We start from the raw sequence: 72089 nt of genomic DNA, 5'->3' as shown, positions 1-72089 counted from the left end.
GTGGTTGAAATGAGTTTGGCTTTGCTGAGAAATAATCAAACAACAAATAAACAAGAACAAAACAACAAACTCTTCCCTCCCAAATAAAGCCCATTTATCAAAAGAATAGGTGATAAAGCAGCCTTTTATGCATCTTAAAAAAGCTTTTAGTAAATCTGTAGCTATGAGTTCCTTAAAGTATATTATAAAATATCCTCTGAAGTTTTCTATTTAGAAAATATCTGAAAACCAAAACTTTAGTTATTATTAGTCATTATAATGTTTAAGCTCAGTAGCCTTTACTCTGAGGAAAAAAATGCAGTTTGGCAATAACAATGTATAAAACTACACAATAGATTTTCCAGGCTTTAGTCTATAAAAATGTTACTAAAAATTGTAATTGCTTTATTTCATTTCAACTATTTTTTAGCAAAACAAACAAAAATAAAAATCTAACAATATGAGAATGTAACATATGAATAGATTTTTTTTGAGGATTAAAATTTTATTTGAATATAAAAATGATAGTGTTTTACCAATAGCTGTTTAAAACAAAGTTGAAAAAACTGAGTTTTTAAAAAAAATTTAACTCTATTCTATACTGTTATTTATATCAGATTATAAAAAATTTATTTTGTAAAAGTTCATTTTAAATCCTGTGAATTTTTTTTTTTTTTTTTGCCAAACAACATATATAGTCAAATTATCTCTTTGCACACAACAGAATCAATCATAAGTCTTAAACTGAAGTGGATGCAAGAATAGGCCAGGGAGTTATTTAAAAATAAAAATTTCCAATTCCATCCTCAGTGTTCTGATTCAGTCCCATTGGAATGGAGCTCAGAACTAAATGTTTAATAATACTTCATGCAGGAATTCTGAAAATATAGCTGACCATATACTGATCAAAAGATCTTGGCAAGAATTTTAGACTTAATCTTTTTACTAATGGAGGAAAGACCAACCAGGATATTTATTATTTCAATTTAAAGATCATGTTTAGTATTATACCTGTTTTGCTGTCAAAATCCTAGCCCTTATTTCTGACCCTAGTAATTGTGAACTAGCTTGAGAACAATTAGAAACCTGAATAAAACATAAAATATCAGTTTGAACACATTATAGTGCTACACAGGCAGTAAGGATTAGAGGTATTAAGATCTCAAGAGAAGAACAAAAAGATGAGACGTATTTGGCACTGATTTTCCTCTCTCATTAGTCACAGGGAGGCTGAGCATCTGAGCAGAGCATTAGTAATATTATAGGTCAAGGTGGAAGTGTGAAAACTGAAGTTCCAGGTCCAATAAGGAGAAAGGGCTACATATTTATATGTTTCTCCTGAAACTCACTTGATTAATAATAGAGCCTCTGGAGCCAGAACAAACTGAATTTGTCATGAGTGTTTTGGGGTCAGTAACTAAATTCTTTACCAGAACCACTTTTTAATTTGTATATTCATTTGGTAAGTATGTAATGCATTTCTATGATATTCTCATTTTTCAAGAATACTGAAATATGGAGCATAGGTACAAATTTGCAGAGGAACTTCATTTTTTTTCTTGGCTAATTGACAATACTTGACCTCTTAAACATCAAGAACAAGGTTTTACTCATATATTACCAGAGTTTAACCCATTTCTTACATGTGGTAAGTATACAATGAAACTGTTGAATTTTTTTATTGGTTTGGGATTCATCATAATCAACACCCCCCAAAACAGAGGTTTTTGATGTAAACTACATGAACATCAATTGATAGTTAAATTTCAGAAAGTTACATGTTAAATGTCTGAGACTTAGGAAAATGCATTTGAGTTTTAAAAATAAACTTCTATTCTGGAGGTATGTTTTATTATATATGTATTCTCAAATCCTATAATTCTAGTAGCCCTGGAGAATGAGTCTGAGGTAATTACGTAGTTACTATTAAATTAAACATAACTCGAAGCATGGACAAAGCTGTATAAATATTAATGTGATTATAAACCTCTAATGAGTAAGATTCATCCATAAAATGCTATACATCAGAATAAAACTGAGTAAGAACTTTAAAAATTATACTTTTGTATGTGTATAGATGCATGATATTTTGAAAATAAAACACCTGCTAACTCTAATTGAAAATTTTTGTCACATTTAGCATCATGCTACATGGACAAATAAATAAAAGGAGGGCACACTGCATTTGCTCAATTTTTGTGTAGTGATGAGCAATAGAACATACTGGCTAGTTATTACCTGAAAAATCAGGCCCATTTCAAATGCTTGAGAAATAATGTTTTGGCTAAAAAATTCTCATACTGAAATGCATCTTATGAATCAGTCCACTCAGTTCTTCAGGGGGTTTGGTAAGTAATTCCTCTTCGTTGAACTACCACACAGCATTAATAAAAGTGGCTGAGATTCTTTCCTGATTTTTAATAACTAATAAATCCTCTCTTCTATATCATATTATTTAGCCTCTGATCGAGCTCCTGCCAGACATTTCCTAAAGTATCTGGAATGTAAGATGTTTAATGAACCTATTCACTGTTTATTTATTTATTTTTGCCAGGAGTTGTACAATCATCTTTGGTTTTTTTTAGCATAATTCTGGTTTCATGTAATTATTTTGTAAATAAGCATAGAGACACAAAAAATCACATGAAATGTAATTATTCAAGATATAAATTCAGTTTAACTATTAAGCCTTTCTACTCACTAACTTAGAGGATTTCAATTTTTTTAAACAAAACTTCAAGACATTTTTATTTTTGTATCCTTTGACTCCCTGGGAATCACATCCATTAGGCTGCCTCTATTACGTTGCAATCAGATGTGTTTAGAGTGAGTATCCCCAAAACTATAAAAAATGCCATATAGTATAGCCACGTTGAAGCTTCCTGAATTCTCAGTCCTTGGAAACAGCCTACCATTGAAGCTAAGGTAGAACTGACCTTAAAAAGCATTCCTGAAATATCTTTTATAAAGTCATGCTTTTTACATATTAGGCCCTTAATCAGTTTTAGTGTCTCTAATTTAATTATTATATAATAATTGTGTTTTTAACACCATGCCAGTTACTGTACTGGGTACTTTACGCATTTTTATAGAAAAGCTTTAAAAATCCCTATAAAAATATTTTTTCCCAATTAGAATGTGAGAAAACCGAGGCTTAGACAGATTAAATACCTTGTTCAAGGTCAAATCATTTATCAACAAGCTGGCATTGGACCTAAGGCCACAGTCTGGTCTTACTATCACTTAGAGCACTTTACCTGGTTTCCCAGCAGGTCTGAAGCAGAGAATTAGATCACTGAAAGGTTGTCTGATGCTAGCACAGAAGTAAAAAGAGATGCTTGCATCTCTAAAATGTATGGCTCTACCCTAGAGGGCCTGTTAAGTCACAGCAGGAAGTTTGAATCATTTCTTAGACCCAAATGGGATCCTTTTATAACTCAGGGGCAATGCCCAGAAGACAGCAGGATTGTATCCCCAACTCCCACCTGTATTGGAGGATTATTCTGTGACAAGTGTCATAGCTCAAGGCTCTATATCTCAAAGCTATGGTTGTATAAATGCTCTTTAAAGAAAATTTTTTTTCATTGACCCAGAATGCTGAAGCGAATCCTTTTAATTATAGTATACCTTAAAAGTGCACAAACTTAACAGCAGGTATAAATTCTTTGCGTTTATAGTTCTTATACATTTATGAAACAAAAATTTTACAAAAATACAGAAACAATATACCAAAATAAATAAAGCACTTCAAACTAACATTGTCATATTTTTAAAAGTTTTATTAAAGTGCAACAGAAAAGTACATGACTCAATTGTAAAGTTATCTGAATTTGTACGCATTACTTATATTTACCTAAGTAACGACTTCATGAATCAAGATATAAAATATTTATAACGCCCCAAGTGACTGTCACATAGTTAACACTGTCCATCATCCATTCTCTTACCACAGTTGTAAGCATTATTTTGAAGCTAATTTTGCTCCTTGAAATTCATGTAAATGGAATAATACAGAATACAGGCTTTTGGGTCTGCATTCTTTCCCTTAGTATGTAATCTTTGAGACTCTCCAAAATGGCATTATCTTGCTGTAATAAATGATTTTTTTGTTAAGATGCAATTGCTCCCGGAGAGATGAGCACAAAACTGATTGATGACCAAAACAAATGCTCTGCTGCACTTGGCACTCCCAGGCTACCATGTGCCATGTGTTTGTGCAATTCTTCCAACGTTTTCGTTCAGATTTTAAAAGAGGATGACCTTCAGAAAAGTACAAAATTAAAAATTTTAATAAATCATTTGTGGAACTCTGAAACCTGCAGACCCCAATTTGGTATATTTTGAATTAGAAAGAGGGATTATCTAACACCTAATCATATAAACCTTGACAGATGTCTGAGTCAAAGCTGGTCCAGATGGGCTTTCATTGGCAAACTCATTCAGAAGAGAAGAAAAACACTTTTTTCCCATTCGTGTGGGGGCTGGTACTGATTCTGGAAGACATGTTTTTTTAAGCTAATAGGTTGGTTTTTTTCCTCCCTTTGGACAAAGCTTGAGCTTATCTCATTAATGACTACAACAGTCTTAGGTTCCTCAGAAACTGCTTCTGTGTTCAGCCTTATATTTCAGAAAAAGTTACAATGGGGGGCGCTGCAAATAACTAGAACAATACCCATAATGTCAGGATAATGTTCTTCTTTTGTAACTGAGTGAATTGATAAAAAGGATTGACACAAGCCTAGCTTTGCTCTCAGGAGGGCTATTTGGAAGGCTATATAATGAAATTGGGGACAATAAAAGGACCCTGTCATGCCATTTGTAAAATTCTTTATAGCAGCCCTTGAAATTAAATGCATTCTTTATAGCTCTGCTTATATTGTAGTTTTATTCAAGTACTTATTTGAGATCTTTGGGGAAGAGTGTTCTTACAGGCAAAGAAAAAGTTCTAAAAGTGAGGTGAAAGTAGAAGTAAATAAATGGTAGCACTTAAACAATATTCCCTCAGTTTAGAATGCTCCAGAGAGACCATATAAACCAATAATTAATAATCTGTCAATTAAATAATAACTGTTTCCTTTATGTGTAGAGACAAACTCTCTTTTCATTTCAGAAACAAAACAAATATGGGCATGCTCTATGAGACTCTTGGCAGGAACTACCTGAATATAAAATGTATTCCAGTGGTTTTCATTGCTTGTCACAACAATTTCACTACTTCTGGGAAAATTCTAATACAGCATAAATCATAACAAATAAATGATACTTTTTATTACTTTAATCACAAAGTGTTATGTAGTTGAATAAAAACTGTAACTTTTCCTTTAGATTTGACTTAACTCTCTTCTGAGGTAAATACCTGCGACTTCTCAGGGAAAGATCTCTTACCACACCTTTCATTGTTTTATGTGTTCTAACTTTGGGATAATACTTAAACTGTAATCAACCTACCAACCACCATATGAACCAGCTAACATACAAACAATGATTTGGTACTAAATAAACTCTTCTGCCATGAAAAGCAGAAAGTATGCTGTCTTGGATGTCTGAAGGAGCTATCAATTTCTTATCTCACTAAATTGTTTTTCTTGAATAATAAAGAGTACAAAAGAAAGAAAAATTATAGAAGAATTGATTTTAATTTTGGAATGGATATTAGCCTAAAATGGAGATTAGCTTAAAATGTTTGGTAAATTCAAGAAGGAGTTGCACATTTTTTTCCAATACATGCAGCCATAATGAATTGTACTATCTCTAACTTTAGGTTGTACTTTGAAGTAGTCGTTAATGCTAGCTCAAAGGTAATTGTGATTTCCCCTTTTGAGATCTGTAGAACGGCAATGTCCTGCCTTATGAAGTTAGCTGCAGCTATGTGACTTGTCTTACTAGTGATATGTAAAAAGTGATACGGATTGTTTCTTGAAAGGAGTTTAAATAGCTTCTGTGCACATTGCCTCTCCAACTTTCTCCCTGAAAATGGCTGTTGAATTAACCTAGTTCTCAGATTGAGGAGGACTTGGAGCAGAGCTACAAGTAGAATAAGATAGACCAGGAGCATGCGTGAAAAATATGCTTGGCTTTTAAAGACAGATATTAAGGTGTTTCTATTACTGAGTCTTCACCAATGGAGTCCATTTCATCCACTGTCTATGGCAGGTATCAACAGAAAGATAACTCAGAGTCATCCATGTCTCAGCTTCTAAAAGAGAAACAGATGTGGGGTAAAGGGGGAGAGAGATACAGAAAGTTAGAGGTAAATTATGGATGACTGAGGGGAGGAGAAAGAAGGAACACTTAGAGAAGTGAAAAAGAAGACCAGAATATATTTTGATTATTTTTAATTCAAATAACTGTTTTCTGGGGTATTTATCTTTTTCACTTAAACAGTTTATTCTAAGGGAAAGAGCTTGGAAAGGAAGCATAAAAGCTTGTTTTAAGTAAATTTCCATATTATTTTATTTCTGTATACAGTAGGGTAATTGGAGAGTGAAAGAGCTTATAAAACCTGATGTTTTAGTGTGAAATCATTGATTGTGGTCTTGAATGCCTCTGTGGGGAATTCAGAGACCACTGATTGTGATTGTTTGGTAAATGCAGTTCATGTAAATGAAGGCAAAGCATACCGAGTCTGTTTGCATGATGATAACTACAACATATGTTAAAAAGTAGAAAATTCAGATACTTGAACATTTTGTCTGAATATCATCAGTCAGCTGCACGGACTCAATATTTATTTCTCCTTTAAGACATTGCTAAGAAGAAACAACATTCTAATTCTAAATAACTCAATTTATTTGCTACTAAAAACCCATTCAATACCTACAGAAAAGATATTACGCACTATGCTGCAAGCAAACAAAAAGAATAAAAATAAGACAGATGTACTCAGACTCTTTCATTAAATTGTGAAGCTAATTCAATTTAAGAATCATTCAGTATTTGCCACATGCTTTGTTCAAGAAAGATGATATATGCTTCACACCATCCAACAACAACAAAAAACACAACATCAACAAGAAAACAAGAACACTTTCTCAGAATGCTTACTAATTGCTGAGACTTTTTCTAAGTGCTTTAATATAAAAAGCTGTCCAATGCTCTTCACTCTTAGGTAGGTACCACTATGACCCAGTTTTACAGATGAAGAAACTGGAACACTCAGAGGCTGAGGAACTTACCTGAGACCTCATGACCAGTGAGTGGAGAAGACAAGCATCAAAGCCAGGTAATGGCGCTCCAGGATTCCTAACTTTTCTATTTTGCTGTTCTTGGAAAGATGGCAGCAAATCAGAAGCATAATGTTAGAGTTTGATATCCCATAGAGATAACTGGCTCTTGTTTTGTATTTAAAATTGAGAACTAATATTATAATAGCAAAAATACTTTTTTCAAAAAGTATAAATCATCTTTTATCATCTCATTTTCCATGGTTAAACTATTTTTATTTTTCCCTTGTTATCCTAGGATTATTCAAATGCATACAGAATTTTTTATAGTTGTAAGCTTAATATAATATGTAACTTTATGTTCTATTTTGTTTTCCTACTAAGTAATTCCATATACCAATGCAGTTTTTAATGATTATACATTTCAATAGTTGTCTAATATTCCACAGAGTTGATATACCAGATATATTAAATTATTTTCCATTATTACTGTTCATTTAAGTTGCTCTTAATTATTTCCTTTTATAAAAAATTCTATAATGGATTTTCATGTAATATTTCCTTAAGAAAGACATTATAATGAATCTGCTAATAATTCATGATATCTACTTATAATTGACAAATTTTGTTGCCAAATTATGTTCTAATTTATTGTCACTAGTGTATGAGTGCAATAATGTTACCATAAATTTGCCAGCATATGTAATGATTATTTTAGATTTTTGTTAGCTTAGAAGATATGAAATTGTTATTCTATTTAATTGATTTCTTTGATGTAACAGGGTCATAGATTTATGCCTTATGCTCTGATTTGCTAAAAAAATATATGGCATCTTTATTTCCTATGGTGATCTGGTCTTTTTCATGTGGCAGTTCCTACAGTTTCTATTTAAATGTTCAGGCTATTTAGAGTTAGAGTCCTTAGGGGAACTGATTTAACTCTTTAAGACTGCTCAGTTCCACTGGGAAAATGCTTAGTCTTTTACAGTTGCACCCACATCTTCCCCCTTTGCATTTTGGAGTATGGACATCTAACAGGAGCTATTTTGTAATTATAGTGCAAGGACAGGAGTCCTGTATAGTTTCTGTCCAGTCTCCTGTATACTCACTGATTTCTGTTTGAAAGCAGCTGACTTGATTCTGCTTTTTGTAGCGGTGAACACTGAGGTATGACTCATGCCACTGAGGCCTTCTGGTTTTGGAAGACACTGCTGGTACCGCTTACAGAAGCTCTCGCCCTGAGTCGTAAATCCCCATACACCACAGCCACATTACCTTGATCTAAGGTTTGTGTTTGCTCTCCTGCTCCACAACCATACAACCCTCACTCCCACAACCTCGCACTGGTGCGTGTAGCATCTTGTGGGTCTCCTGCACTCTACAGGAAGCCTGGAGAGCTGCTTGCCTTGGCATTTATCTGGACTTCTTTCACAAACAGTGAGGCACCGCTGGCCTCTACCGGGTTAAAATAATATCAATCACGTGAGTCGATCCTCTCCTAGAGCAAGGGACAAAATCCCGGCAGCATCTACGATCTTTCCATGTTTTAGTCTCTCTAAACATCGTTTAATATAATTTATTGGACATTCCTCCTTAAAGCTCCACCAGCAGAGGATGAAAAGAAGTACATGTACTGTATTCACTCCCTCCTACTCTTGTCTTTTTTCTGAAATTTGCTAAGCAAGAAGGGACAGATTTTACTTTTCAGTTCCTATATGATGTTACATCTGTTTCTTCTGAGATGTTATTCATTCTGTCTCCTGTGAGGTTCAGGGATGTTCAGGATACAGTAGGGGGGAGGAGATAATTTTCAGAAAAAGAAACAAAAATGTAGAGGTATTTTTTAAACTTTTAAAATAAAGTGCAATATACAGACTCTAAAATGTACAAATCTTGAAGCCTTACTTTTTACACTGTGAAAATATCACCGTCTGGGTCAAGGTGTAGAATATTAACAGCATCCCAGATATTTTCCCTCATGTTCTCTCTCAGATATCAGTCACCCATTTCATCCCTCAAGACATGTGGCTTGTTTTTTTTTTTTCTTCCTTTTTGTTGTTGTTGCTTGCTTTCTCCCCCCTTAAAGTATGAAGACTTTTTTTAAACTTTGGCTTGATGTCTTTCATCAATTTTGAAAAATTCTTGGTTAGTATTCTTTATAGCTTCTGCCTCATTTCTACTTCTGAGACTCAAAAAACTTGTTCCATTTGTTATATATCTTTTACCTATTTTCCATCGTATAAACTGTGGTAATCCTAGCTGTTGTCACATCTCCTCTGGTTTTTAACCCATCTATTAAATTTCTAATTTCAATAATAGTAATTTTATTTGATTTTCTTTACAGCGTCCAACTCTATGGTAAAATTTTTCACTTTTCATCTATACTCAAATAATCATAGTTATTTAAAGTCAATATTTAATAATTGCAATATTTCATTCATTTTTGGGTCTGTTATTGCTTATTTTCTTTTGTTTTTAAGCTAATTTGTTTCTGATTCTTGGCATGTCTGGCAATTTTTTATTTAATTCTAGATATTTCATATGTAAAACTGTAGAAGCATTGATTAATATTTTCTCCCTTTGGCCAGAGTTGCATATATCAGTCAGACCTGCCTTATTGATGCCATTTTATAGCCTTTTCAATAGTCAATTGATTGTCAGTTGCATTCCATGGGGTTTGAAAAAGGTGTATTCTCTACTTTCAGTGACCCAAATTCATATACAGGAATTAGATTGACTATTAATTATATTATTCAAATCTTCTATAGACATATATTTTACTCTAATTTAATATGTAATGGAACAAAAGAAGTGAATTAAATCTTGTTACTGTTACTTTTTGTATCTCCTATTATTTTTGACCCTTTAGTTTTTGACAGTATGAAGTGTCCTTTTTGCCACATTTAACACTTTCGGGTTGAAATTCATATAGTTTGATAATTAGATTGTGACCTTGATTTTTTTTTTTTAAGATATTTTATTGCAAGACTCATGTTCCATGCAGCAGAGGGAAGAAAATCTAAATCCCAAGTGCAGTATCCAAATGTTGAGCTGACTGGAAACTTCTAGATTATTCAGGTGGGCTCCAGCCTCAGTTGTTCAGGGGTCCTCAGCGTCCAGCTGGCTGGAGATGCCCTGAATTTTGAGAGACTGCCCTACTCAGTGAGGCACTCAGCTTTTCTGTCCCCATCATCACCTTAGTGGGGGTGGGCGAATGAGTGCAGATGATTTCACTGATGTTTGGGGTTTAGGAAGCTTACTTGCTTTAAACTAGAAGGGGCTCTAGTTGATCGGGAGTTTTCAACACTTTTAAAGATCCCGATGCCCACCTATACCTGAGACTAATTAAACCACAGAAGCACCAGAAGTGATTACAATGTGTACCCAGGGCCGAGAACCACTGTCCTAGTCCAGCCTTCTCTTTGCAGATGAGGAGGGTTGTCCCAAGTTCCCTGCTGGCACTGACCTGTCTGATCGAGGGGTAGTAGGGCTGGTCAGTCTTATTCCAGCTCCCCGGCGATCATCTGTGACCTTGATTTTTGTTTGTTTGTTTATAGTTGTTTATTCTTTTATTCTTAACCTTAAAGAATCACTTTTATGTGTTTCTCCTGCAAATATCCTAGAGTTGGTATTTAGATTATGATCTAATTTAAATATTTTTTCTTTAATAGGTGTATTAAACTAATTTACATTTAATGTTATAACAGATATGCGGGGTTTTAATTCTGTCCTATGTGATACTTCCTTTTTTATGTTTCTTTTAAGATGTCTCTTTATGATCTGTTTTAATTTATTGTTTGTTTTTATGATTCTTAGTATACTTGGGAATTTTTTTATTTTTCTATACTTCTTTCCTCATTTTATTCCATCATTCAGTTTTAGTCAATATTACACTTATTAGCATTCATCCTTTTTCCTCTTAGAAAGTTACTACTCTATAAATTAATTTGTTTTAAATGATATCTTATTGTCTCCTAGCTTTTGAAATGTATTGAACAACAATTTTTTCTATATTGCGACTTTTTTCCTTCTGATTTCAAGCTTTTCAGAACCATATCATTTTTACATTAAAAAGTCACATTATATTTTTTCACCCCCTTTTTCTGTCAGTTGTTGACTTATGTAGCCAAATATATTAAACCTTCATTTCTAGTCTTTTTCCAGAATTTCTCCAGTTATATTTTAGTTGGCTAAAGTTAGGCATCTAGGAATTTTTTCCAGAAAAGCTCATGACAACGTTACCAGAGCTTGCATATTCAGATCTATTTATCTGTAGTGTTTATAACAGAGGTAAAGCTTGGCTGGATAAAATTTCTAGGCTTAAATTTTTTTACTGGAGTACCTTGTAAATATTGCTCAACTGCTGTCTGTTACTGAATGCTGTTACAAAGAAATCTGAAGTCATCTTGTGTTTTTCGTTTATACATAGAGTGATTTAATAATATATCTTTAAGACAGGGCACTTTTGACAGAGAACAGAGCAATAACTGCACAAGACACTGGGTAAAGAGTTGTAACCCAGGACTCTTCTTGGAGTTGGTATGCATAGCAATCTAACCTCTCAGATTGCTTTCATTTATATGTAAGTGATTTTGTTTTCCTTAGAGGACTCAAATTATGTGAATGTTGGCTCTTTCTTGATTGTACACATTTCAATTATTTTATCTCCAGTACTTTAAACATTTAAAAATTTTCATTTTACTTTATTTCTTTCTCAATTTCCCTTATTGTATTTTTTTAGTGTATTTAGTCTCTTTTTATTCCTTCCAGTTTTGTCTATATCTCTTTTAAGTGTTTGTGTACGTGTTGGTTTACTCTTTTTTTTTCTCTGTGTGAGTTTTGCCAACACCTTTCAATGTCACTTGTTATCTTGCCATATCTTTGCTAAATTCTTTTTAATTAACAAGTAGAAGAAGGTTTTTTTTACTGATCAAAAGTAGGATATGGATTAAAGCAAACAAACATGATGATAATACTTAAAAAATACTATACCAACTATTGGGGACATGAAATAAATGGCTATATATACATACATGGAAATTTATTTCCTATTAAGAGAAATGTGCTTTATGCTCAGATTTCCAGGTGTCACACAACTAAAGTTTACTACATATTAGATGAAGAAAAGTTCATGAGAACAAAATATAAAATGATCTAGACTTATTTTGCTGACTATAGTATAATAAACCAGAAATTAATAACAAAGTACAAACACGAAGTTTGGGAATTAAAAAGACTCTCTAAATGACTCTTGGGAATAATAAAAAATTAAAATTGCAATTACAAAATAGAGAATAACAATTATTAGTACATTCTTTTTCAAAATTCATTAGATATAACCAAAATTACTCAGCTAGAAAGTTTTAAAAGTTTGTATTATTAAATGAGAAAGAATGAAAATAAAAAACCAAAACTTTTAGCACAAGAGGTTAGAGAAAGAAGAACAAAATTTATTTAAGGAGAGAAAGTAAAAGAAAAAAGTATACTGAGAATCAGTACACTGAAATAGTAAAATAAGAATCTTGGTAAAAAATTCTGGGTTGAGGCTTTGAAGAGCGAAATAACTTATGAAATCAATACTGCAGTTTATTATAAAGGGAAGTTAATTTCTAGGCTTTTAAAGTTTTTCTAGAGAATCTTAAAAGGTAAACATGTTCCACTTTTAAAAAATATGTTAACTAACTTTTGCCTAATTATGTCTAATAGTGAAAACTACACCCAGTTTCCTTTTAAAAACAGATCATTCCTTCAGCATTATTTATAGCCCCTTCCTCTACTCCATTTGCTTACATAATACTTCGCATTTTGTAAATGCTATATAATTTATTTGTTTATAATGTATCTTTTTTACTTTCTCTTCTCTAACCCTAACTAAAATGTAAGGCCCTTGATAATAAGGATTTTGTCTGGTTATTTACTAGAACATTTCATAGCATCTATAGGTGTTAAATAAATATTTGCTTTATAAACAATTAAAAGTTCAGCCTTCACAGCAACAATAACAACAAAATAAATATACCCAGAGGTTTTTGTACTCCCAGGTAGGCCCTTCACTCTGTTGCTGACATCTCTCTTCACCTACCCCTCAAAGTCTCTGCCCTGCTTAACCTCACTTCTTTGATTTCTGACTTGCTCACAGCAGGTCTTACTGAAGTTGTAGACAAGAACTACAGCATTGTGCTTCATCTTCAGGATAATACTGCCACTTTGAGAAATCTACTACTCAGTGCTCTGGACACTCTTCATGGATTTTTGGGCATGACTTTTGTCAGTTCTCAGGTCTTTCTTGGAGTCCACGCGTTTTGGATTTGGTGGATATTTCTTTCTCTTAATTTCATTGAAAATGGAGTTTGTAGATGTGTGCTTTCTTCATTTTCCAGGTTGCTATGTATGCTTTTCAGGAAGACAAGGGGAAAATTCTGATGCAAGTGGTCAACATGTTTATGTCAAATTGTTTATCTTAAATAATCTTATGTTCAGCTTGTTCAAAGTGCTTCTTCGAATTTACACATCTTCCCTGCTATTTTCTTGGTGGTAAAGAAATGATTATGCCTTTGAAACTGTTACTCTAAGTGCTCTGCTAATTTCCACTTTTATTCTTATATAAAATAAGTTTTCTTTCAACACAAAATATTTGTTCTTGGTTATCTTTATATGATGTGTAATAAAGATCACTTTAATACCTACACTTTTCTTTGGAAGCCATGAAAAGCACCCCTACACATTATATTTCTACTGCTTTGAATTAAAATTATGCCTGTGAAATATTGTATTTCTAGCCACAACTAATGGAAATAAAGATACTTGAGAAAATATGTATTGATGTGCTATTTCTTATGGATTTATTTACATTGTAAAAGAAATAACTTTAGAAAGAGATGTAAATCTCATATTGTAAATTTTTAGTTGAAAAGATAAATATCAAGAAATTAACCTAAATCCCATGTCAAGCATGCTCGTCAGAAACTTCATCAGAGACTGGTATTACAATGCAAGACAAGACATTAAAGAAAGAGATACTTCTTGGAATTCACTGTATTTTAGCAATCATACTTTTATCATCAGCAAGAGAGCATTGACCTTCCATAAACCTGTGGCAGGAAAAAAGTTTACAGTGTTTGATTGTGGACAAGTTATTTAACATTTCTGAATCCCACTTTCCTCATCTGAGAATAGACCACTTGGGTTGTTTTGATGATTAAATAAAACAATAATTTATGTACATTGTAAAGTCTATGGTAGATTTTTAAAGGTGGCAGTTGTTCTTTTGTGGAAAGTGGTGAAAAGAAAACTTCCCTTCTACCTGTAAGAAAAGTGGCTCTATGTGGTAGATGCTGTAATGTGTGGTACGGATTCCCCGCTTTGTGACCGAGGTACTCATTTTGCCAGCTGCTGGGACTTTTGGCTTCTGAGTGATCACAGCTAAGCTCAATGGCTGATTGATGAGGAGTCCAAAGGCCAGTTCTCATTACCTCAGTGGGGATGCTTGAAGGCTGTCCTGGCTTCATAGCCCCCTATGGGGTTGGGTGAGGCTCTGACTCAAGTACATTGTAGTTCAACTTCTCTCGGTCCCATCCTGCTCTCTAATTCCCTCACAGGTGTTGCTATGGAGAGTAGTCCTCAATAACCTGCCTTTAAGAATGTCTGTCTGAGTGTGTGTCCAGGCCACCCAACTCTGGGCAGTGTACTTGAGGAATGCTGAAATTTCTCTTCACTGGTCTACTTAAAATGTTAAATCTAGTGTTAATCATTCATGCATTCAACACCTGCTATCTAGTCATTGAGGGCCTGCTACATGTCAAGCACGATGTGCCGTTTTCAGGGTTTTCTTAAACGTGTCTTTTCTAACTGGAATGAGGTATTGCTCTTAAACAAGAGCAAAACATTCTAACATGCTGGCAGCAGTGAGATTTTCTGATTGTTACCAATCAGTGTCAGCTAGCAGGGAACTTTCTGTCAGGTTTACTAGAAAACATTTGCTAAGTAAAAGAAGTACACATTGGATTTATGTTGAGAAAAATAATGTAGCAGCATGAATAAATTATGAAAATATGCTATTATAACACAGGCGGTACATTGGAATAACAGATGCAAATTTGTTTTGTGAATTATGAAGTTATTCTCAAGTTATGTATGCTTTTATTCTCAAGCTGTTCATTGCATCTTTTCTCCTATTTCATTTGGTTTGAAAGCAAGTTTTTCTAAATGGGGACTGGTTTATGCTCTAAAATTAGAGGCAGCAGGGTAGAATAAAGAACATAGGTTTTAGTGTAAAAAGATTTGGGACTGAATTTCTTTGCCTCTTTATAACTGTGACCTTGGGGAAATCACCACGTTCTTTCAGTCTTGGCTCTCCTATAACTTAAAGGAGTATTCTAAGGCCTACACGACGGGATTTTTAAGAGAGTTAGATGAGATAATACATGACATAATACATGTTGCTTAAAAATAACTCAATAATTAATAATAACTATGAGAGTATCAGTGTTTATATATGATGCTTACCAGATGATAAACCTCATTATTGAATTAAGTTCATTACCAATACATAGGAATTCTTTTCCTAAAGTGAGGATTTGATCTGAGGTGTCATATAACAGAAAACTCTCATCAAGACCAACTATAAAAAGCTGACACAAAGCAGCTTTTTATAGATGTTAATGAGCACAACCTTTAAATAAAATTTTATTAGTCAGATAGTCACTAGGATTTTTGTTGAATTAAATAAGAAATTTATTCCACTATTAAAATGATCAATCTACTTCAAGTTACAGTAGTATGGGTCTTAAAATTTTTAGCCACTTATAAGGAAAACAAATTCTTCTAAAAAATGTTTTAACAAATGTCTTCTAAAAAATGGTCACAGAGAGGTGGAGCTATGGCAATCTCTATATTGACTAGTTAAACTTAGTCAAATTAAAACAGAAAAATTCTTGGGCCTATCTTCTACTTAAAACTTTAAGAGAAATGTTGGTTCCATATTTCATGTTTTTTTCCTGAACTGGTTAGCTATTAATACTTCAAGCTTCGCAGCTTACTGAAAGGTTTATACCTAAACTGAATCCAGACCAAATGCCATAGCCTAGACCAACAGTGGGGCTCAGTTCATTTGCAAGTTTCCAGATTTTTTTTTTAAAGGTTTCATTTTAGCCATCTACTTAAGGAGTTTTGAGGTATTTCTTAGAATTTTTTTTTTAGAAAATGCAACTAAGGGCATGGCCTTGATACTCTTTTATATGGCCACATAGTCACAGCTTTGAAGTAAAGACTTAGATACAGCTTCATGCCAAAAGGACCATGTTGAAATGCATAACAAGCTCATTGGTTTGGAGTAACAAAGATTTATGTATCTTCATCTTTTAAAATTTTAAACTCTGCTGTGATTGTGTGTAACATAGAAAGTAAATCACTTGATAGTAATTATAGAGAATTTTTCCTTTAACCTTGACCACATTTGTGATGGTTCGCCCAGAAGAAAAAAAATTCTCTTAATTTATGTGCATATATGATGATGGCTATATTTTCCAACCTTAAGGTAACTATTAAAATGCCAGTTAGGTATATGGACAGGATGCCCTACTCTATACTATGGTCTCAGGAAGAAGAAGTCTGTGGCAGATGAGGGGCCTGAAATGTCAGGGCTCTGGTTATGGGGTAGCCTCGATGGCAAAATGGCAGTGAGGCCCACAACTGGAGTTATACACAGTCATGACCAATATAGGACTTCTCTACTTGCGGCATTGTTTTTCTCTTGTAAGTTTAGATTTACAGAGACGGGAGGTAAATGTGAATCTTGGAGCTTTATTATAAGGGATCGACACTAATTAGTTGTGTTCCTTTAGGCAAGTAACTTTAAGTGTTGATGACTGCTGTACCAAATGGCAGATAATGTAGTTAAAAGAATTATGAAAAACATAGAGTGCTGCATAAACATGTTATTAACCAGTATAATTTAATTCATTTTTAGTAGCTTTTCAATGTCAAAGATACTTAAATCTTTTATTTTTTTCTTCACTAACATAGTTTTGAAGACACTCTTTCTAAAGTAAAGAACAGAAGATTCTGTTTGGTTACTCTAATCCTAGAATGCTTTTTCATGAACAGATAATGAGATACAATTAGAGGAGCTATGTGACTGGTCCAAAGTTGTTTTAACAGAACTTTTCTAAGGTGACAATATTGCTTATTTTGTAGAATGATCACAAATCCATTTTTTAAAATATTACTACTAACCCTAACAAGAGTTCAGAGCAGAGATCTCCCTATGAGTATACTATGGAGGAATTATTTTTCATCTTTTCTTCCTGCAAAGGCCCATCAGTGAAGCTGCATTAGTTTCGCAGATTAGTGGTGCCCCCTTTTACATGTCCACCTTTTCTTCTTCTCAGGGAAATGAGAATACAGTATTAAATTTCATAGATGCAAATATATTATTGGAGTAAAACCTGACTGATTAAATAGAAATTAAATTAAAGTATTACCAAAAATCATTATGAACTTAGTGCAATGATCTGTGTCTAAGGGAGAATACCACTCATCTCAGATATGTTGTGCTATTTGATTAGTTCTTTCCAACTTTTCTTAGTAGTTCATACTCACGTTCGAGGAACCTAATTAAGTATGTTTATTTAACAGGTCTTTTTTCTGACAAGGCTGTAGTTACCTGAAAAAAAGGAAACAGATGGTGGAGAGAACTCCAAGATGGCGGTCTAGATAAATATGGCTTGCCTCCTCACACAATCACATCAAAATTACAACTAAACTAAAGAACAATGATCACTCAGAACCATCATATATCAAGCTGAATGGAAATCCTACAACTATAGAATTAAAGAATAAACCACATCCGTCTAGACTGGTAGAAGGGGTGGAGATGTAGAATGGGCTGGTTCCTCAATCACATGTGGTAGATAAGAATTGGAAGGAATACCTTGGGAGCAAGGACTCCAAGCCCCATACCAGGCCCCTCAGTCCTGGGTTCCCGTGCCAGGAAGTTAAGTCCCCATAACTTCTCGCTGTAAAAACCAGTGGGGACTGAGTTGGGGGAAGAAACTGCTGTATTCCCAAGCAGTTCCTCTTAAAGGGATGACACACGGATTTCTTTGGACTCACTCCTGAGCTCCAGTGCTCGGGCAGTAGCTTGAAAGGCACCAGTGGCATACAGGGAGGAAATGAAGTGTCTGGCATCAGGACAAGAACTGGGGAACAGCCTTCTCCCATAAAGAACTCTTGCAGAGGCCATCATTCTTTCCTGAAACTTCCCTCACAAAGCCACAGAAGAGTGGTCACCATATCTGAGACTCCACCAACCTGGCTTGTACTGTTTCCCACTTGCTGGTGATTCTCGGAGGCTCTGCCCCACCCCTCATTTGGGCCCACCCAAGCTGTTAACAGTGGCTTTTCCATACAAATGGCTTATCTTGGCTCATACTTCAGATCTTCCTAAATCCTCTCAAACAAGTGACTGTTGGCCTCAGTAAGCCCCCATACCTCTTGCTAATTGGCTCCAGGCCTGGCACTAGCAGCAGCTGGCTTTGGTTCACAACCTGGCCATACTCAGGCACCTCCAAGCCCAGCACAACCAGAAGCCATCTTCGCATCGCTTAATAGCTTATGCCATGTGGTCCCAGATAAAACACAGGAAGTAACTGACCTTGGCATACACGTCCTGGGAAACACCAGAGTCTGTGCACTCAGTGGACAGCTACAGACCTCACTGAAGCAACACCACTCAACCATCTCTAGTGACATACTTAAAGGATGGGCATCAGATCCCTGCTGATGTAAGTCCTGCAGTGTGGAGTAAACCCCAGTACAGGAGATCCTCCAAGGAGATCAGAGGTTGGTGGTCAGTGGTCACAGCCAGTCCTTGCAGCTGACTGGCCTGGGTAAATCCCTCCACTTGACCTGCTAAAATAAATCAAGACTCAACTACAAGAGGAGGGTATACTCAACCCATACAGATGGTAGGTGCATTTCTAGTACCCAGCTTGGGTGATAGGGGAAGCTGTGCCACTGAGTCCTATAGGACACCTACTACATTAGGTCACACTACCAAGACACCGATTATAGCAGCTCTACCTAATACATAGAAACAAACTCAGAGAGGCTGCCAAAATGAAGAGAAACAGAAATATGGCTCCAATGAAAGAACAGATCAAAACTAGGGAAAAAGAACTAAACAAAATGGAGATAAGCAGTCTGTCAGATGCAGACTTCAAAGCACTGGTTATAAGGATGCTCAAGGAATTTAGTGAGGGCCTCAGCAGCATAAAAAAGATCCAGTCAGAAATGAAGCATACACTAATTGAAATACAGAACAATTTACAGGGAAATAACAGTAGAGTGAAGAAAGCTGAGAATCAAATCAATGATTTGGAACATTTGGAAGCAATGAACAACTAATTGGAGCAGCAAGAAAAAAAATGAGGATAGTGTAAGGAGCCTCTTAAAGACAGCTTCAAGTATACCAATATTTGCATAACACAGGTGCCAGAAGGAGAAAGGAAAGAGCAAGAAATTGAAAACCTATTTAAAAAATAATGAAAGAAAACTTCCCTAACTTGGTGAAGGAAATAGACATACAAATCCAGGAAGCAAAGAGAGTTCCAAACAAAATGGATGCGAGGCCTACACCAAGACACATCAGAATTAAAATACCAAAGGTTAAAGATAAAGAGAATCTTAACAGTAGCAAGAGAAAAGCAGTTAGTTACTTACAGGGGAGTTCCTATAACATTGTCAGCTTATTGCTCAAAAGAAACCGCAGGCTAGAAGGGATTGACAAGAAATAGTCAAAGTCATAAAAGCAAGGACCTACAGCCAAGATTTCTCTACCCAGCAAAGCTATCATTTATAACTGAAGGGCAGATAAAGAGCTTTCCAGACAAGAAAAAGCTAAAGGAATTCATCATCACCAAACTATTATTATTATTGAAATGATAAAGGGACTTATTGAAGTAAAGGAGAAGATCAAAGCTATGAACAATAAAATGATAATAAGTACCTATCTATCAACAATTGAATCTAAAAAAACAAACTAAGCAAACAGAAACAGAAGCATAGATATGAAAAACATTTTGATGGTTGCCAGAGGGGACGGAGTCTGGAGGAATGGGTGTAAAGATGAAGGGATTAAGAAGTACAAATTGGTAGTTACAGAATAGTCACGGGGATATAAAGTACAGTATAGGAAAGGGAGCAGCCAAAGAACTTGTATGCGTGGCCCATGGACGATAACAATGATGTAGGGATTTCTTGAGGGAGTGGGGAAATCTGGGTGGAGGTGGGCAAAGGGGGAAATATTGGGAAAACTGTAATAGCTAATCAATTCAGTGTAATTTTAAAAAGGGAAACAAATGGCAATACCACCAAGAAGCTGCATGAGTAAAGATTTTACAAGTACTCGTGCAAATTGAAAGAGAGCTTTTTCATTAATATAATTCAACAGGGGTGGTTACATGTGCTAACTCCAGCCAGAGAAGAACAAGTTGAAACAGGAAAAGTCACTGCATGGGGTTCCCAGGTAAGCCTTTCAAACTGGCCAAACTCAGCTGGCATGAGCCTTTGGGCTTTGTCCTTTTACCTTCTGTCTGCCTATAAATAATCTGTTATAGAATACCTAGGGGAGAAATGTTTGGAACAAAGACAAAATCCATACTGACAAGAGTATGTGTTGGGTACCTGAATGGCACTAGTTCTGCATACCTTCTGAATTTCTTAAGTGAGAAAAACAGAATAAAACAAATAAAAACCTTCTAGTGGATTTAAAGCCTTTGTTCTTAGGTTTTTTTGTTGTTTGTAACAGAATTGGGTTTTTTTTCCCAACTAGATGCAATTTATAATAGTGTCTGAATTACTATTTTCACAATACCTTCTTCAGTCAGCTGACAAAACTTGTTTTATGAGACACACACTATGGAAAACCAATAGGGAGTGAATTTGAAAATAGATATGTTTCAGGAAAGGTCAATTGGACTTGTTCCTATTTTAGTGGGCTTGGCCTGGACCTATAGGTTTGGTAGCTAAAGGTCTGAGTCCCTGTACAACAATAGACACACCATTTATTCATTGATTACTAAAAATATAATTGTATATGTGTTAAAATATCTACATTTTAGGTTTTAGTACAGCAAAATACTAGCCTTGTAAAACAAATTGGATAGCATTTTGTCTCTTTCCGTACATTGTGAACCATTCATATAGAATGGAGATAATCCATTTGTTAAAAATTTTAGGAAATAATTATACAAATATATCTGAGACCTCTATTTTCCTTGGAATAAATTCTTTGAGAACTTTCCTATTTTTAAATGTTTCAGTTCTATTTAGTTTTCAAATTCTCTTTGAGACAATTTTGATGTTTTAAATTTTATTAAAAATTATTTTTATTCTTTTTAGCCCTGGCTGGTGTGGCTCGATGGAATGAGCGCCGGCCTGTGAACTAAAATTATTTTTATTCTTTTTAAACATAATTTAATAAATATAATTTAGTTTTACCATTTTTAAAAATGAAAAATGTACACAATTTGTATAATCCTCATGTTGCCTTTCATCATTGTTGTATTTAATTTTTGTAACTTGGTTGAAAGTGTTCTAAAAATATTAAATATTTAACTTGGCTTTTTGAGGTAGAGACCAGAGATAACAATATCTTAAACAAGTTTTATAAGACTCTAACATAGAACAAATTGAAATGTAGGTAGCTCAAGATTAATGAGGCAGGTTTACTTTCATCAAGGACTCAACCTCCTTCAAGGTTTCTACTCTCTTGTAGTTAGCACATACTTTTCAAACCAAGGTTGCCATAACCCAAATGGTTTCTGGAAATCAGCTATCATAATTGAGTTCAAGGCAGGGAACAGAAACAAAAGGGAGAGCAAAAAGGGAAGCACAATTCAATAACTTTTTTTACATTTTACTGGCCATTTCTACTTCCCAGGGTAGCTGGGAAATGTAGTTCTCCATTTGGTCACATTGCTCAAGTTCTTTTAGCAGAGAAGGAGAAGATGATATCTGAGCCAGGGACTCTCTGTGTCTGTCACTCTAAATATGCAGAAATTTAGTGTTAGTTTTGTTACAAAATCCAAGTTATGAGAAAATTCACTGGGAAAATACTCAAAATAATTTGTTTCTAGTTTTTCAGTTTTAAAAAAACAAAAAGTTGTTTGAGAGTAATTAATAAAATTCTCCTCTGCCCAATGCTATTAGAACATTTCAGTGCATGTAGAATGGCAACTGTCTTTTGGAAACCAAAATGTTGTTATTTTTATTCCTTTTTTGTTCTAAAACAAGTATTAAGAAATTGACTTTTTAGGAAGGGAAGGGGCAAGTCAAGGAACATATAGCAAGGACTCATGGACAAAGCCAAAGTGGGGAAGGATTGGGGGGGAGGGGGAAGTGGTTGGGGGGAAGGCAGAGACAAATGTATTTGAAAAAATAAATTAATTAATTAAAAAAATAAAAATTAAATTAAAAAAAGAAATTGACTTTTTAAATTACATAGATAGCTATATCTTAGTCTTTGTTTTTTATTTCTCGTTAGTGTGCTCTCCGCATGCTGATTTAGTTTTCATTACAATTTTTGTTTTTTAAAGTTTAAATTCCGCTAACACTCCCAATACAATATTTCTGGATAAGGAAATAAAATATCGGTGTCATGTGTTGCCTGAAGTAAATTATTGTAAAATAGAAACTAAATAGACATATCTATGAATATATCATTGATACACTGTATACACAGAGCCCAATTTCTTAGTACACTTTTCCAAAAACAATGTAGATTAGATGAAATCTTGTTGGAATTGAGCCCTACCTTAAACATGTCTTTTTTAAAAGAATTTTTTGTTTGAAGTATGGCACTAAAACATTTCATTCTCAACTGAGATAAGAGCAAGCTGAAGAGTAGCTTGTCACGGTCATTTATATTAAGTAAAAGAAGTTACCATAATGTTTCTAAGTAGTTTATTTAAACGATTGCCTGGTACATTCATATTAAAAGTTCTTTATATCTGGTACCACCTCAAATGTATTATAAAAACAATTTTTTAACCTTATGATTAAAGTCTATTGATATAATGAATATATTATGTTAGCTTTATATAATAACTTATGAGATCACATACACTGACAAATATATATGAAAAAATATAAATGCCTATCTGTACATATTTACATATATGCTCATTCCATTTCTGTCACTTATTAGTGATGCATCCTTTGGTAACCTCTGTGGCACTGCTACCATGGTTCAAAAGTAAGTATAATATTAATATGAAGCTTTCTAGTTTCTTGTAAAAATTATATAAATCAACATAAGTAAACATCGTCAGAAAAATGCTTGACTTTTGGTAAATGATCAGTAGCTTTTTGCTATCATGACAATTATTAATATGATGATGATCACTGTTACAACTATTATCCACTCATTAACTCATGAGAGTATGCAGAACACAACTTCAATTTAATTCTTCTTTGGCTCTCCACTAACAAGATATATTACATGGGCTAGTCACTTAAATCTATGTTTTATTTTACTCATATGTAAAGTTGGTCTAACTTTAAGGGTCTACGGCTCTGTCCAATACAGCTTTCTGCAAGTGATGTGTAGGTACTATCACATCTACTAGCCACATGAGAAACTAAGTTTTCTTTTTAGTTTTAATTAATTTAAATTTACATAGTCTCATGTGTCTGGTAGTTATTAATGTCAGGCAGTGCTGATGTATAACAATTTTAGGATTCTGAATTTACCTACATTTATCAACAAAATAATGTAGATAGAAAAAATAGTTTGTAGGTTCATGATTTTTATCCCTTCCCAGAAGTGGTGTGTTTTCAGAAAACATAGGAGATGCTGAGTATTATTGGTCTGAAATAGCTTACTTATTTTTACTTATGCACATATCAATTTATTTTTCCTTACATTTGCATATTTTACTGATGAGCAGCCACTTTCCTAATAAAGTCTGTGTGCATGGTTTCAATTTACATATTTAAAATTTCTTAGTATCAGTGATCATACTGAAGTTGTCTCACAAAAGCCCAGAGAAAGAATAAACATATGTTAGTCATAAAAATTATAAAATATAGACTAGAACAGTGGCACGTAAGAATCATCAGGGCGGTGTTAAAAAATCCTACTCTGAATTTTATTGCCAAGGATTTTGATTTAGTTGGTCTAGGGTGAGGCCATGCATTGGTGTGTTTCCAGATTATCCAAACAGGCAAGTCAGATTGGGAAAGAGTAATACGTCATTAATTCTCACAGCATCCCATGAATTTATGTCATGTGTTGTTATTTTCTTTTCATAGTCATGTTAATCAAATCTCAGTCTGCACAAATTCCCTTAGGAGCTTGGAAGACTCTTCCTTGTGACAGACGTGCCAGTGATTCCCATGCAGCAGGAGGAGCTCCGATGACGTGTTCAGGAGCGCTGCTTTAGAGAGCACTCAGAGTTTATGCCAGCTCGTTAAGCTTGGGATGAGATATGAAATAAGTAAAAGAAAGAACTTCGACTGCCGTAAAATGTTATATAAGTGTGAAGTGGTTTTTATATTTGTTAGATTCGGAATTCTTTATATTTGCGGGAGTGCCGTAAATGAATTGGAATTGAATGCAGGGTTGGATGGGATGACGGCGGCTGGCGGTAGCAGTGACAGCAAACTTAAGTGAAGGTAGTCTGGGGGGAAATAACGGACCTCATCTATTCGCCTGTTTAATAATGATGAATGGTGACATCCTCCTTTTTTCAGCTGTGACTGCAGAAATTTAGAAAGAAAAGGCTGTAGGCCACAACAATGAAGTTTTTGGCTGCTGGTTGTTTCATAAAAGGTCTACTAGGGTGCCATTTATTACCATAATAAATTTAAAATGGCTTACATCTGGTCCCTAGTCTTTGCACACCTAGAAAACTTATTTTGTCTGAAAGTACATATAATCAGTGGATATTATATTTTTATTAACCAAAATAACTCAACTGATGTACATGAATAACAGTGTCAGTTTATACATTCACAGTGAAAAATTATTGCTACCCAAAGCAAAGTACTTGTGTACCATTGATTAGTGCATTTTATTTCTATGTATAGAAACATGTACGTAAGAAAAAATATAATTGAAGATTGTTTACTAGCCATGAGATAAAAATAAAGAAAATATTTCAATTAATTGTCATGCCATCAGACTAAAAAGAAATGAAAGCATCCATATCACAAGAGAGGTGGTCTTTTTTTATAAAGAGCCAGAACACTTGTAGTCCCACAACTAGGTTTCCTCTCCCTGAGGAGTGTTAAGATGGCTACTGTCAACATTTTCTTCTACGACTTTATCAGGGTTCAATGGCTAAATAACCCATGCCTTTATATTCTTTCTCTAGATATGATGATGTATGAATTGGGTATTTGTCTTCTGTTCGCGTAGCCAGATATCCACAGGTGATAATGAATTCAGGTTGATTATAAGACTTGAGGGGAGGAATAATTATGTAGCTCATATGAATCAACTGTGGAGGACTCGAATATGTTTCATGACACAACAGCAACCCTAGTGACCTTATATTAACCCAGTTTTTTCTCTATCTTTCTCTTCTATTGCCTCCAGTACTCTCTGAGTATCTCACAATCAGCATCCTGAGATAAATACGATCTGGTTTCTTTCTTACTAAAAGAAAACACCCATACTTGTTGAGGTTCCTGGGCCATCTCCCTTCATAAGCCATTTGTTTTCTCTGTGTTCAGGTTGTTGATGGCTGTCTTTGTCAAAATGCTGATCTCTGGTCTCAATACAAAAGGCAAGGATACCTGTGAACAAATTTCTGCTTTGGACATTTCCCTAACAAGAGGGCTGTGAACTTATCAGGTACTTAATTCTTTTTGTAAAAAGTTAAAATTTTTTAATGAATTTATAGGAGTAACATTGGTAAATAAAATTATGTAAGTTTCAAGTATACAATTCCATAGTACATCATTTGTATATCATATTCTGTGTTCACCTCAAGTCAAGTCTCCTTCCATCACCATTTATCCCCCTTTACCTTTTTCTACCTCCCCCTCTCCCTCTGATAACCACCATATTTGCGTGTCTATAAGGTTTTTCTTCTTAATCCCTTCACCTTTTTCACTCAGTAAAATTATATGGTACTTGTCTTTCTCTGACTGTCTTATTTCACTTAGTATAATACCCTCTAGGTCCATCCATGTTGTCACAAAAGGTAAGATTTCTTTCTTTTCCTTTCTTTCTTCTTTTTTTCCTTTCTTTCTTTCTTTCTTTCTTTCTTTCTTTCTTTCTTTCTTTCTTTCTTTCTTTCTTTCTTTCTTTCTTTCTTTCTCTCTCTCTCTCTCTCTCTCTCTTTCTTTCTCTCTCTCTCTCTCTCTCTCTCTCTTTCTTTCTTTCTTTCTTTCTTTCTTTCTTTCTTTCTTTCTTTCTTTCTTTCTTTCTTTCTTTCTTTCTTTCTTCCTTTCTTTCCTTTCTTTTTTTTCCCCACAACTGAGTAGTATTCCATTGTGTAAATGTTCCAATGCTTTTTTATCCACTCATCCACTGATGGGCACTTGGGCTGCTTCCAGACCTTGGCTATTGTAAATAATGATGCAATGAGCATACAAGTGCATATATTATTTTAAATTAGTGTTTTGAGGTTCTTCAGATCCCAGAAGTGGAACCATTGGATCAAAAGGCAGTTCCATTTTTAACTTTTTGAGGAAACTCCATACTGTTTTTCAAAGTGGCTGTACCAATCTGCATTCCCACCAACAGTGCATGAGGGTTCATTTTTCTCCACATCCTTGCCAACACTTGTTGGTTGATTTATTGATGATAGCCATTCTGCAGATGTGAGATTATATCTCATTGTGATTTTAATTTGCATTTCTCCAATGATTAGTGACATTGAGCATCTTTTCATATGTCCATTGATCATCTGTGTGTCCTCTTTGGAAAAGTGTTCATTCAGGATTGTTGATTTTCTTGGTGATGAATTGTGTAAGTTCTTTATAAATTTTGTATATTAACCCTTTATCAGGTGTATCTTTGGTGAATATGTTCTCCCATTCAGTAGATTGTCTTTTCATTTTGTTGATGGTTTCTTATGCTATGCCAAAGCTTTTTAGTTTGATTTAGTCCCACTTGTTTATTTTCTCTTTGTTTCCCTTGTTTGAGGAGGTGTATCAGAAACAATATTTCTATGAGAAATTTCTGAGATTTTACTTCTAGGATTTTTATGGTTTCAAGTCTAACATTTAAGTCTTTAATTCATTTTGAGTTTATTCTTTTGTATGATGTAAGAAAGTGATCTAAATTTACTTTTTTCATGTATCTGTCCAATTTTCCAACATCATTTATTGAATAGAAGGTCTTTATCCCATTGTACATTCTTGCCTCCTTTGTCAAATATTAATTGACTATAAAGGCGTGGGTTCATTTCTGGTCTTTCTATTTGGTTCCGTTGATCTGTCTGTTTTTATGCCTGTATCATGCTGTTTTGATTACTATATGTTTATAGTATAGTCTGATATCAGTTAGCACGATTCCTTCAACTTTGTTCTTCTTTCTCAAGATTGCTGTGACTATTGCGGTTCCATATAAATTTTTGGAATATTTGTTCTAGTTCTGTGAAATATACTGTTGGTACCTCGATAGGAATTGCATTGGATATATAGATTGCTTTGGGTAGTATGGACATTTTAATGAGGTTAATTCTTTCTATCCATGAGCATAGTATATGTGTGCTTCTACTTATTTGTATCTTCTTCAATTTCTTTCTTCAGTGTCTTATAATTTTCTGAATACAGGTGTTTTACAATCTTGGTTAAATTTATTCCCTGGTATTGTTTTTTGATGCAATTGTGAATGGGATTTTTTCCCTAGTTTTCCTTTCTGAGAGTTCATTATTGGTGTATAAAAAGTGCAACTGATTCCTGGATATTTATTTTGTATCCTGATTCTTTACTGAATTCATATATCAGTTCTAGTAGTTTTTTTGGAGGAATCTTTAGGGTTCTCTATATACAGTATGAAATCATCTGCAAATAAAGACAGTTTTATTTCTTCCTTCCCAATTTGATTGCTGTGTCTAGGACTTCCAGTACTATGTTGAATAAGAGTGGTGAAAGCAAACATCCCTGTCTCGTTCTTGATCTTAAGGGGAACACTTTTTAGTTTTTGCCTGTTGAGTTTGATGTTGGCACTGACTTTCTCACATATCACCTTTATTATGTTGAGGTTATGATCCTTCTATTGCTGCATTTTTGAGAGGATTTATCATAAATGGGTGTTGGATTTTATCAAATGCTTTTTCGGTATCTATTAATATGATAATGTAGTTATCTTTCATTTTGTTTATGTGGTATATCATATTTATTGATTTGCAGATATTGTATGTACCAGCTTTGTAACCCAAGAATAAATTCAACTTGACCCATGGTGTATGATCTTTTTAATCTAGTTTGCTAATATTTTGTTGAATTTTTAGCATATGTTTTTATAGTACATGCGAAACCTTATTGGACTTGAAGCAAGTGTGTCTTTCTGAGATACTTTGTAACTCTTTTGTTATGTATTTACTTTAAAGTCTCAGAAAGCAATTATATTTCCTTCAGTTTTAAGTTATTGGAGGAATGTCTCCTTGTTACTACAAGAAATTAAATTGGACCAACTTATTTTAAACAGAATTAATTGACTGAACAAGTAAAATCAGATATAGGATCTGGTCAAAATAATTAGGAGGATGAAACACAGACTACAGAGGAGAGAAAAGATGGCGGAGGAGTGAATGGGAGTCACGCGCACCCCCTCCCAAGACCAAACCGGAATTGTGACTAAATAGTGGATAAATCACCTGGAAAACAATGGAACGATAGAGGGAGAGGAGCCTTGGAGCTGCAGATAGACAATGGAATCAACTTTCACACATCCTAACAGGTGAGAAGTTCAGTAGAGGCTTGATAGGGTGGCTGGGCGCTAACGGGCACCAGCGACAGAGGGACATTGAAACTGCCAGTCAGATCCCCCTGAGAAGAACAGGGTCTGAACCACAAACAGGGACCCCTAAATTACAGCAGGTGACACCAGGAAAACACACAGACAAAACACAACCCCAAAAAGCTTAGGGGCACTCTTGGAAAACCTGGAAAAGGACATAGAAACTATCAAGAAGACACAAGAGGACATGAAGAATATCATTTCTGAATTGAAGAACGCAGTAGAAGGAATCTACGCAGTAGAAGGAAAAGCAGGCTGGATGAAGCAGAGGATCGAATCAGCGAGCTGGAAGATAAGGTAGAAAAAAGCTCCCAGAAAGAAAAAGAAATGGAAAAAAGACTGAAAAAGAATGAAGAGGCATTTAGGGAAATGCAGGGCAACCTGAAACATAATAATATGTGCATAATACAGATACCAGAAGGAGAAGAAGAGGAGCAAGGGATAGAGAACCTCTTTGAAAAAGTAATGATGGAAAACTTCCCCATTTTGAGGAGAGAAAAGGTCTCATGGGTCAAGGAGGCACATAGGGCCCCACTCAAGAGGAATCCAATGAGGCCCACTCTAAGACACATCATCATTAAAATGGCAAATATCAAAGACAAAGAAAGAATCCTAAAGGAAGCAAGGGAGAAACAGGTAGTAACATACAAGGGAGCCCTGATACGGCTAGGAGCTGACTTCTCAACAGAAACACCACAAGCCAGAAGGGAATGGCAACAAATATTCCAAGTCATGAAAAGCAAAGGCCTACAACCAAGGCTGCTCTACCCAGCAAGGCTCTCAATTAAAATAGCAGGGGAAATAAGGAGTTTCCCAGACAAGAGAAGGCTAAAAGAATATGTTTCCATCAAACTAGCACTTCAAGATATGCTAAAGGGACTGGTTTAAGAAGATGAAGAAAAAGAGTGAGAAGAAGAAAAACACAGGTACAAAGAGAAGAAACGAATAGGTTTCTATCAGTAATAACTCTCAATGTAAATGGACTAAGTGCCCTAATCAAAAGACACAGGATAGCTGAATGGATAAGGAAACATGACCCACACATATACTGCATACAAGAGACCCACCTCAGAGCAAAAGACATACTCAGATTGAAAGTAAAGGGATGACAAAATAGATTTCAAAACAAAGGCCATAAAAAGAGACCCAGAGGGACACTTTATAATACTCAAAGGAAGAATCTATCAAGAAGACATAAACATTGTGAACTTATATGCACCCAACATAGGGGCACCCAAATATATAAGGAAAATCTTGGATGACTTCAAAAAAGATATAGACAGCAACACACTGCTAGTAGGGGATTTTAACACCCCACTGTCAAAAATGAACAGATCTTCTGAACAAAACATCAACAAGGATATTGTGGAGCTGCATGACGCACTGAATCAAATAGACTTAACTGACATATATAGCATCTTACACCCCAAAAAAGCAAAATACACATTCTTTTGAAATGCACATGGAACTTTTTCAAAGATAGACCACATGATAGGACCCAAAGCAAGCCTCAACAAATTCAGGAAAATTGAAATAATACCAAGCACTTTCTCGGACCACAAGGGCTTGAAACTGGAAATCAACCTCAGAGAGAAACGTCAAAAACTTGCAAACTCATGGAGACTGAACAATAGAGTATTAAACAATGAATGGGTCAATAATGAGATAAGAGAAGAAATCAAAAAGTTTCTGGAAACAAATGAAAATGAACATACAACAGTCCAAAACCTATGGGATACAGTGAAGGCAGTCCTGAGAGGGAAGTTCATAGCAATAAAGGCCTACCTAAAAAAGATAGAAACATTTCAAATAAATGACCTAACACTACAACTTGAACTACTGGAGAAACAACAACAACTAAATCCCAGAGCAAGTAGAAAGAAGGAAATAATGAAGATTAGAGCAGAACTGAATGACATAGCAATGAAAAGAACAATTCAAAGGATCAACCAATCTAGGAGCTGGTTCTCTGAAAAGATAAATAAAATTGACAAGCTTTTAAGCAGACTCATCAAGCAAAAAAGGGAGAGGACTCAAATAAATAATATCAGAAATGAAAGAGGAGAAATAACAACTGATACCACAGAAACACAAAAGGATTATAAGAAACTACTATGAACAATTATATGTCAAGAAATTTGAAAATCTTGATGAAATGGGCAGATTTCTAGAAAAATATAATCTTCTAATACTATAGGAGGAAGAAACAGAAAGCTTGAGCAGACCAATAACAGCTGGGGAAATTGAAGCAGTAATCAAGAAACTCCCGGCACACAAAAGCCCTGGGCTGGATGGTTTCACAGGAAAATTTTACAAGACATTTAAGGAAAAGCTAACCCCTGTCCTTAGACTATTCCAAAAAATCCAAGAGGAGGGAAGACTCCCAGACTCTTTTTATGAGGTCAGCATCACCCTAATCCCAAAACCAGATAAAGACCCTACAAAGAAAGAAAACTACAGGCCAATATCACTGATGAACATAGATGCTAAAATCCTTAACAAAATATTGGCAATGGCATCCAGCAATATATTAAAAAGATTATTCACCACGATCAAGTGGGATTCATCCCAGGGGTGCAGGGATGGTTCAATATACGCAAGTCAATAAACGGAATACATCACATAAATAAAAGACAAAAACCACATGATCATCTCGATAGATGCAGATAAAGCATTTGATAAGGTACAGCACCCATTTATGATCAAAACACTCAGCAAAATGGGAATAAATGGGGAATTCCTCAACATAATAAAGGCCAAATATGAAAAACCTACAGCTAACATCATACTCAATGGGCAAAAACTAAAAGCTTTCCCACTAAGATCGGGAACACGACAAGGATGTCCGCTTTCACCGCTTCTTCTCAACATGGTATTGGAAGTCCTAGCCACAACGGTCAGACAAGAAAAAGAAATAAAAGGCATCCAATTAGGGAAGGAGGAGGTAAAACTATCATTGTTTGCAGATGACATGATAGTGTATATAAAAAACCCTGCAGACTCCACCAAAAACTGCTCAACCTAAAAGTGACTTGGGCAAAACAGCAGGATACAAAGTCAATATTCAGAAATCAAAGGCATTTTTGTACACCAGCAATGAAATAGAAGAAGAAATCAGAAAAAAATATCATTCAATATAGCAACAAGAAAAATAAAGTACTTAGGAATAAATTTAACCAAGGAGGTAAAAGATGTGTATGCAGAAAACTATACAACATTGAAGAAAGAAATTAAGGAAGACACAAATAAATGGAAGTGTATACTGTGCTCATGGATTGGAAGAATTAACATCATCAAAATGTCCATACTATCCAAAGCAATTTATAGATTCAACGCAATCCCTATTAAGATACCAATGACACATTTCACAGAAATAGAACAGACATTTCAAAAATTTATATGGAACCATAAACGACCCCGTGTAGCCTCAGCAATTTTGAGAAAGAAAAACAAAGTAGGAGGGATCACAATACTGGACATCAAACTCTACTACAATGCCACTATACTCAAAACAATATGTTACTGGCACTAGAACAGATCCATAGATCAGTGGAACAGAATAGAAAGCCCAGAAATAAGCCCAGGTCTCTGGGCATCTAATATTTGACAAAAGGGGCAGAAGCATAAAATGGAGCAATAATAGCCTTTTCAACAAATGGTGTTGGGAGAGCTGGATGGCTACATGCAAAAAATTGAAACTGGATCATCAGCTGACACCATACACAAAAATAAGCGCAAGATGGGTAAGACTTAAATATAAGTCGCAACACCATAAAAGTCCTAGAGGAGAACATTGGCAGGAAACTCTCAGATATCCCACGCAGCTATTTTTTCACTGATCTGTCTCCTAAAGCAAGGGACATAAAGGAAAGAATAAACAAGTGGGACCTCATCAAAATAAGAAGCTTCTGCAGGGCGAAAGAAAACATTAGCAAAATGAAAAGGGAGCCAACCCTATGGGAAAATATATTTGCTAATGATACATCAGATAGAGGTTTGATCTCCAAGATATATGAAGAACTCACTCGACTCCACTCCAAGAAGACAAACCATCCAATCAAAAAATGGGCAAAGCACCTGGCAGACGCTTTTCCAAGGAGGAGATACAGAGGGTCCAGAGGCATTTGAAAGGATGCTCAGCATCACTAGCCATCAGAGAAATGCAGATCAAAACCACCATGAGGTACCACCTCACACCGGTCAGAATGGCCATCATAAACAGATCCACAAACAACAGGTGCTGGCGAGGCTGTGGAGAAAAGGGAACCCTGGTCCACTGTTGGTGGGAATGCAGACTGGTGCAGCCACTATGGAAAGCAGTGTGGAACTTCCTCAAAAAGCTGAAAATGGAACTGTCTTTTGATCCAGTGATTCCCCTGCTGGGACTATACCCTGAGAACACCAAAACGCCAATTCAAAAGAACCTATGCACCCCAATGTTCCTAGCAGCACAATTTACAATAGCCAAGTGTTGGAAGCAACCTAAATGCCCATCAGTAGATGATTGGATCAAAAAATTATGGTGCATTTACACAATGGAATACTACAGAGCAGAAAGAAAAAAAGAACTACTACACATCGCGACAGCATGGATGGAACTGGAGAGCATTATGCTAAGCGAAATAAGCCAGGGGGCAAAAGACAAATACCATATGATCTCACCTATAAGTGGGACCTAATGAACAAAACAAAGATGCAAGGAAAATAAGACCAAAAACACTGAAAAGAAAAGAAACCAACAGAGACAAGAGGGAAGGAAGGAGGGCTGGGCAGAAGAAAAGGATGGGAAGGGGCAAGTCAAAGAACATATAGCAAGGACTCATGGACAAAACTAAAGTCGGGAAGGATTGATGGAGGGAGATGGGGGAGGGGGCAGGGGAAAGTGGTGGGAGGAAGGCAGAGACAAATGTATTTGGAAAAATAAATTAATTAATTAAAAAAAACAGACTACAAAATAACATTTAGGCAAAATTCAAGAGAAATCAATGATAAAGTAAACTTTTACAATCATTTTTAACATTATTTAGATGAATTTTCATATAAGATTATATAAGGTCAGATTTACATATTTTGGCACAAAACACAGATCACTATTCACAAAATAAGAAAATGTGCAATTTTCTTCATTAAAATAAACAAATATCTGTTATGAAGTAAAATATACTTCTTATTCTTTCTTATTCTTTATTAAGCTTTATAAATTTTAAAGAAGCCAGGATGTGCATGAACATAAAATTGGTATATGTTCTATATTTCATAAATATTCTATTTTAATTCAAAGTCAAGTTATGCATGTAATAATATTCAATAAATTCTTTATAAATCTGTTAAACTTTTAAAACAGATAAATATTAATATCTTAAATTTATTACCATTTGAATTTTCTCAAATCACTTAATTATCTTTCTTACAGATCTAATCTTTATCCAGTATACCTTATAAGATACATGTTATATTGGACAGAAAAACCTTCTATTTATATTTAAAGTTTGACAATCACAAATATCTGTAAGTTTGACATTTGCCATCATTATAAAGCACTTCTAATAATGTCAGTATTATATAGCATAGAGAGTAAGTAGAAATAATAATTTCTGACTTAAACTTTACTGTCTTTTTACTTCACAACACTATCTTTCATACATCCTACACGTCAATGCTTTGTGTTGCCCTATTATGTGACTATAAATGTCAATAAAAACAAATACTCAGAGAGTGAATCTAAATCTGGTTTGTTGCCCATCACATTATTGAGGACATAGTGACACTGAAATAAATGATTTTTAAAATTAAGAACAAAGAATATTTTTTCCACTCAAAAAAGAAAAAAAATCTGTCAGTGATTTACTTATGATATCTTTTCCTTGTGAAAATTCAAAATGAACAAGCTGTGTAACTTGAAATTTCTTTTAATATTTGTAATATTTTATGAAATATTTTGCTGCATAAGTGCAGTATTGTGCTGTTTTGTTTAAGAATATTTTGTTCATGTTCTTTGTCATATTTATAAGACAAATCTTTACAGTCAGAGGTGGGGAAAACCTTGAGCCACATACATTGTAACTCGTATTTTGCATATAAGAAAAATGAGGCTAGCAAGTCTTCGGTGCCTTGGTTTAAGTCACATTTTATAAATAGATGATCCAGGAAAGCTCAGAGTACTACAAATCAAAGATTCTCTCCCTTACCCCAAAAGCTTCACAGTACTTAATTCAAAACACTATTTTTGGCAAGGGGTTTTACAGAGGTCCATTTTCTATTGTAAAGTTGATTCTGTGTTTAATAATAGCAATCACTTAAGTTTAGTTGTATCATAAGACAATAAATATTCAAAAACTGGAGGATAGTATAGGAAGGGGGATATAACAATAAGTCTATGCTTTAATATTCTAACCTCTTTTATGAGAAGGTAGAAAATTTGAAATGCTAAAAAGCATCTCAGAAATTTTTCAAAGTAAAAAAGTAGTTGGAAGTTACCTAATCATTATTTATTTATTTATTATATTTCATTGGTTATTCTGTTACAGTTGTCCCGGTTTTTCCTCCTTTGCCCACCTCTACCAGCACCCTCCACTCCCTTAGGCAATCCTCACACCATTGTTTATGTCCATGAGTCATGCGTATAAATTCTTTGGCTACTCCATTTCCTATACTGTATCTTATATTTCTCTGTCTATTCTGTAACTACCTATTTGTACTTCTTAATCCCTTCACCTTTTCACCCATTCTCCTACATTCCCCTCCCATATGGCAACCATCAAAATGCTATCTGTATCCATGATTCTGTCTCTGTACTTTTTCTTTGCTTACTTTGTTTTTTAGATTCAATTGTTGATAGATATGTATTTATTGCCAGTTTACTGTCATAGTTTTGCTCTTCTTTTTCTTAAATAAGCCCCTTTAACATTTCATATAATAATGGTTTGCTCATGATGAACTTTAGTTTTTTCTTGTTTGGGAAGCTTTCTATCTGCCCTTCCATTCTAAATGCTGGCTTTGTTGGGTCAAGAAATCTTGGCTGTATGTCCCTGCTTTTCATGACATTGAATATTTCTTGCCAATCCTTTCTAGCCTGCAAAGTTTGTTTGGAGAAATCAGCTGACAGTCTTATGGGAACTCTCCTGTAGGTAACTTTTTTCTTTTGCTGCTTTTAAGATTCTCTCTTTATCTTTAACCTTTGGCATTTTAATTATGTGTCTTGGAGTGGGCCTCTCTGCATCCACGTTGTTTGGGATTCTCTGTGCTTCCTAGACTTGCATGTCTATTTCTTTTTCCAAGTTAGGGAAGTTTTCTTTCATTATTTTTTCAAATAGATCACTAATTTCTTAACTATTTCTGTTATCCTTCTAGCATCACTATAATGTGAATGCTGGAACACTTAAAGTTGTCGCAGAAGCTGGTTATGCTATCCTCATTTTTGGGGAATCTTTTTTCTCGTTGTTCTGATGGTTGTTTTTTGTTTCCTTATGTTCCGAATCATTGATTTGATTCTTGGCTTTGTCCACTCTCCTGTTGTTTCCCTGTAAATTGTTCTTTATTTCAATTAGTGTATCCTTAATTTCTGACAATGTCTTTTTTATGTTGTTGTGGTCCTCAATAAGTTCCTTGAACATCCTTTTAACCAATTTTTCGAACTCTACTCTGACAGATTGCTTATTTTCTTTTTGTTTAGTTCTTTTTCTGTAGTTTTGATCTGTTCTTTATTTGGGTCATGTTTCTTTGTCTCCTCATTTTGACAGCCTCCCTGTGTTTGTTTCTATGTATTAGGTAGAGCTGCTGTGACTCTGTGTCTTGGTAGTATGACCTAATGAAACTTTGCAGGCTAGAAAGGATTGGCAAGAAATATTCAATGTCATGAAAAGCAGGGACATACAGCCAAGATTTCTTGACCCAACAAAGCCAGCATTTAGAATGGAAGGGCAGATAGAAAGCTTCCCAAACAAGAAAAAACTAAAGGAATTCATCATGAGCAAACCATTACTATATGAAATGTTAAAGGGGCTTATTTAAGAAAAAGAAGAGCAAAACTATGACAATAATCCTAGTAGGTGTCCTGTAGGATTCAGCGGCACAGTCTCCCCTATCACCCAAGCTGGGTACTCAATGTGTGCCCTTCATGTGGCCTAAGTACATCCTCCTCTTATAGGTGAGTCTCGCTGTTATCAAGTTAAGTGGAAGGATTTACCCAGGCCAGTCAGCTGCAAGGACTGGCTGTGACCACTGACCACCAACCACCTCCCTCTGTGTAGGGTCAGCACTACAGGATGGGGATTCTCTGATGCCGTGTGCAGCTGTCCACTGGGTGTGCAGGCTCTGGGGTCTCCTGGGTGGTGCAGACCTAATTCAGTGCCAACCTGTGTTCTGCCTGGGGCCACCCTGCATGGGATATAAAGCAATCTGAGATGGCTGCTACTTTGCTGGTGTTGGAGATTCCCACGTGAAACCAAGCTGTGAATCTAGGCTGGCTTATGTTAGTGCTGGGCTTGGGGCCTCTTATCAACTGGTATGGGGGCTAGGGACTCACTGAAGTTGGTTGTTGCTTTTTTGAGTGTATTTAGGAAATTGTGAATTATGGGCCAAGACCAGCCATTCATATGGAAAAGTCATGGTTAACAGTTTGGGTATCCTGTAAGTTGGGTGGGACAGAGTCAAGGGGATCTTCCGGGTGGGGCAAACAAGGCTAGACAGGTTGATGGAGTCTCATTTATTGCACCTGCCTGATGGCTTTTTGGCTCTGTGGAGAGAGGTCTGAGAAAAGGGTCATTGGCCTGAGTCAATTTTTCTGTCTTGGAAAAAAGCCGTTCCCTAGCTCTTGCCTTGATGCCAGATATTTCTGGTCTTCCCTATTTGCCACTAATGCCTTTCAAGCTGCTAGCCTGGTGCTGGAGCTCAAACAGAGTAAGTCTAAGTTTGTGTGTGTGCTCTTTAAGGGGAACTGCTTGAAATGCTAGAAGTTTCTTCCACCTACTCAATCCCCACTGGTTTTTACAACCCAAAATTATGAGGACTTATCTTCCTGGCACTGGAACCCTGGGCTGGGGGGCCTGGTGTGGGCCTGGGACTCCTTGCTCCTGAGATATGCCTCCCAAGTTTTTATCCATCTTGTTCTGTGCCTCTGCCCCTACTGCCAGTTAGTATGGATTTGGTTTCTTTAATTCCATAGTTGTCAGACTTCCATTCAACTTTATCTCTACTGGTTCTGAGTGATGATTTTTCTGTAGTTTAGTTGTAATTTTGATGTGGTTATGTGAGGAGGTGTTTACCTATGCTGTCATCTTGACCAGAAGTTCCCTTAATCCTTGCTTTAGAATGGCTTTGTGACTGGGGATTTAGATTATTAGTAAAAATATTTAATTTATATGGATGATCTTTAATATGAAGGAATCCTAAAATCTCACAAACATGAAGTGCAAACATTTACACAAACATCTGAAAGCTTTATCTTAATAAAAATGAAATACATAAAGAAATGGATAGAGAGCAGTTTTAAGCTTGAAAGCATCAAAGTGCTTGATACATTTCTCACCTAATTTGAAGCTGCTTTATGGGAAGTCTATGTATAATACCCATGGTAGTTAGGTTCTTCTAATTTACTAAAATTTAATTATTATGAAAGACACCTTTTTACTGAGGTTATACTCAGTGTTTAGAAGTCTAATTTATAGTTCATTTAATTTTGCCACTATAACCTTTCTACATTTATTGTTTATATGAGATATTGTTTTTCAATCTTTTACTTCCAACCAATTTGTTTCTTATATTTAATGAAAGTTTTGTAGACAGCAGAATTGGGTTTCATTTGTTTGCTTAAATGTGCTCTTAATGTTGATTTGATATAATAAAACTTACAGTTGAAAGATTTATATATATTTAAAATTAGTTTTAAAATAATACTGCCAATATTTCCATAAATTCGTATATTAAAGTGTTTGCTTTTCCATAATGCCAATAAGGAGAAAATGATAAAATTATAAAAAAGATTTATTTATTCAAGTGAACAAATAATATTTAAAGAATAGAGGACTTTTTAAAAAATGCCATGGGAATGAATCACTATGCTTTTAAACTATATGTGATGCAACACCTGAAAAGACAACAAAATAATATTATTTGCTTTGAAAGAGCCTAAAAGCTTTACAGTCTTTATTCTAAAAGTTTTCCTGTTTTTATTATTTTTAAAACTCAGCACTATTTTCCATATTTATACAATTTTCAATTAAAAGATATAATAAGTAAAATGTATAACTTAAGAAGGTTGAAATATTTAAAATGACTTTTTAATGGGACTTTTTTAAGTGAATTACTTTGGAAACAAATCATAATAGTGCTTTCTCTGTGATAGAAAAATATCCACTGGAATTTTTTTATAATCGTCAGAGAGTCTTACCCTCTAAGTGCCTATTTATGACTAAAATACTGTAAGATACTTAACCTAAATAGGCTCCTCTGTCCAATTTTTTTTGTGTGTATTAGAAGTGAAAATTTGTACTTTGAACCATTAGGTATTAATCTGACATAATACATTTAACCAACTGTGGTGCTCTTTTGGAAGCTGCTACCTATTTGCCTAAGTCTTTCAGCAGTGCAAGCTATTGCCATGACCCATGGCTATGCTTCACTTCTCCCACTGTGCATAAATCTGCCTGCCAGCCAGGAGGAAATAAAAGCTCAGGGCGACCTTAGAAAAAGTGTAGGTGAACAGAAATTTTCTTTGAAGGAAAAGTGGCCTGATCTGGTGCTTAATTTTTTCATAAACTAAGAGTTTTACTCTCTCTCTAAATTTCAAAGCAGAGTCTATGGTAATGACTTACCATCATTAAGAAGCTGGAGGCAGAAACTGAATCACAAAAGGAAATGAGTACCTCATTTTACTATTTACTGAATGTTTGTCTGACTTCTGCACCAAGTCTGTAGCAATGACTCTACAACTTCAACTTCTTAATCTGCCTCTAAAACTGGCCTAACTTCTACTAGTAAAAGGCAAGTGAGTTCAATAGAAATAGATAACATGTAATAGACAACCTGAAAAGATACCTCTTTTTAGAATCACATAAGATTTTTATACAGGATGCTAATAAAGTTTACCTATATACATGTTAGAAAAATTAACCTGGATATCAAGGAACTTTGAAACTGAACTAGAGTAGTTAATATTAAAACAAAGTCTACTGTTTCTTTGATAGGGACTTAGATCATTAGGGAGTTAAAGTTGACAACACTGTGTTTGTACTGGGGAGCTCCATAGAAAATATCTGATAAATATGAAATGTGTAGAAGAATAACAAAGGAGGCCAGTTAAATTAATATGGCTTAATGTCAATGAAATACATTGTTCTCATTGTGACTAGTCAGATATTTTATAGCAGTAAAAATAAGTTCTATCAACACTCAGTAGACCTATGTGGGGCATTTAAACAAATTAAATCATTTTTTATCCAAATAACTTGTTCCTCCATATTGTATACATATATAATTTATCAAATAAATATAATTAAATTAAATGTAATTTTGATAACTAGAAATAAAATGGTAAACATTCTTTGGAGCCAAACATAAGCCATTATATAGCTATTAACTACTATATAAGTCTTCTTTATTATTTTGGAGGAAGAATTTATCAAATCTCCTACAAAGCTTTATCTTTTTGGTTTACAAATTAAGAAGACAAAGACTCTGATTTTTTCAAGTGTAACAGAAAGTTAAAAGCTAATGCAAATCCAAGAGCAAATCAACACAAATCTTTATAGAATAATTTGTGAGTCTCCTTCATGAAACTTATTAAAAAAGAAGATGGCATAATCAATAGACTTTTTTCATGTTACTATTCTAAGTGAGAATGGCTAAATATATGCATATTTGACATATGTAAATAATTTTAAGTTATTAAATAATGTATTAATATAAAGTTTTAGTAATGTATTAAATATATACTTAATATAGATTTAAAAGCTATTTTTCAAAGTGAATAATTATATTCCTTTTCACATATGAGAGACTTGTAACTAGACAAACAAAAAATAATGATAATCCAGTTGTAATTTGCAAAAAACACAGTGTCAAATACAAATTTTTTTTTAAGTATTAATTTGGAAAAGTAAGGATCTGTTTCTAAATTTGTTACTGCTAGTTCCTTTGACATAAAAACAAATATGAATATTTAGAATTTGTGCTTTCAAAACATTTCTATTTAATATCATTTCTGGTTGAAATTATATTTAAGATTACATTAGAAAATAACTATAAATGTTTTCTTAAATAAGTTTTCCCCCCAGTTTTTTTCAAAACAAGTGCAATGCTAATTCTGTTTCAATGTATTAGATATGGAGAATTTAATGTACCTAGGTGAATAAGAATTTATTCATAGCTCCTGGGAGTGTCAATGAGTTTATACTCATTAATAAAAAAAAAGTCATGACTAATTCCAAAAACAGCGTGTAAAGGAGGGCAAAACATATTCATATCAGCAGACATTCGGCAAAATGAGTGCTCTGTGTCCTTCAGCTGACCTTTGCAGTTCTTCAACGCTCATCCTGGGCATCATTTGTAATGCCTTTGTGAAGGGAATCGTGGTAGCTGAGTGGGTGAATCAATAACTCAGAGTGAATCTCTACAGTTATAGAGCTAAAAAGACCCAAACAGTCTGTTCTTTCATTCTTTGCTAGAATCATCACTGGGTTAAAGTTGGGATTAACATATAAGCAACAATCTCTACAACTATTAAAACATTGTTACAAGTGCTTTCTCTACTTCCACACCAATGCTAAAACCATAAATGCAGTCCTAAACTTCAGAGTGTCCAAGATACCAAAGAATTATATATTACCTCTAAGAGGACATAAAGGAATTGACTTCTAACCAAATTGAAGTCAATGATTAACATTTGTCAGAATTGGCTATCTGCCAATTCCATTAAATTTAGCACACTGGAATGGAAATACTGATTTAATTTGAAAATTGTTCTTTTATTTTTTATTGGTAAAATTACATGATATAAATAAAATCTGAAGCTAATGTGATTATTTCATTAAAACATATATTTAAAAAATCCTGTGGTGACTTTCTTAAGTGTAAATTGAACATAAGTATTATATTACTGGCAAACCTAGATTTTTGTAACCCCTTGAAAATCTTGCTGTTTTAGTTCTACCAATTACATCATCACAGAAGTGAAGAAAAGGGGCATTGTAAGGTTTTGTTATTTATTTAATTTACTTTTTATTTTTTATTATAGAGAGGAGAAGGGAGGCAGAAAAAGTAGAGAAACATTGATGCAAGAGACAAACATTGATTGGTTGCCTTCTGTAAGTGCCTGACTGGGGTCTGAACCCGCAACCCAAATATGTGCCCTGTCTGGGAATCAAACCAATGATCTTTTGGTTTGCGAGACGACAGCCAACCAACTGAGCCACACCTGCCAGAGTGGTTTAGTTACTTATTTAATAAACATACATTGATTATATATACAGAGTGCCCGCCACATACCTATGATGGTTGTTCAAACAGTTTACAACTTAATGGGGAATCATTCATATATAGTTATTGTAATTCTAAAATTGTGATCTTTATGAATAATATTTGGGAGTTGTGTGTGGGCCTTGGTGCTGAGTGCAGAGCTGCCTGCAGAGATAGTAGACCCTGGGCTAAAGGGGACACAGAGCTTCTTAGAGACTCTTGAGGAGAGACTGGAGGCAGAGGTGTTGGGGAGAGAACTAAAGGAGTAGACGGGGGTGGGGAATCCTGGTGCTGACTCCTTCCCCATTCCACGTTCTCCATCTTGCTCAGGAGGACCACTCCCCTGAGTGACAGCAGCCTATAAGGACACAATAGGCCTGCCATCAGGAGGCACTGCTCCGCCCTGTGGTGCCTAAGCCTGACAGCTGAGGGGAGAGTGACTAGGTGGACAATTGCAGGAGACAGTCACAGACAGTAGATTCCTGGAATGCTCAAACAATCAGCCTAAGGTCAGATAGGATCAACAGCTGACATCATCAGATGCAGACCAAGGGAGAAAATAAAATAAAGCAAATAAATAAATAAAAAGACCTGCCTTCTACCATAGAAATTTAATCCACAAAGTGAGGAAATCTAGACAGATCAATTGAAGCAGAAGTGAAAAAAAAAAGACTCTCACAAATAATGGGAAGAAAAAGAAATATCCCCCAAATGAAGGGAAAGGAGGAATCCCCACAAAGAGAGCTAAATGAAATAGAGGTAAGTGAACTATCAGATACTGATTCCAAACAATTGCTCCAAGGAAGCTCAATGAGCTCAGCGACCTCAAAGAGAACGATGAGAAATTGCAGGGAACTATCAGGAACTTATTGCAAACTATATCAACCTGGAAAAGGACATAGAAACTATCAAGAAGACACATGAGGACATGAAGAATACAATTTCTGAATTGAAGAACACAGTAGAAGGAATCAAAAGCAGGCTGGATGAAGCAGAGGATCGAATCAGCGAGCTGGAGGATAAGGTAGAAAAAAGCTCCCAGAAAGAAAAAGAAATGGAAAAAAGACTGAAAAAGAATGAAGAGGCATTTAGGGAAATGCAGGGCAACCTGAAACATAATAATATGTGCATAATACAGATACCAGAAGGAGAAGAAGAGGAGCAAGGGATAGAGAACCTCTTTGAAAAAGTAATGATGGAAAACTTCCCCATTTTGAGGAGAGAAAAGGTCTCACGGGTCAAGGAGGCACAGAGGGCCCCACTCAAGAGGAATCCAATGAGGCCCACTCCAAGACACATCATCATTAAAATGGCAAATATCAAAGACAAAGAAAGAATCCTAAAGGAAGCAAGGGAGAAACAGGTAGTAACATACAAGGGAGCCCCGATACGGCTAGGAGCTGACTTCTCAACAGAAACACTACAAGCCAGAAGGGAATGGCAACAAATATTCCAAGTCATGAAAAGCAAAGGCCTACAACCAAGGCTGCTCTACCCAGCAAGGCTCTCAATTAAAATAGCAGGGGAAATAAGGAGTTTCCCAGACAAAAGAAGGCTAAAAGAATATGTTTCCATCAAACTAGCACTTCAAGATATGCTAAAGGGACTGGTTTAAGAAGATGAAGAAAAAGAGTGAGAAGAAGAAAAACACAGGTACAAAGAGAAGAAACGAATAGGTTTCTATCAGTAATAACTCTCAATGTAAATGGACTAAGTGCCCCAATCAAAAGACACAGGATAGCTGAATGGATAAGGAAACATGACCCACACATATGCTGCGTACAAGAGACCCACCTCAGAGCAAAAGACATACTCAGATTGAAAGTAAAGGGATGACAAAATAGATTTCAAAACAAAGGCCATAAAAAGAGACCCAGAGGGACACTTTATAATACTCAAAGGAAGAATCTATCAAGAAGACATAAACATTGTAAACTTATATGCACCCAACATAGGGGCACCCAAATATATAAGGAAAATCTTGGATGACTTCAAAAAAGATATAGACAGCAACACACTGCTAGTAGGGGATTTTAACACCCCACTGTCAAAAATGAACAGATCTTCCGAACAAAACATCAACAAGGATATTGTGGAGCTGCATAACGCACTGAATCAAATAGATTTAACTGACATATATAGCATCTTACACCCCAAAAAAGCAAAATACACATTCTTTTGAAATGCACATGGAACTTTTTCAAAGATAGACCACATGATAGGACCCAAAGCAAGCCTCAACAAATTCAGGAAAATTGAAATAATACCAAGCACTTTCTCGGACCACAAGGGCTTGAAACTGGAGATCAACCTCAGAGAGAAACGTCAAAAACTTGCAAACTCATGGAGACTGAACAGTAGACTATGAATGGGTCAATAATGAGATAAGAGAAGAAATCAAAAAGTTTCTGGAAACAAATGAAAATGAACATACAACAGTCCAAAACCTATGGGATACAGTGAAGGCAGTCCTGAGAGGGAAGTTCATAGCAATAAAGGCCTACCTAAAAAAGATAGAAACATTTCATATAAATGACCTAAAACTACAGCTTCAAGAACTGGAGAAACAACAACAACTAAATCCCAGAGCAAGTAGAAAGAAGGAAATAATCAAGATTAGAGCAGAACTGAATGACATAGAGATCAAAGAACAATTCAAAGGATCAACCAATCCGGGAGCTGGTTATTTGGAAAGACAAATAAAATCAACAAGCCTTTAAGGAGACTCATCAAGAAAAAAAGGGAGTGGACCCAAAGAAATAATACCAGAAATGAAAGAGAAGAAATATTTATATGGAACCATAAATAACTCTGAATAGCTGCAGCAATTTTGAGAAACATAAACAAAGTAGGGGGGTTCACAATACTGAACATCAAACTATATTACAAAGCCATTATAATCAATACAATCTGGTACTGGCACAAGAACAGACCCTAGACCAGTGGAACAGAATAGAAAGCACAGGAATAAGCCCATGTCTATATGGTCAATTAATATTTGACAGGAGGAGCAGAAATATAAAGTGGAGTAAAAATAACCTCTTTGACAAATGGTGTGGAGTAAAAATAGCCTCTTCAACACATGGTGTTGGGAGAGCTGGACAGCTACAAGCAAAAAATTGAAATTGGATCATCAGCTGACACCATACACAAAAATAACCTCAGGATGGATAAAAGACTTAAATATAATTTACAACACCATAAAAGTCCTAGAGAGGAACATTGGTAGGAAACTCTCAGATATCCCACGCAGCAATATTTTCACCAATATGTCTCCTAAAGCAAGGGACATAAAGGAAAGAAAAAACAAGTGGGACCTCATCAAAATAAGAAGATTCTGCATGACTAAAGAAAACATTAGCAAAATGAAAAGGGAGCCAACTGTATGGGAAAGTATATTTGCTAATGATACATCAGATAGAGGTTTGATCTCCAAAATATATAAAGAACTCACACGACCCCACTCCAAGAAGACAAATGATCCAATCAAAAAATAGGCAAAGGACCTGGACAGATGCTTTTCCAAGGAAGAGATACAGAGGGCCCAGAGACATTTGAGAGGATGCTCGGCATCACTAGCCATCAGAGAAATGCAAATTAAAACCACAATGAGATTCCACCTCACACTGGTCAGAATGGCCATCATAAACAGATCAACAAACAACAGGTGCTGGCGAGGCTGTGGAGAAAAGGGAACCCTAGTCCACTGTTGGTGGGAATGCAGACTGGTGCAGCCATTGTGGAAAGCAGTGTGGAATTTCCTCAAAAAGCTGAGAATGGAACTGCCTTTTGATCCAGTGATTCCCCTGCTGGGACTATACCCTAAGAATCCCAAAATTCCAATTCAAAAGAACCTATGCACCCCAATGTTCCTAGCAGCACAATTTACAATAGCCAAGTGTTGGAAGCAACCTAAATGCCCATCAGTAGATGATTGGATCAAAAAATTATGGTGCATTTACACAATGGAATACTACACAGCAGAAAGAAAAGAAAGAACTACTAAACTTCGCGACAGTATGGATGGAACTGGAGAGCATTATGCTAAGTGAAATAAGCCAGGGGGAGAAAGACAAATACCATATGATCTTACCTATAAGTGGAACCTAACCAACAATACAAAGATGCAATGAAAATATGATCAGGAACACTGAAAGAAAAAAGAAACCAACAGAGTCAAGAGGGAAGGAGGAAGGAGTGGGCGCAGTGAAGGAAGGGAAGGGGCAAGTCAAGGAACATATAGCAAGGACTCATGGACAAAGCCAAAGTGGGAAACGATTGAGGGAGTGAGATGGGGGTGGGGTGGCAGGGGCAAATTGGGGTGGGAAGGTGAAGACATGTGTATTTGAACAAAAAAAAAATTAAAAAAATAAATAAACAAATAAATAATTTTAAAAATAAAATGGGAAAGAAAAAAAAGAAGTACAGATTGGTAGTTACAAAATAGTCACAGGGATATAAAGTACAGCATAGGGAATATAGTCAATAATATTGCAATAATTATGTATGGTGCCAACTGGGTCCTAGACTTATTGGGGGGATCACCTTATAAATTTTATAAATGTCTAACTGCTATGATCTACATCTGAAACTAATATAAAATAATGTTGAATGTCAACTGTAAAAAAAAAAAGAGGAAAAAAAGGAATAATTCTTGGAAATTTTCTTCTTCATAAAAATTTTTTTGTGGCTTCAAATTTTAATTTTCTGGTGAAATGAAGGGCTGTATCCACAGCCAGAGGAATCCTAGCCTTTGAGGTCCATAGGAAAAGACAGTGAGCACCTTCTCAATTACCTATGGCAACATCTAAACTCTGCTCTGATTTCATTCTTTACTCAGCAAGGGCTTTTATCATCTTTGCATGAACAAAGAAATTGAATTTTTGTTATAGATTAAATTTTTCTAAAGTGTTTTTCTTCTCCACATTTGGCCTCAGTTTCTAAATTTAAGTCCTTTAAAAAAACACAAAATATTTTCTTCCCCAATTTTGTCATCTTAGAAATATAAAATGATTTCGTGTCAGACTTTTGTATATGCTCTGATTACAGAAATTCATTCTGCCTTTCAATATTCTGGGCTGCAATTATGTTATTCCTGATGTCAAAAAATGAGAAAGAACCTTCAGGCGAACAAGAAAACTGAAGATGGAAAACAGGAACTTTTAAGTTAAAATCTTTAAATATTATCCCATTTCATAACAATCACCATATTTCTTCAAATTTTGACCATAACAAAATATATAGCTTGCCATTAGAAAACTTTTCATATTTTGTGAGTTTACTGTTTTGCAATTTATAGAAAAGAAACTTAAAAAGAAGAGCAAGTGAGAAATCATTGAATAGATGGAAAGGGGGATACTTTTTGAACTGCATTAGTTGCAATTTTCCATCATGTCCGTATATCTTAATATTTTTTGCTTCAATTGTTTCCTTACGAACATGTTGGGGGTATGGTACTAAAGTAGGCATTGGAAGAATGTTTAGATGTGGATATAAGTCAAAGGATAGAGTAATAACATACATTAAAGTGAATGATTATTAGAACCTAAGTATTTCCTAGAATTTCGGTTCTGGATGCAAATACATTGTTTCTCTAGCTCAGACATTTTACTTTAGAGCTGAGGAGGCTGATGTCCAGACGAGCTGAGTGACCGAGGCAGGGAAATAAGGTAATGTGTGTCCACATTAAACATAAAGTTAGGTTTTCCTTCTTTCCCACTTGGCTTCCTTTGGCAAGGACACATCTAGCCTCAGATGAAGAAGTCCTGAAAATAATTAATAAACTGCTCATACTCTCTTGCTTTCCTCTGCTCTGCTGTGGGGGTCTCTCTGTTGATCGAATGTAACCAGAAGTCACGGGGCAAGGAAGACTTTTTACTGTATGACAATATATTCCATACAGGTCAGAGACAGGGAACTGGTGGGTAAAGGTGGAGAACCAATCTGGAGAGTAAACAGAGATATCCCACAAACCAAGTGTTTTCTTTTTCCTTTTTGCCATGAGTTTAACTTGATTGAAAACACTTTATTGAATGTTATATTCTATTTTACATTACTATTTACATAACTATTCTCTTTTACATTACTATCATCATTTAGGATAGAGAAAGAACAAATACATTTTTATTTAGAAAACCAGAGCAGCCTATTTTTCCTGTCACTTTTGTCTAGTTTAAATGAAACAAAACAAAGTTGCTACAAATAATTTTCGATAGAGTGACATCAAGAAAGTAGAGAATTGAGGATTATATGGTAGCATTCAACATCACCATGTTGATTTGTGTGGCCTTAACAACTAAATTAATTCATTTACTATTGTGTTTAAAAGTAATCCTAAATGTGAGAATTTTTTTCCATATTCTGTAATGGACCTCTTGTGCTATATATAAGTATTTCTTTCCTAAATTTTCTTTATGCTTGAGAAAGTTAACTCTACCATACCACAAAAATCAAATGCTAAATACAGAGGCAGAAGAAAAATCTTTCTGACCCATGTAGGTGAATGTTTTGCATCATGAATATAATGTTTTATTAGCCATATCATTGTCCTAGCTTGAAAATATTTATGAGTGATCATAAAATTAGGTATCCTGTTTGGAATATTCAACCTGCAGCATGTAAGTTGCTGGCTTCCACAGGAAGGTAGTGCCCTGGTTGATTGTTTTATTTTAAAAAAACCTACTACTTTCTATTGGCCTGAAGTTTTCTTTGCTTTAATTTATTGTTTTTTTTTAATATTTTCCACATTTTCTTATCTTGAAACAACTCAAGTTTGGAGCTTTAATCAATCTTCATTTTATTCTTCAAGATAGTTTACAACCAAACACATTTTCATACTTGACTGTTTCAGACATCTAAACTTAATAGATGCATACATTTATACAGAGGAAAACAGAAAAACTAATGCAAAAGTAATGTCTTAATAGGAAATGATTTTCACCAGTTAGCATATTTTCCCTTTCTGTAGAAGGAAAGTTTAACTTCAATGAAGGTCTTAATACAGAGTTTATATAACAGAGACTGTGTCCTAAAAAATCATATGGTAAAACAGTTCAAAATTCTGCTGTAATGTTATTTTTAAGTTCATTCTCCATGGAGGTAAAAAGTCTAATCAGTAGAAAGAAAAAATATGAAACACAGTGGTGTTTAATTTTCATGTACTGCATTTGGTCCTTCAGAAAAGTGATGCCACTTTCTTTCAAAAGTGCAAGTCCAGGATGTTGAGGATGAAGAAAAAAGGATGTGAGGCAAAGAAAAATGTAAAACTGGCCACTGCATCACAATTAACAGAGTTCAGCAGAACTTTGTTCAGCAGGCAGGCATGACCTTTTTACGTGTGAGGCTTTCTCTGGAAGAATTATTTAGAGAAATCACACCTTAGAGAATACTGTGAAAGAAAGAAATGAGGAGGAATGCATGTTAGTTTCTCTTCCATCTTCCATTTCTCATTGGTCAAGGGACACTCTATGGAATGAAATTTCTTAAATTGCTGGATTGTGTCATGCTTTCACTTGACAACCACTCAGGAAGCTATATATAGCCCAAGCTCAACAAAATGGCATTTCATCTAAGTAAGAAAAAGGCAGGTGAGGAGCTCAGAGATTATAGGGTTAGGCAAGTGGTACTTGATGACCAGAGAGAAAGATGTGAAGCTTAAATTGCATAGCAGCCAGTGAGGTGAATTTGTCAAAGGAGGGTTTTTTTGTTGTTGTTTTTTGTTTTTTGTTTTTAGAAGGGATATAGGAATAAAGTTTGTGCACAGGAAAAATAAACAAATGGATTGAACTTAATGGCTTTATTCAAGACTATGAAATATCTAACAATTACTGATAACTGTATTATATTAGAATTGCTCTCCCATTGAATTGTGAATATTTGAACAGGAATTGTTTTTCTCATTTCATTTTACAATCCCCATATGCTTAGGCTTCATAATTAGTGAATATATATATATATATATGTGCATGAATGTATGTATACATACGTATTTGAACATATTTATGATACCATGAAATTTCAAATTAAGTTCCAAAATGGTTTTGGATCTTGTATGAATGGATAACCTCCAAAGGTGGTAATTTGAAGGGGATATCATGCTGTTGTTTGTTAAAATTTTAGATATATTTGTAGGAAATACTTATTGGAGAGCAGAACACCCAGAAAATAGAAGTTGGAAATTTAAAGCAATGAATAAAAAGGTACTATACATCATCTCATTTTACAAGGTCTTGCCTGTGTATTAGTAAAAAGTATAATTTATTTTATTCATTAAAAATTTATTCAACAATATTTACAAAATACATACTGTTCTATATCTTGAACCAGCACTGAGAACCTCTAAATGAATAAAACAATATTCCTCCCATAAAATTAAAGTTGATGAAGAAAAGAGGCATACAAACAATTAATTATTTATTACAATAACTTTTAAGAGGTTCTTTAATAAGCATATAATGAACAAAGATTCCACAAACCAGCTTTTTACAGCTTCAAAATCACTCTGGACTTGTTCCACCTAAAATCATAGCAATGACAAATAGAAAATCAAAATGATCCTGAACATTTATAACACCTCCAACACGTATAATGAAGTAAATAGAACAAAAATACTAGAATAAAATCTAGTACATAGCATTGACATTGGATAACTGTAATTTAGTACACAATAAAAACTATTGTTTTTATATGATTAATAAAAGTTTTCCAATACCAGTAGAAACACAAATCAGTGTAGAAGTCCATATAATGTATTAAAGAAAAAAAAAACCCAAGTTTTTGTATTAAATATCATGTGCTCTGAAGTCTCTTTGAAAGTATTTTATCCTATATTTTGCTTCTGGTGCCCAGCAACAGGACATGTACTTGATCAAAAAGTAAAAGAGGATATGAAATTATAATTTGGATTAAAAAATATACTTATACTTCCCCCCTGCTCCCCCACTATCACCCCTCAAAACATAAAAATAAATCTAGAAAATGAAAGGTAAAGGGAAAATAGAGTAGAAAACTGTTGTTAATAGCTTATTTATTTGAATTACCTTGTAGTATGCTTGTCAGGAATGAGGCATAAATGTGACAAACTTGGGCAGCCGTGTATGTGTGTGTATGTGTAAGCGAAAGAGAGAGAAAAAAACATTGCAAGTCTTAAAATTTAAACTTTATTATATAACAGTGTTCTAAAGAGAAACATGATTACTCTTGATACCAAAATTCAACTTATTATCATAAACCTGATGCCATATTTCATGGGGCAATTTCTTAATATAAGTTGGTGGCATAATACCAAAGCACAAAAACATAGAGGGAGAGAAGAACGAAAGTAATGAGATTCAGGTATGTGGCTCTCTGATGATCTAGCTTATTTTAGGGATAGATTTTAAATTACCTAAAGAATGAATAAATTGCATATCCTTCCTACTATATTGCTGGGATAACAAATTGAATATCCATTAGCTCTGTTTCTCTCTACTGAGCTTTTGAAAGCTTTCTCTTTAGTGACATAGCTTTTAAAGTTATACTCCTTGACATATAGATGAAATGCCTGTATTCTTTATAGAACAAGTGCACAGCTGTATGTTTTTTAATAGTGTAGTTGGGGATAGGCTAAAAATTGAAAAACTCAGTAAAGAAAGGAGGAGAGTCTGTATATAATGTCATTTCAACCCTTTGTGTCAGTGAGCAAAAAGACCGCCAGTTGGAGCTACATTTCTCTTTTGGATGACTTTTGGCTTCATGAATCTCCAAAGCAAAAAAACAGGACGGTTTTAGTTTATTTATTTTAATTGATATGTAATTTACACATAATATTTTAAAAGTTTAAGGTGTACTTGTGTTGATTGGATACAATTATATATTGCAATATGATTACCACCTTAGCATTAGCTGATGCCCTCCTCGTCAATTATTATTATTTATTTTTGTGGTTAGAACAATTAAGATCTACTTTCTTAGCAACTTTGAAGTTTATAATACAGTATTGTCGATTATAAGCACCATACCATGTGTTACATCTACAGGACCGATTTATCTACTGGTTGCAAGCTTGTACTCAAACCACATGTCTCCATTTTCTCCTATCCCCTAACTCCTGGGAACCATCATTTAATTCTGTTTCTACAAGTATGTCTTTTAAAAATTCCACACATATGAGATAACATGTAGTGTGTGAAAAAAACAGCCTTTTTTTTTTGTAACAAAAGCGAAGACAAACGTGTGCGCACACACACTCAGGCACAAACATGTAAACGAAGCACCTAGAAAATATTGAGCTTAGAGCTATGGGAGTTATTTTTGTACTTTCTAAGATAAACTAGTGACAAAAATGTAGATAATAATTGAAGTGACTTGAATAACATAATGGGGTATCTTTTTAGTTCTGTTTGCTAATTTTTTAAAAATCAAAGTTAAAAGATGTCTACTAAAAGTACTTTGCTACTAATTAATTAAATTATCTGTTCATATATATATAATCATTAGTTTCTGATAATAATTATATGACAGAAGCATCTATCTACCACAAATACTCCTAATTCATGTTAATAACTCCATCTCTATAAAACATGTAAATTCATCTGATACACATAACAGGCAAAGAGCTTGCATCAGACCCATCTAATACAGTATGAAATAATTAAGAAGTTAAAAAACATGGGCCAGTTCCTATGCCTTTTTCAGTGTAACAGTGGGATAGTAGCTTTGAAAAACCCCAGTAATTCACATTACTTTTCATCTCTGTACTTACTGAAATTGGAGCCTTCTTTTGGGGAAGGGAGACAACAGGCAGAGAAAGGAAACAGAGATGTTATAGGCAGCTTAGATTGTCAGAAATAATTGTTAATACAGAGGAAAAAAGACAGTTGTGAAAGTGTGGATTTCTTTTGCAGAAACCAGAATTTAAAAAAAAAAAAGGCCCTGGTTGGTTAGTTAGCTCAGTTGGTTAGAGGGTCATCCCAAAATGCCAAGTTTGAGGGTTCGACCCTCATCAGGGCACATACAAGAAATGGCCAAAGAATGAATAAGTGGAACAACAAAGTGATTTTTTTTCTCTCTTTTCCTCTCTCTCTCTCTCTAAATAAATACAGATTTGTGGTCATCTAAACCAGAGTAAAGAGAATGCAGACATGACCTAAGGAAAGGTTCCTGGCATGCAGAGAAGACGATGGCTCCTGTACAGCATGCAGGAGATGAACTGGGAACCAGAGAAATAAAGAGACTTAGAAACAATAGGTCTCAGAGATGATCAGATCCCACTGCATCCTGGAGCTGCAAATTGGACTCTCATTGCTTCCTGAAGCCCTAAAAGAGAAGGCATGCACATTAGAGAGTTAATTGCTAGCCTGAGTGCCAGGACTGGAGGCATCACTCCCTGGCAAGGGGACTCTCTAGCAGAGGAGCTCCTAAATCAGAACTGAGACGGAGGATGTGGCTTTGCCTCATGAAGCAGAGCTGCCATCACAGCTTGAGGAGGACAAAGCTGAAAGGCGTGTGGGTGTGCGGGCATGGATTATGTCACAATTAGGGGGAAATGGGGCCGCAAGGGTACTATCATTGTGCTTTGAATGATCTGAAGGGAAAGAACACATGTTACATACATCACAATAACTAAATAGCAGGTGGTATGAGAACAGGTAAAACATCCTATCAATTATAAACTGTAAGAATTCCTCTGAGTCATGTGGATCTAGTACTTAGGATAGTGACTTGTGGAAACGTTATTGTTAGTTCAGTAGGATCATAGGTAGCCACAAACCTATAGCGAGCTCATGGAAGGTCAGTCATGACTGGTGTCTGTCCACAGCATCAAAGAAAAAAAGGAGGTCATTAAGAGCTGTTAACAATCTTATAGTATTCACAATAGAATTCTTTACAAGGCTATATGTAATGTAAGTATAATCTTCAGCAAATTATTGATGATTGAGGACCATCTATTTGTACTATCTTTTGGTTTGAGAGATTTACAGTTTGATGAAAGCAAAACGTTTATTTAAGTTTATAGTTTTATGTTTTACCATTTACTGCAATTCCTCATACTTACATAGTTTTTGAAAAGACAAAAGATACAGGGCACACATTTCAAAAGGTGCAAAAAGTATATGCACCAATTTCCTAATTTCCTAATTTTTCATCTGGTTTCTCTTACCAAAGACAGCTTTTATTACCAGATTCTTGTGTCTCTTTTTACCCCTATGTATTTCAAATCAGCCTAATCTAATCTGGATTATGGATCTATCACTCCATAGGAAAAATAACTTGATTGAAGTCACAAAGTCATTAACTCCAATACATGTTTAAAATCTCCCTCGCCCTGGATCTCTGGATAGCCATGTTGATTCTTGGTCTCTTTGGCATGCTCATCTTCTATTATTTGGAGGAGGTTTGAAGTACTGAAGGCTTGGTTTTGGGACTTCTATCCTTCCTTAGATAAAATCATCCGTATCTGCAGGTTCAATTAACATCAGACGTAGATGACTTACATTTTAAACTGATGTTCAGTTCCATATATCCAATTTTTCACTGGGTTCTTTCTCTGGGGTAGCCTAAAGTCATTTCAGTCATCCTGTATTGTAGAAAACTGAAGTCAGGGTTTTTTCTCCCAACTTGAACTTCCAGTTTTCATACCTCAGTGCAAATCCTTAGAACAGTTTTGGATGTTTCTTTTTCTCTCTTTGTCTCATTATATCCAAATCCTTAGTAATATGTAGTTCCTTTTTTCCATAATATTGATTGTTCTTTTTCCCTACATTCAGCCACAATTACACTATTCATGCTGCCTTTCTTTTATACCTGGATCACTCCAGTAGCCCCTGCCTAGTGTTCTACGTATGCATGCTTTGAACTCTACCAATATTGAATATACATATTTTAAGGTGTTATTTTTCATATTATAAACCTGACATGGTCACCCTCCCTCCTTAAAATTTCTCAATTTTAATATCTTGCTTTGTCCTGAAAATGAAGTTAGTGCTCCCTAAAATGGCTTATGAGACTGCATGATCAAGCCCTTACATATAAAAATCACTTCCAGTCAATGTAGCAACTTTGTGCAAATCTGAACAAGGTGCCTCTTCTAGAAGATATATTCCTCTGGTAGTTTCTTATTATGGTTCAAGGTAGAATTTTATGTTTGTATGTTCCCTGATAAAATAGAACTTTATTGAGTATAATCTGATGCAGGAAGACCTTTCCTATTACTGGCTGATACATGGAGCACTGGATTTGACTTACTTCTTAGGGACAACTAAAAATCCTAGGTCCTCAAGTGTAAATATAGTTGCAATTTCTTTATGATTACTAGGAATTTGACTATTTTTTTTACAAATTCAGCCCTGAGTACCCGTTTTGTATTTGGCTCTTAGAAATTTTATGCTGTTTCCTCCAGAAATTAGCTATTTAAAATATCTTATAATATTTTACACAACATTTGTATTATCAGTTGCAAGTCCACTGATAGAGAACTCTGGCATGGAACTTTCTTATCTTCCTGGATAAATCCTTCTTGGATATGATGCATCATTTACTTAATGTACTTTTGAATTTGTTTTTAATATATTTCATTTCATATACTTCACCTAAATTGATAGGTGTGATTAACTTGTTGTTTTATTTAACTTTTCTTATATATTTTTGGAATAAACGTTGTGTTTGTGTTATAGAATTGGTTAGTGAGCTTCCTCCTCCTCCCCTCACCATGATTTAGAAGAGCAATTTTAAAACTTTTTCATCTTATGGCACATATCTAATTACTAAAATTCTATGCTTCACCAAAAAATAGACTTTTAGCTGATTTGCGAAAAAAAGGTTTGATTTTGATTCATTCACATCATACTATAGTGTTGTGTTGACTGTTGTCATTTTATTATTTGACAAGCTAAGGGAAAAGAGGTCAGTATCTCTGACTAAATTGTCAGGTATTGTGTGTTTTAAAAATTCTTGTAGCACACAGATGGAAAATCACTGATATAGAATAATTTTTATAAGTTGGAATATCAGTTCTTTGAGGTATAGAAGAGTATGCATCAGTAAGGATACCTCTTTGTTGAACTTTTGATAAAGCTATGTAAGCTTTGTGTAGATTTTGGACTGTATAGTATTTTGATATCTACTGAGGTAATTATTAATTAATGTTACATAATGGAAGTTTTCATATATTAATGTTACTTCTACTTTCAGTCAAGATGGCGTAACAGAGACTGAATTTATTCTCCAGCCAGAAAAACTAAAATACTAAACAAAATATATGAAACAATACTTTCCAGATAGTGAACATTAAGCAATAAGAGACAATGATCCTGAGAGATATAGGAATAAATTTGGGGAACTTATAATTGTCACAGTTTATTGCTGAAGAGAGAGTCCTGAGCCAAGCACATACAAAGGGAACCTAAGTTAAACCAGGTGGTCAGTCTGACTTGAGGAGACAAAATTGGGAGACCAGAGGCAAGGGTGGGTAGAGTTCACAGGGAAGAATACTGGAGAAAGTTGCACACAGAGGTGACATTACCACCTATTCTATTGCTATTCAATAGAATATCCCCTCAATGTCCTTTTAAATATTTATAAATATTATGAATGATTTTATAAAAACAAAAAACTTAGATTAAATGCTCAAATTTCTTGAAAGCTACAAAAAGCTCACTGAAGAACAGATGATCTGATTGGCTTTATACCTATTAAATAAATTTAAGTTATAGTTTTAAAATGTCTTATAATGAAAACTTCAGCCCCATATGACTTCATTGATAGGTCTATGAAACATTGAAGGATCAACTACCCAATATACACAAATGTTTCTGAAAAATTAAAGAGGGAAAAATACAGTCCTACTATTTCATGAGATCAGATTGAGAATGATACTTTACATTTCTTTTCTGATTTAGTATGCATTTTGGAATTTATTAATATCCTTATAGTGGTAATTACTACCACAGAATTTCACTGGCACTGTTCTAGTTATAGCTGTGCTTGTTAGTTTGTCTTCATGGTATAATGCTCTTAGGATTTTATTTTAAATAGACCAAATGGCTCTTTCATTTGATAATTTGCAAAGGAGAATTACATCATGATGGATCTGAATTTAAAATTTCTTTAATTGTACAAAGTGGTTTGAATTTTTAGAGTCTTTTAAAAATATACTTGAGTATTTCTATTGTTTGTGACAACCAAGATAAACTCATATACATTATATCACAAAGGCATTCAATATTGAAAAAAGTCAAAATTCTTTTCTTTTTTATTTAAGTCAATGATAAAACAGTTTAATATTTCTTTTTTGGGGGGGTCTGCAAAAATATTTTATTAATAATAAGTCAAGCCACTGCCAAAAATCAGTAAAGTTCTTTTGTAATGCTCAGTGTGGGAAGCAGGAGTAACCTGTGTTTTATGGATAAATTGTATTATATTAGAACCTATTTAATAGTATATAATGTTTTCATGAACACTATATTACTCCGAGTATATACTAATACCATTTTTTTTAAGTTTTGCATTGTTAGGATTCTTTTCTTTTATTGTTCAGTTACAGTTTTCCCTCCTTTTCCCCCATTGTCATCCCCTACTCCATCCCGCCCACTCCCACAGTCAATCCCCCCCATTGTCCATGCCCGTGAGTCCTCTATTTATGTTCCTTTGTTTGCCCCTTCCCCTTCTTTCCCTCTTTATCCTCATCTCTCCTTCTGCCTGGTCACTGTCCATTTGTTCTTTATTTCTATATCTTTTCTATTTTGCTGGTTTGTTTTGTTGATTAGGTTCCACTTATAGGTGAGATCATATGACATTTATTTTTCACCTTATTTCACTTAGCATAATGCACTCCAGTTCCATCTATGCTGTCTCAAAGGGTGTGATTTCCTTCTTTTTTTCTGCTGCATAGTATTCCATTGTATAAATGTACCGCAGTTTTTTCATCCACTCATTTACTGATGGGCACTTAGGCTGTTTACAGCACTTGGCTACTATAAATTGTGCTGCTATGAACATTGGGATGCATAGGTCTTTTCAAGTTAGTGTTTTAGGATTCTTAGGGTATAATCCCAGCAGTGGGATTGGTGGATCGAGAAGGAGTACCATCTTTAGTTTTTTGAGGAAATTCCATACTGTTTTTCAAAGTGGCTATACCGGTCTGCATTTCTACCAACAGTGTTCTAGGGTTCCCTTTTCTCCACAGCCTCGCCAGCACTTGTTTGTTGATTTATTAATGATGGTCATTCCGACTGGTGTGAGGTGGTATCCTACTGTGGTTTTAATCTGCATCTCTCTAATAGCTAGAGATGTTGAGCATTTTTTCATGTGTCTAAGGGCCCTCTGTATGTCTTCCTTGGAGAAGTGTCTGTTAAGTTCCTTTGTCCATTTTTTTAATTGGATTGTTTGTCTTCCTGGTGTGGAGTTGTGTTAGTTCTTTTTATATTTTGGAGATCAAACCCTTGAGTTATATGAGTTCCTTGTATATTTTTGATATTAACCCCTTATCAGATATGTGGTTTGCAGATGTTTTTCCTGTTTTGTAGGTTGCATTTTTATTTTGTTGATGATTTCCTTTGCTTTGCAGAAGCTTTTAGTTTAATATAGTCTCATGTTTATTTTGCTTTTGTTACCTTTGCTTTAGATGTCAAATTAAAAAAAAACAACAACAGAAAACATCGACAAAATTGATGTCAAGCAGCTTATTCCCTATATGTTCTAGGAGTTTTATAGTTTCAGGTCTTACATTCAAGTCTATAGTCTATTTGTTGATTTCTCTGTGTGATGTAAGAAGGGTCTAGTTTTATTCTTTTGCATGTGGCTATCCTGTTTTCCCAACACCATTTATTGAAGAGACTATCCTTTCACTTTGTATACTAACCTTATACGTATGGCATATAACTTGATATTTTAAGCACTACTTTGGGTAATTTTACTGGTATTTTATTTTTGATTTGAATTAAGTTTAGTAGAGATAAGTCATATCTGAAAGTTTAGAAAATAAAGTGTCTTGGAAACTGGATGTAAATATTTTAAAGTTGTTTTTAGCATAAAGTTTATTATTCTTTCAAATGTAAAGTTTGAGACCTAATGTTATAGTTTTTTCAATGTCATAGTGAACCAGGATCTGGGGAACCTTTATGCTGTTTTTTAGAAACTAATTCTTGACTCCATTTTTTTCTAGAAATATTTAAATATATATTTAACTCTTTAATTATTTATTTTACCCATCAATATGTAATTTAAATAAAAAATTTGGAGTTAAAAAACTACTAAACTTTTAAAGATGTAAACAATTTTTTAAAATTATAAAATTCTGTTCTAAAAATTTTGTGTTTTTAGTTATCAATTATGTTTTGTAGTTTTTGGTTGAAATATTTATTCAGATTACCATTATAAATTTTTAAGAGGCAAACAAGAAAAAGAAACAAAAATCAAATGCTACTTAGAATAGAAAAGCTATGCTATTTCAAACATTTAAGTACTTTTAAAAGCACAAGTGGATTCTCTTCTCAAGAAAACCACAAAAGTAGAGATAAATTGTTGTGCTAAAATTAATTTATAGTTCAAGTCCTCCCATGTATCAGAAAAAATAATTCCTTATTAAAATTCAGGTTAAGTATATTTTCAAAAAAATAGCCAATCTCTAAATACAATCCACTATATACAAAAGGTAAAATTAATGATGACTTGTATAGAAAAATTATAAAACATTTTTATGTAAGTATGAAGGAAAAGTACAGCTTATAAAGCATTCAAAATATTTGACTCTCATGATGCCATATGATGAGTCAAATCAGACAAATCAAAATCTCAACTTTCATAAAATTGTTTTTATAACTGCCAATTGCCACAAATATAAAAGTGTTGTTTTATATTATTAACTACATATGTCAGGTAGAACAAGAATAAAGCCAATCATCCATGCAGAAATCATCTTCAGTCAAGACTTTCCTTTGATTTCTTTTTAACGTTATTATAATTCCATTATCTATATTAAATTTCACAAAATATCTAATAAATATGGGTTGTATATATAATTTAATTGATAAATTGTATATTTTATGTGTTTACTAGTTTTACATTTGTATCATAGCTTAAAAATCTTTTTTAAATATTGAATTTAATTGATGAGATATTTCTAATATTCTTTGGTACTAAGTTCATTCATACCATTTTGCTAATTAAAAAATTTAATGCATTTAATTTCTAAACACTTCCTTCAAAATACGTAAGTAGTTTAAATGGCATATACTCTTCTCATTATACAGTAGAGAACTTTTATAATGATAACAGGCCAATATCTCCTAAATAAGATTTTGTACCTTAAGTGAAGAAAAGTGCTTAATTTCATGTTTTCATAAATGGGAAATAAGAAAAAATTTAATGTTCTGCTTAGCTACTGTGTGTATTTGAAATAGTATTATTTTATCAATTTCACTTGTATAGGCAGTTATAATGTCAACATTTAGAATTATCACAATAAAATAGTATATTTTTTATGGACATATATTTTTGGGGAGTGTTTGTATTTTTTCCTATTGGAGTCACTACTCTACATTCTTTATTTTTCAAGAAATATTTTCTTTACATTTGTCTGTAAGATTGTTATTTAAAAAATTAAATTCACAGGAGTGTTTCAGTAGGAAGCAGTCAATACAAGCTAGGTCGTGACAGCTCCCAAAAGAGGCCATTTTGTTTGTCAAGCAGATCAATACAGAGTCATTATATTTTGAAAACTGAGATAAATAAAACAAAAGATTTGCAAATGCAAGTGCAATAGTTTTGAAAATGAAAAAGTTTATTTTAATGACTGAGTCAGAAGAGTTCATTAACAAAATGCATGTTTAATTATGCATTTTGAACAATATTGTGCACAAAATGGAAAAATAGTAAATCTCATTACTAGTCTACAGATGTTTTGTGTAATTTTTAAACTGTACACAAAAATTGATAGTGCTTTCTTTGTCTGTAAGCCATCTGGTGATATTTTATTAAGACATGTGTCTGTTCTTTGTAGAAAATATAGTGAAATCAGAATAGGTTTAACTTAAATGAAAACTGTAGAAATTGCGTTTCATAAAAATTTCAAGAACAGCATAAGGAAATATAAATTTTCTACCTGGAATACATTTCTTCTTTTCCTCACCAAATCTTTCATTGCTCTGATCCTATATTACTCTGCGTTTGCAGAACTACAGGTACTGAATCATTCTGCTTTAAAATTTTAATGTAACTCTGCTACTTGGCAAGTCCTAAAAGCTTGAGGGATCTAGCTGAAGTGAAAACTTTTGAAAATATAGTGGTTTATTGAGAGGAAGCATTAATTATATGTTATATGAAAAAAAGAGAATTTAGCTGGTAGATCTTTTCTTCAACTTAGATCTTTTCTGCTTCTCATCTCGGATCTGGGACATAAATCACCCAATTCCTAGAAGATATTTGATACTGAAGCCCAAAGCTGGTGAAATTCCTGATCTATCCTCTTTTGCCTCTGATAGTGCTTCTTCCTAGTCTGATCTTTGACACTGTTATAAATTGAATGTTTTATCCCCTCAAAATTCATATGTCAAAATATTAACTCCCATTGTGATGGTATTAGGAAGTGGGGCCTTTGAGAGATAATTAGAATTAAATAAGATCATGAAGATAGAGCCCTCATGAATGGGATTAGTGCTTTGATAAGAGTCATAAATGAGCTTCTTTCTTCTGTCTATTCTCTACCATGTGAGGATACAGTGAAAAGTCTACATCCCAGAATAGAGCTCTTGCCAGAACCTGACATTCTGGCATTCCCATTTTGGAATTCCAGCCTCTAACACTGAGAAATAAATTTATGTTGTTATTGTAAGTCACTCAGTATATAGCACTTCATTCTAGTAGTCTAGACTGAGTAAGACAGAAATTGGCAGTGAGAATGCGGTGCTCCTGTAACAAATACCTGAAAATAATAGAAGTAGATTTGGACCTAGGTAATGGGCAGAGACTGGAAGAATTTTGAGGTGCATTCTAGAAATATGAATGTTAAGAGTGATTCTGGTGAAGTCTCAGAAGAAAAAAAGAAGTATAAAGAAAGCCTCAATCTTTTCAGAGAATACATAAATAATCATGAATAAAATGTTGGTATAAATATGGATGGTAAAGTCCATTCGCATGAGTTCTTAGACAGAAATGAGAAACATGTTACTGGAAACTAAAGGGAAGGCAATTCTTGTTATAAAGTGGCAAAGAAATTGGATGAACAGTGTGTTCTTGTGTTGTGAAGATAGAATCTATGAGCAATGAAATTGGATATTTAGCTGAAGAGATTTCTAAGCAAAGTGTTGAAGGTGCTGCTTGGTTCTTCCTGACTGCTTATAAGAAAATGCAAGAAGAGAGAAAGGCTTAATGATGAAATTGTTAAGCACAGAGGAAGCAGAAATTAAACATTTAGAAAATTCTCACCCTATTCATATTTCAAAAAATGAGAAAACGGAGGAAGTGGCTAAAAGACTGTTTGATAAGATTAGTATGGATCAGCCCTCTCAATAGAAAGTCAGGCCCAGTTATTCAGGACAATGAAAGAATGGCGCTGAAGGCAATTCAGAGATCATCAGGGCTGTCCTCCCATCACAGGTCCAGAGTGCATGAGTTTGCAGGGGACTGCTCCTTCTGGGTTTTACACCAACAAAGCCATAGGCTCTAGACTCCAGCCCAAGAGAGTTATAGGGGCCTGACAGAAAGTTGACATGAGACCATCTGCCAAACCGCGGGAGTGACTTTATCACCCCTATGGGTAGAATATGGAGTCAAAAAGGCTTATTCCTGAGCCTTAAAATCTCATGTACTTTGCCTTGTTATGTTTTGGACTTGCTTGGAACTCTTCTTCTTCCCTATTTCTCCCTGGAGTACGTGAGTGTCCTGTGTCTGATCTACTTTAACTGAAACATAGATTCTGCTCCCTGCTGCCACGAAAGCCAAATTTGGGGGACAGGTGCTGGTGTAAAAGGAAAGAGGTTTATTCAGATGCTGTGACCTGAGAGAATGGTGGACTCCAACTTAAAGATCATTCCTCCTTCCTGCTCAACCCCAAAGTGCCTATAGGAATAGTGAAGGGAGGACTGTTTATCTATCCAATTATCTTGAAAGCTTTTGGTAGGGTGCAGGTCGTACCCACTTGTCTTTCTAGTTTTCGGTGGCTCAGTGTAAGAATCTCCCCCTGCATCAGTCTTGGCCAATGGGGGAAATTTCCTAGGCTTCGCTGACTGTCTCTGATATCAGGGTCAATGGGGAGGGGGTACTGCAGGACCTGCCATGAGAAGCCTGGAGCTGCTGCATCCCTCAGCCCTCCTCCCACCATTGGACACAGCATCCGCACATCCAGGAGAGCTGGTTGGAGTCTGCCAGGCATCCCTGGATCCTGGCACACCTGTGTCTTCTGTGCAGCCCCTGCTCAGCCTGCCCACTGAAGTGGCCAGCTGGCCCATGCTCATCCTGCCACTGGCTGCCTGCCATCTGACTGGCTCTCTACAGTAACACTAATATTGTATTTTCAAAGCAGCTGAAGAGGAATTTTGCCTCCCAATTTTGAGAGTCTCATCTATATTTGATTTAGAACTTTACATGAGACTTTGGACTTTATAGTTGATGCTGGAATGCATTAAAGCTTTTGATGGTTTGGTGGATAGAATGAGTATATTTGGCATGCAAGGACATAAATTTTAGGTAGCCAGGAATAAAATGTTATGGACTGAATGTTTGTGTTCCCTTCAAATTCAGATGTTGAAACACCACAACTCAATGATATGGTATTAGGAGGTGGGGAATTTGGGAGGTCATAAATGTACAGACCTCATCAATAGGATAAGTGTCTTTTAAGGGTCTGAGAGAGCCTGCCTTCCCTCTCTTCCTGCCATGTGAGGATACAGGAAGATGTAAGTAGTCTGAAGCCCAGAAGACAGTCCTCACCATAACCTGCCATGATGGCACCCTGATCTAGTAATTCCAGCCTTCAGAATGATGAGAAATAAATTTTTGTTGTTTATAAGCCACTTAGCCTATGGTACTTTGTTACGATAACCAGAACTAACTAAAATAGTATTTTTGTTCAAATACTCTTGCTGGACACACCAGATGGGGAGCTAATGTATATGTGAATGTGATCAAGGTCAGTTGAGAAGTCCTTGAGAAGTAAAAATAGAAGAGAGAAGATTTGTCCTTTGGAGGGAGGCCAGGCAGTGGCCAGATAAGTCCAAGAATAACTTATTTCACATAATCCCAGGAAGCTGCACTGAGTAATCTGTGTGCTTTTATTATTAAGAAGGTCTCTATTTCTATGACTGAAGGTTGTGAGATGGAAGCAGGTAGCTTACATGTATTTTATTGGATGACACATCCCAAGCAATACTCCTATGCTTTAAGAGGTTCTGATATAATTTAGCCATAGTCACGAGAAGAAAATATAAATGATGGTAGATACTGAGAAAAGTAATTTATCTCTTTGAGAGTCCAAATTCATCTTGGAAAGAATTTATTGTCCAGTTTCCATTAACTGTAATAGTAAAGAGTATTGGACCTTCATCGGTGGGCCAGTTGGTAAGGGGACATGATCATTGGTACTGATTTTCATTTAATCAAAACTTGAAATAAAAATCTTTAAGTGCATATGGAGAAATAATTATCTTAATTTGGGGTTAAAGAATAAATATAGGCAATGGCTGATAATAACCAGGTAGCATATCTAAGATGAATCCAAGCAACTGGGATTCAGAATAGAGGTTCATCTCCTTCATTAGGAAACTGGACTAAAGTCAGGAAATCAATCTTGTCTATATCACCAAGGTACATTACTGAAGTTAGAAAGAAAGAGTGGGCAAGTGGTCATGGGCTTCTGAGTAGTGGTCTTACAGAAATAAATTTCACTCTAGAACCCACTTAGTAATTTATAACATAGTCACAGGCTTGGTCAAGACTGGCTTAGACTTTGGTGAGGGTTATTCTACACATATAGGTTCTAATAACTGGAAAAAATCTAGAGAAGAAAGACTTGGCACTTGTCATTATTCATCTTACGATTACAAACTTCAACAGATTTTAAATCCACTTATACTAGCTCCAAATATATTTGAGAATAAGAAATATTCTGATTCTCCAAGAAGTCACAAAAATACAAGTAAATATACACTACATCACCTTCAGATTTTTTATTGCTTAAGGATAGTATTTGACCAAGCTAAATAAATGTCTGAAGCAGTTATGATTTAGTTTAGTAAGAAGTTAACAAATTGGACTTTTAAATCCAACTCTGGGGTTATCTAAAGAGTCAATACTTGAGTTGGGTTTAAATAACACCAATTATTTTAAAATATTTTCTTAAATTGTTTCCCCTGTGGATTTTTCTTATCCCTGTGTACCCCTCATGTTTTGAAACTTGGTTTGCACAGGTCTCTCATACCAAATGATCTCTGGCCAAAGACTAAAAGTTACTCCTGTCTTGTGCATTGGTGGACATCAGGTTGGCCAAATATAGAGTTAACTCTGCCTAATTGCGGTATATAACAAATGTTTTCTTAGTACCTATTATATGTCAGAGACTGTGTATGATGCTGGAAATATAAGAAGAAACAATCATATAATCTAGTGAAAGGGTTTGGAAAATATACAAACAAATCAATGAGTATAATAAGTACTAATTGAGGCAAAAACAGAGTGCACTAAGAACCTTTTCTTGCCTCCTCCCTCACCCTCAGTGTAGATTAGATACCCCAAGTAGGAAATGGGTGAGTTTTGAAAGGCTGTCCAAGTATACAATGTTTAAGCCAAAAGCTGGAACAAAGCAGGACTTGGCCATGTAAGGGAGGGGCAGTGAACTGAAAGATCATCTCAAGGTGGAGGAATAGCAAATGCTAATTCCCAATAGCATTAAAGAACCTGCTCCATTTAGGAATCACTGCATATTTCTGTACTGTTGAAAGATAGTGTAAGGAAGCAAGCACAGAGTGGTATATAGAAAGATGAGCTTAGTGAATAAGCAGATGCCCATATAAGAACATTTTTTTTGCCAGAATGTGATATTGTAGTATAGTTGGAACTCCCTCTTTTATCTTAATACTTGGGACTTGCAAGAGTTCTGGTGGCTGCATAAACCTACTCCATAACACACATAGCCCATCTGCCTGAGAAGCTTTCTGCATAAGTCCTGGTTTCCACTTTTCTGCTCCACTGGGACAGAAGCCTGTGCTCACTTCTATGTGGCCTGATCCCTCGCCTACCTGGCCCTCTTCTTTGGTTTTCATATTTCTCTAAATTGGGTTGGTGTATTAGGGTTCTCCAGAGAAACAGAACCAACAGATATATAGAAAGAGATCTGTTATGAGAGATTGGCTCATGTGATTACAGAGGTTGATAGGTTCCATGCTATGTCATCTTTAAGCTGGAGGCCCAGGAGAGTCAGTGGTGTGGTTCATGTCCAAAATCAAAGGCTTGAGAACCATGGGAGCCAGTGATATAATTCCTAGTCTGAGTCTGAAGGCCTGATTCAAATGCTAATCTTTCAGAAAGACCTCCACAGATATATCCAGAAATAATGCTTTACCTGCTCTCTGGGCATCTCACAGCCCAAATTGACACAATTTTTTTTTTTCAGTTAGAGCTTACATTCAGTATTATTCTGTATTAGTTTCAGATGTACAGTTAACCATTGCAAGTAGACACTGTCTCCTAATCCTTTCTAGCATTGCCTCTTCTGGACCCCTCAAGACCATCTTGAATATAGATATCAATCAGAGTTAGGCTTCACACTTATGTTTTGAAGAATATTTATTCCTTGTGAAAAATAAGGCTTCCATGATCAAATATGGGAGGAAAGTGCTGTGTAGGGGAACAGCTCTGTCATAAAGCTTTCCTGGACTTGCACATATTGATATGAACCATGTAGGCAAGGGCTTAAACCACGATTAATCCAAGTCTTGACAGAATGTCTTGTGATCTTTCTGGAACATGAAGAATTAGAGACTTATATGATCCCTCTACAAGGTCATTGCTCATTTGCTTTCCTGTCTCTTCTGAGGAGCCTATCATTATATAGTTTCTTATGACTTCTGCGTTCTGATGAGGAGTAGATTTTGGACTCTCTGCTCTGCCCCCTCAGAATACAGCTACAGAATAAAATCACTGAGCTGCTGTCTAGAATTTACTCCTTAGCAATGCAGTGCATCATAAATCATTGTAGTTATCCAGCCCCTTTTATTTCTGTGCACCCTTTTTCATGTGTGGGACAGGGACTGAAGGGAGCTGGTACCTTTGGCTAATCTTCTTTTTACTATGTAAATAATAGACTGAGTCTAAAAGCATCTTGTCATATTTTTACCAATCAAATTAGTCAGACCTTGCCTTGTCTTGACTTGTATGGGTGTTGACCTTGTAGCTTCCATACTTGTATAGTCACCCATACAAGTCTTAACTTGTATGGGTGACTACCAAGAGGTAGTCAATGGCACCTCTTGGAAACTCAAAAGGCAGGATCTTCAAGGATCTGAGCAGTCCAGGAGTAAAGACATCTGTTTCACTTTGGTCAGTTCAGTGTGTCCTAATTAATTTAAACACAAAGCTTTATTTCTCCCACAAAATCCCTACTAAAACTACATAGAACACATTCTTTGAATCAGTGTTATTTTTTTGAGAGGTTTGTCACCATAAATTGCATTTATCATTTATTTAAAAAATATTTTTATTTTTCAGTGACTGTCTTTTTCCATTCAAAGAGTACCTCTCATTTTCTGAAGTAAATATCTGCGTTTAATTTATTCTCAGGATATTTGTAAACACTCAACAAAATTATATCCTCTGGAATAAAATGTTACAGCCTTTTTAAATCCATATTTCTAAGCCTCAGAGTCACCTGACAAATTTGGATATTTAATATTCATTGAAATTTAGGCATTTGGTGTTTCTACACAAACTAGGCTTCTTTAGAGATAGTCTCACCAAGGTTATGACTATTTAAAATATTAAGTTAATTGACAAAAGGTGGAACTGTTACTATTATGTAGACTTATCCTATACCTTCAGACTCCTAAATTGTGTCCTCTAGTACAAGATTAAAAAACAGTATTTATTTAACCGATACATTTGAAAAACAAATTATATTCTTTTTTGACTTGTTAGGGGTCAACTTCTGAGAAGTTCAATGGATAATTTTGGGTGGCAAATGATGCCATAACTTTTACTAAAAAAGCCCTGATGGCTAAAGAAAAAGACTGTATCTGGAAATATTTCCATTTATTAATGTATAAATCTTAAAAAGTCAAATTTTAAAGGGTATGATTTTGAATCTGAAAAATGATAAGGGGAACATTAGCTGCTTAATCTTATAATGGTAGGTTTGTATTTTACTTTTAGTTGTAGAATAAAAATGAGTATAAGTAAAGTGATATTTCAGTAGCTGATACAGAGCAGTGAGTGGGTTTCACAAAAGCACGTTTTACTCACTGACCGGGTTAGTAAGGATTTTTGGTTGGCAACTTAATGGTGTGTGAATATTAGCCCATATAACACTATCGATACAATAATGGCTTATAATAAAATAAAAGCAGTGGCATAGATTTTAATTAGTTATTAAATGTTTAATTATTAAAACAGTATTTTATGGTTAAACTGATATTTCAGGGTAAAAGCCTCAGGCTTTTATAAATGGATATGAATATATATATTTAATTTAGAAAACTTAAAGTTCTTAGTAGTTAATCTAATTTGATTTAATAATATAAAATTTATAGAGTACTTAGTAGATACTTCATAAAATATTTGCTAAATGAGTGGATGATTTTAATATTGACATTTATTTCTAATAGATCGATTGAGTAGATTAAAATCATTTTAAAAATCAAATAATTTATAATATTCCTGACCTCTAGATACCTCCTCACTCCCTTTCTCCCACACACCTCTCCACGATACAAACACACTTTCAAACACAAGCACATAAGCCCTTGCACCTGCACAAATCTAAAACATGCTTTAATGAGACATACAGCTAATTGAAAACTTGAAAATCATTGTCTATCTAACTAATCTCATTCCTAGAAAGAGGATGCAGATGGATATATGGGTCACTGATTTTTCCAGATACAGAAACAATGCAAAGCTTTCAAATATGGTGCTAAGTGTATTTTGGAGCTGGAAACATGTGTATAAAAAAGGTAAACCATATTAATTGATACAAGTTGTTGTATCAATTGTGTTGTTGAGGATTTGTAAAAATAGTTGATGAGGTGAGGGTGACTTAGTATAAAATAAAATATTAACATTTAAAGATTTATTTTATATAGGAAGAGAAAACATTTTCCAAAAAAGAAATAAAAATGTGCTTCTGGTTGCTTGAGAAAGAAATTGGGGGTTACATATTGTTGAATCTTAACTGCCTAACAATGTCTGATACAGTGAATGCTCAAAATTAATGACCTAATAAAAATATTAACTTCTTAGAAGAATGCTGCATAGTGCATAAGAACAAAGATTTGGGAGCCTGGCTGTCTGAGTTTAAATGTGTGTTTCAGCACCTACTATGTAACTTTGGGACCTCTTTGGTGCGCATAGAACATACAAAACTAGCTTCAACATATTTAAGAAGGTTGAAATTATATCAGGTATAGAAAGGGAATAATACTGTATTGTCAAGATAAAAATAAATGAAAAGAAAGACCCAAGTTGGTAGAGGAGTAAGTGGAAGCTACAGTAACATCCTCTGAGGACCAAACTAGAATTATGACTAAATTGTAGTGCTATCATCTTGAATAACCTACTGAACACTAGCTGGAAAGAAGTCTTATAACAAGAGACAGGCAGAAGAAATCACTTCATCACAATGTGTTTGGTAGGGAGTACAGAGGAGGCACCAGAGGGCTGGCTAGGCTCCCACAGGCACCAGCTGAAGTTCTGGAGGGAAATTTCAGCAGCTGGGGGGTTCCCTCTGAGAAATATAGGGGCTAAACCTTAAGCTGGGGTACCCAGACTACAGCACAAGAGCCAGGAAAGAAACCCAGACAACATCCAGCTGTGAAAAACAGTGGGATTTCTGTATGCTAGGGAGAGATGCCTGGAGATGTAGATAGCCCCTTAAAGAGCCAATGCACAAAATTTTGTTTGCAGCCATTTACCCTGGTTTCTGTCAGAAGGAGGGCAGAAGGGACTAGGTATACATGAGGAAAGTCTGGGTCAGGTGTCTTTGTGGAGAGAAAGGAAGGAACAGCTGCTAGGATCCGTGTACTGAGTCATTCACCACAGTGCAGAGGCCATCTTTCTCAGGCACAGCACTCCCTTCCAAGATTCATCAGTCTGAGGGCAAGTAATAGCCCCGCCCACAAGAATTACTCTGCCACACCCTATGGAACTTAAGTCAGGCTGCTTCAGTCCTCTGACACAGCAAGGCTATCATTTAAAATTGAAACAGAAATAAGGCACTTCCCAGACAAGAAAAAATTAAACATGTTTGTTAAAACCAAACCAGTACTGCAACAAATGAAAGAGCTTGCTTTAAGAAAATGAGAAAGGAAAAAAAACATAGGAAAATAGTTTAACAATAAAATGGCACTAAATACATAGCAATCAATAATCACATTAAATGTAAATGGCTTAAATGCTCCAATCCAAAGACACAGGGTAGCCGAATAAGAAAAAAGACCCATATATATGGTGCCTCCAAGAGACCCATCTCAAATTGAAAGATACATGCAATCAAAAGTAAAGGGATGGAAAAAATATTTGATGTAAATGGAAAAGAAAGAAAAGCTGCTGTGGTAATACATCTATCAGACAAAATAGACTTTCAAACCAAGGCTATCATAGGAGACAAAGGACACTACATAGTGATAAAGAGAACAATGCAGGAAGACGATATAACCCTAGTAAACATTTATACACTCAACATAGGAGCACCTACATATGTAAAGCAAATCTTGATGGACATAAAGGGAGAGACTGACAGAAATACAGTCATAGCCAGGGATTTCAACACCCCTTTTTTCTTTTTTCTTTTATTTACTTCACCCATTTATTTCAATGGATAGATCTTCCAGGCAGAAAATCAACAAGAAGGAAGTGGACTTAAGTGACACACTAGATCAAATGAATTTGATATCTTCAGAGCATTTTATGACAAAGCAGCTTAATTTACATACTTTTCAAGTACACATGGAACATTTTCTAGGATAGGCTACATGTTAGGACACAAAACAAGTCTCAATAAATTTTAGTAAACAGAAATCATATCAAGCATCAGAATACTCTGAAATTAGAAATTAACCACAAGAACACTGAAAAGCTCACAAAGACATAGAACATGTTATTAAACAATAAATGGGTCAACTATGAGATCAAGGAAGAAATCAACAGATATCTTGAAACAAACGAAAATGAGAATACCACAATCCAAAATCTGTGGGACACAAAGAAAGTAATCCTAAGGGGGAAATTCATAGGGTTACAGGCTATCCCCCAAAAAACCCAAGAAAAAGCTCAAATAAACAATCTAATTTTGCATTTAAAGGAAGTTGAAAAAGAACAACAAACAAAGCCCAACAAGA

Source organism: Pteronotus mesoamericanus, unplaced genomic scaffold (genome assembly GCF_021234165.1).
Source record: "Pteronotus mesoamericanus isolate MK-2021 breed Mesoamerican mustached bat unplaced genomic scaffold, CSHL_Meso_final contig_20, whole genome shotgun sequence".
Classification (NCBI taxonomy): domain Eukaryota; kingdom Metazoa; phylum Chordata; class Mammalia; order Chiroptera; family Mormoopidae; genus Pteronotus; species Pteronotus mesoamericanus.
This window is presented reverse-complemented; position numbering follows the sequence as displayed.